Source organism: Desmodus rotundus, chromosome 5, assembly GCF_022682495.2.
Source record: "Desmodus rotundus isolate HL8 chromosome 5, HLdesRot8A.1, whole genome shotgun sequence".
NCBI classification, from domain to species: Eukaryota; Metazoa; Chordata; class Mammalia; order Chiroptera; family Phyllostomidae; genus Desmodus; species Desmodus rotundus.
In genome coordinates, this window is record NC_071391.1 from 4670229 (window position 1) to 4724128 (window position 53900).

General features: G+C 56.8%; 4 protein-coding genes, 1 long non-coding RNA gene and 1 other non-coding gene across 17 annotated transcripts; 4 read left to right on the forward strand and 2 right to left on the reverse strand.

Annotated features, from left to right (window-relative positions):
- Window positions 1–865: 865 nt before the first annotated feature.
- On the reverse strand, window positions 866–7370 carry LOC123478071 (uncharacterized). The gene is made up of 3 exons (XR_006653187.2): window positions 7068–7370; window positions 6046–6664; window positions 866–1110 (listed from the first exon to the last, which is right to left on the reverse strand). It is a non-coding gene; the product is annotated as an uncharacterized lncRNA (long non-coding RNA).
- A 10646-nt stretch (window positions 7371–18016) lies between these two features.
- On the forward strand, window positions 18017–26695 carry SLC29A2 (solute carrier family 29 member 2). Of its 7 annotated transcripts, XM_045183494.3 has the most exons (13): window positions 18039–18683; window positions 18928–19009; window positions 19344–19622; window positions 20402–20562; window positions 20793–20932; window positions 21327–21461; window positions 22059–22156; window positions 22384–22468; window positions 23020–23156; window positions 23630–23735; window positions 23829–23914; window positions 24646–24845; window positions 25450–26695. In XM_045183494.3, exons 1-13 carry the CDS (start codon window positions 18655–18657, stop codon window positions 25559–25561), a joined length of 1650 nt encoding a protein of 549 aa, XP_045039429.1. In that variant the 5' UTR covers window positions 18039–18654; the 3' UTR covers window positions 25562–26695. The 7 variants fall into 7 exon arrangements, 5 of the variants coding, with proteins under 5 accessions (XP_053781332.1, XP_053781331.1, XP_053781330.1 ...); XR_008426967.2 differs by lacking the exon at window positions 24646–24845 and having other exon boundaries at window positions 18019–18683; window positions 23670–23735; window positions 25450–25468; XR_006653205.3 differs by lacking the exon at window positions 25450–26695 and having other exon boundaries at window positions 18019–18683; window positions 23670–23735; window positions 24646–24698.
- A 2709-nt stretch (window positions 26696–29404) lies between these two features.
- Window positions 29405–29486, reverse strand: TRNAS-GCU (transfer RNA serine (anticodon GCU)). Its single transcript has one exon. It is a non-coding gene; the product is annotated as a tRNA-Ser (tRNA).
- A 464-nt stretch (window positions 29487–29950) lies between these two features.
- B4GAT1 (beta-1,4-glucuronyltransferase 1) lies at window positions 29951–32201 on the forward strand. The gene is made up of 2 exons (XM_024574420.3): window positions 29951–31113; window positions 31357–32201. The coding sequence occupies exons 1-2, from the start codon at window positions 30058–30060 to the stop codon at window positions 31546–31548; spliced, it is 1248 nt and encodes a 415-aa protein (XP_024430188.1). The 5' UTR covers window positions 29951–30057; the 3' UTR covers window positions 31549–32201.
- Window positions 32202–32492: 291 nt separating this feature from the next.
- BRMS1 (BRMS1 transcriptional repressor and anoikis regulator) lies at window positions 32493–39543 on the forward strand. Of its 6 annotated transcripts, XM_024574422.3 has the most exons (10): window positions 32493–32772; window positions 35211–35356; window positions 35445–35535; window positions 35719–35846; window positions 36022–36101; window positions 36181–36277; window positions 36821–36913; window positions 38079–38143; window positions 38610–38649; window positions 39043–39185. In XM_024574422.3, the coding sequence occupies exons 2-10, from the start codon at window positions 35218–35220 to the stop codon at window positions 39048–39050; spliced, it is 741 nt and encodes a 246-aa protein (XP_024430190.1). In that variant the 5' UTR covers window positions 32493–32772; window positions 35211–35217; the 3' UTR covers window positions 39051–39185. The 6 variants fall into 6 exon arrangements, with proteins under 6 accessions (XP_024430190.1, XP_045039439.2, XP_071077487.1 ...); XM_045183504.2 differs by lacking the exon at window positions 38610–38649 and having other exon boundaries at window positions 39043–39543; XM_071221386.1 differs by lacking the exon at window positions 38610–38649 and having other exon boundaries at window positions 36214–36277; window positions 39043–39543.
- A 964-nt stretch (window positions 39544–40507) lies between these two features.
- Window positions 40508–46712, forward strand: RIN1 (Ras and Rab interactor 1). The gene is made up of 10 exons (XM_024574165.4): window positions 40508–40640; window positions 40780–40960; window positions 41043–41157; window positions 41250–41322; window positions 41418–41509; window positions 41665–42405; window positions 42644–42949; window positions 43247–43378; window positions 43524–43675; window positions 44513–46712. Exons 1-10 carry the CDS (start codon window positions 40552–40554, stop codon window positions 44999–45001), a joined length of 2370 nt encoding a protein of 789 aa, XP_024429933.2. The 5' UTR covers window positions 40508–40551; the 3' UTR covers window positions 45002–46712.
- Window positions 46713–53900: the final 7188 nt, after the last annotated feature.

Consider the following 53900-nt stretch of genomic DNA (forward strand, 5'->3'; position numbering starts at 1 on the left):
TCTGCTTGACCGCACCTGCGCCTGTGCGTCTCTGCACACCTGTCTGCACGTGTCTTTGTAGCGCGTGTCTGTGTCCCGGTGTGTCTATGCCTGTCTTTATTTTTAAAATGTCTATGGCTTCTTGTGGTATATGTAGTTCTATGCTTATGCCTGTATGCTTTTATGTGTTTGCAATTTTCTGTGTGCCTTCCTGCCCATGTGAGTGTTCGTGTCTGCATCCGAGTCAGCCCTGGGCCTTTCTCTCCCGGCATCCCATGCTGTGTGTGGAGTAGCGTGCACCCCCAACCTCAGAGCACCTTCTGTTGACTTCCTCTATTGTGTCACTTATTGGGCTTTTGCATCATCTATCCCTAACTAACCTCTCTCCACCCAGCACCTTCCCCTCTGTCCAGCCCTTGGCCCCCAACCATTTGTGAAGTTCTCTCTGTTGCATGCAATCTCTAGTAAAAGGATGGAGGAAAGGAACCCCATATGACCTCTCCATTTTCCCTTGAATCATCCTGAATCTTCCATGGCCTGCAAGAGTAAGTGGTTTTCCATCACTCCATATTTGGGGAGCTGAGGGAAGAGAAGGACTTTCTTTAGTTCTAAAAAAATTCCTGGTGTGGGCACAGGCATGCGCAGCACACACACACACATACACACACAGCTGAGAGAGAGAATGAGAGAAAAATATCAAGGTCCCTTCTTTACCGAGAGGAGCTCGCATCTGTTGCCATAGCAACCCGCCCACTCCTTCCCTGAAAAATCACCAAGAAGAGGTGATGGCATCGAGGAGAGATTGGCTGATTTCTTTCTTTATTATTTTTTCCCGAAAAAGGGCTTTTTATAGCAAGAACAGGCCGTGAGACCCCTTTTCCCCCATCTTGCCATAGCTTTATTGGGATGTGGAGGGACAGCACCCTTTAACATCTATCAGAGGAGAGATGTATCTTTTCCATAGGTTTTGAGGAGGATGACCCCCGGGAGGGAGCTGGAGGGGGAGTAGGGAGTCCGCTTCTTCAGAACAACATGGAGATTCCTGGTTAGGGCTGCTTTTCTGGAGACCTGGGGCAAGGATCTGGACCTAGCACTGTCAAAGTGCATCCCGTCTTCCCTGGACAAAGGTATCTGTGTGAAGGAGAATGAGGGAGGAAGGGAATGAAAGAGAGAGAGAATGAATATCCCATGAATGTCACTGGATCTGCAGAGCACGTGACAAGACACCGAAGAATGCATGCTCTCCGTGGTGGTCGGACCAGACAGGTGGACAAGATGGCTCCAGAAAGACCCCTTAGTACGGTTGGTGGAGCTGCAATCACAGCCAGGCCACAGGTGTGGCCACTGGGCTTGCACCCCAGGGAACTAGCACCATCGGCGGACAATCTAGGGGAGCACCGAAGCTCAGCTTTCTTCACTGTAGTTTCCAGCCTGAGTCTCAAAGGCCTCCTCTCAAGCCTGCCCCCCCCCCCCCCCGCTACTGCAGCCACATCACTTCCTCAGGTGAACTGTAGCCTTCCGCCAAATGACTGGGTGGTGGGGAAGAGGAGATTCCATGTTTCCTCCTGTGCTTGGCTTGCTACAGAAATGGGGTCACTTGGGGCTGAAGGTTGGAAAGCCAGACCAAGGATCTGACTCTAGGGACAAACACTTCCACCTCCTAGTGGGCTGTCGCCACCATCAGCAGTCAAGGGTGCGGCCTGGGGAGGGGTGCTCCACTCAAAGTGATGGATCAGTGGGGTGAAAAGACTCTGCTCTGACTTGTTAGCTTAGTCTTGCGACAAATCTGACTGGGAGTATTATGCCCATTTGACAGATGATGAAACTGGGGCTCAGGAATAGGTAATGACTTACTCAATGTACGACAGCAAACCACTGGCTATGCTGGGCTAAGCCGCCTCCCCCACCGCCCAGGCATTATGGGGTATAGCAGGGGTCAACATACGCTGGCCTGCATGCTACTGAGTATTTTTGTAAATAAAGTTTTATTGGCACACAGCCACATCCCTTTGTGTACATACTATCTATGGTTGTTTTCACCCCACAATGACAGAGCTGAGCAGGGGAGACCCTGTGGCCCAGAGAGCCTTAGTTATTTACTAACAGACCTTTTACAGGAAGAGTTTTCCATTCCTTTTTTTTTTTTTTGTAGAGTAGAGGATGAGTGCAAACTAGGATTATTTCTGCATGTCTCTACTTTTCTCCTCCAGGAGCTCTCTGGTCCCAGGGCACACAAGGCTGTCATTTCATCTCTCTTTACTGTTCCAAATGCCACGGAGCAAGAGTGTTCTGCTCTCCCTAAGGGTGGAGAGGTTGGACAGCCTCCTTACTAGCTTCTAGCCCTTTGTAACTGTGCAGCTGCAGCCTCCCGCACGCACGAGCGATGCTCCACTTCCGTTCCCATGGCAGCATGTGTTGGAGCTGGCAATGAAGAGTCAGGGTGCTCCAGCCCATCACTATCCCAACCCCAGCCTCAGGACTGCATTTTGGGAAGGGGGGGGGGTGTCCCATAGTTAGTGGTAAAGGTATTATTAGGGGGAAATGCCCTAGTGGGCAGAAAATGACAGCACTGTGGAGTCCCAGGCCTTCTGGAGCCTCCAGTCTAACCCAGGGGAAGTCTCTGTGCCCCTTCTCAGAGAGGTTTAGTAACTTGCTCAGGGTCACCCAGCTAGAATGACGTGAATCCAGAATTAGAATCCAGGTTTTCTGATTTCTACTTCTTTCTATTTTTGAAAGATTGTTCCTCTGAATTCATGGGTTTGAAGCTATGTAAAGGTTTTCTAACAGATTCCCAAGTCCCTCCCAGTCCGGCGTCGAGGGCCCACCAGTCTGCCGCGAAAGTGTCCTGTCACGGGTGGCTGGCTTGCGCTGTCTAGTCTTCACCTGCATCTCAGCAGGTGGCTTTCTTTCTCCCAAGGCCCTTTCATTACGCTGCCGCCCCCCAGTTCTACTCGCACACAGAAGTATTCAGAACATCTTTTCTATTTATGGTTATGAAATCAACAAATCTCATGTGAAGAGGGTACGTGCTGGCGCCCACGCGCTGAGACGGTCAGAGCTGCATGAGTGGGCTGGGCAGAGAAGGTGGGGGACATGGAACCGTGGAGGGAGCAAGAGAAGGAGAGAGTAGCTCAGGTGGGAAAAGATGAAGCTTTTCTGGGCAACGGCCTGAAGGCAGGGCCGAGGGAAGAGGGCACAGGAGTGAGTCAAACCAGCCGTGTTCCCGGGGGGGGAAGGAAAATCAATCAGCTAAAAACACTCTTCAAATGCAGAGCAGAGGCCCAATCCTCCTCAGCCCTGAGCGGGGGACAGGCATGCAGGACACTGGCCTTGGGCTCAGGGAGCTGGACATCTGGCTGAGAAGACTGGCCCTCCACCATTCACCATTTGTTCGGCCTTCGGCCTAGAGTCCTCCCCACCACCACTCTCAGGCTGGCGTATTCCTCCTTGCCCTGCTGGTCCTCCAGTGGGGTCCAGGATTCCTTCTCAATTCCCCTCACAGCCCCCTGTGCGTCCTGGTCCTACATTGTCACTGATCATTTTCTTGTCTGTCTCCCCCAGGCATCTACACCTGATCTCCCGAGTGTCATGTCCAGCCCAGGGCCTGGCCCAGACCAGGTCTCGGTATGTCACTGGCTCACGCCCACACGTCTGAGGACTGAGTTTGGGCCAGGCTCTGTGCCAGGCACTGGCAATGCAGTAGTTGGAAACACACGCCTTGTCTTAACCTCACAGAGCATCCGGGCTGGCGGGAAAGTGGGAACTGGATGGAGCTGTTTCAGTGGGAAGACTGCTGTGAGGAAGGCGTGCGGGATTTTGGGGACAGCAAGACGAGGAGGTGTGGAGAGATGGGGAAGCCCATGTCGAGGGATTGGCAGGCCGGGTGAGGCTGTGCTGGCTGACTGTGGTGGGTGGGATAGACAGAGGAGCTCAGCCTTGTAAATGAGACCATGCAGGCACAGGTAGCCACAAAAGAGCCACAGCAGCCTGAGACTGCTAACGGATGTGCGGAGTGAAGGCCAAAGGGGCAGTGCAGCTAACTGCGGCTAAGTCCCACCTCAACCAGGAGGTTCGGCTCCTGTGCCACAGGCAGGACTGAGACAAAGTGGCTCAGTCTGGAGCAGAGGGGTCCATGGGAAAAAGACTAAGTTCTTTGTGGGTGGGCAGGAGGTGGGAGGGAGTCTGAGGCTCAGAGACAGAGAGTGGGGAGGGCTGGGGAGGCTCTGGAGTGAGATGCCCATGCGGAGTCCTGGCTCCTTCATACCGGGCAAGTGACTTAACCTCTTGTGCCTCAGTTTACTTATCTGTTAAATAGGAATGAGAGGAGAAAATTAGTGGCTACATCGAAGGGTGGATGACAAATTAAATCAAAGCTCTTGGAACAATGCCTGGTTCGCAAAGGAACGCAATAAATGTTGAACGTTAGTCATGATTTTAACTTCATGAAAAATATCACTTCAAACGGGGTTCTGACGAGACGGCATGGGCTGGTTCAGGGGGCAGCCCGTGCCTTGCCACTGTCAGTGCGGAAATGGGGCCTGGGCAGCCACCGGCTCTTCGTGGCCTTGGCCCAGCTTGGTCTGATGGGCTGGGCCAGGCTGGGGCCGCAGCAGTTCCAAAGAGAAGGACAAAGGTGACAGCTGGGGCCTGGGGAGGTCAAGGGAGTCACACAACGTCGTCCTGAGGGCTCCGGCCTGGGTCCCAGTGGCTCCTTCCTTCGGTGTCCCTGGCTCACGTGCTGCTCAGCAAGTCCAGGGAGGGGAGGCCCACACGCCTCACCAGAGCTCAGCCACTGAGCTCCCCGGCCGTTTCCACCTGGAAGCCAACCTGATCACATTCATTCCCAGCTTAAAACCCTGCCGGCTTCCACCACACCCTGTTACCAACAGTCCCCTTGGCCCTTTTGTCCCCTTCTACTCACAGGTGCCTAAGCCACCAAAGGCTCCAGGGTCAAGGGTTTCTTTGTGACCACCTGAATCCACCTCACAACAGGAGAGTGTACAGATGCAGCACTTACCTGCGCCTCACATACCTCCCGTGTGCATTAACTCATTCACACCTCACAGCAGCCCTGTGACGCCTGGGCTATTGTGATCCCCGGCTGGCTCTGGGCCCAGGGGAGAGGGGTCTGCAGGGAATGGCCCACGGGATCCCAGGGGAAACAGCAAGGAGTAAAGGCTGGGGTGATCATGGGAAAGCAGTAGGCCTGGGACTGGGCCAGAGACAGAAGGGAAACCATAGAAGCAACCCAGAGACCCCCCCCTTCCAAGAGCAGGGGGATGAGGCTCCCCACCAATGGGACTGCCAGAACTCAGGGAGTGGGTTCAACCATGGCAAGAAGAGGGTAGCAGCAACTACGGCAGCAGCTTCTGGAAGCAGAAAAAGATGAGCCCTGTGCAGATGGGGAAGAGATTGCAGGAAGCTCAAGGAGAAAAGACCATCCAGCTGAAGGGAAAGCTCCCGATTCACGCAGCGCAAAGAGGGCATGGGCTGGAGGGGCCTTCTGTCAAGGACTTGCAGATCCAGGAAGAACTGGAGGTAGCCTCGGTCTAGGTGCCCGCAGACTGTGTTTGATGCGGGGGAACCAGTTAGGGCAGGAGGGTCAGGAGACATGTGTTCTGGTCCTAGCTCTGCCACCAGCCTACTGGGGTATTATGCAAGCCCTTTCCCCTCTCTGGGCCTCAGTTTCCCTACTTGCAAAGGGGCAGCAGGTTGGACCTCTTGGCCTGGAAGGGCCCTCCCATCTCTGGCACTCTGAGCATCTCTGGGCCTGGTCCCACCTGGCCGGCACCTCCCAGGCTTTGGAAGCTGGACGCTGCTGCCCTGAGACCAAGTTTCTTGTGGGGACGAGCCCATGGGCTCAGCACTAGGGTCGAGTGGGCCTGAGGGCTCCCAGGGCACCAAGCCCTGTATAAGCAGGGCCACTTTGGGCCCCGGAGACCTGGCCTGTGTGGACCGAGGAGGGAGGGGCAACAGGAACTAGTGCCAACCCTGTGGCTTTCCTTCTTCAAACCCAACCTATCAGGGGCCGTTCTCACATCTGTGCCAAGTGCGTCAGGGACTCACCGCTGGAGAGATCCAAGGGTCTTCACGAGGTGTAAAACAGGTCCTCCTCAGAAAGGTCCGCACAGTTTCCCCTTCTGTGCATTGAAGGCTTGAGCCTGGCAATGGGTGTCCCTTGGAAAAGCCACTCACGGCTCAAGGCTAACTTTTCCAGAGCACAAATCTCTCTCCTTTGCCAGACTTGGTCCCTGCAGCTGGGCTGGATCAGATCCAGAGTAGGGGCCCAGAGCTGTTGGGAACCTACACAGCTCCTTGGATATGGCCAAGCACTTCACAGCTGTCTTCCACCAGCCCTGGTCAAGCACCCCTGTGGGTGCGGCGGGAAGGGTGTGGCATTATCAGGGTTGGGCAGGAAAGTCCAAAGACCTGGGTCCACCTGGCCCTGGGGGTCCTGCCAGAGCCTGAAGGCAGCACTTCCATCCAGAGGCCAGCGGGCCCTTGTAAGCAGTCTGGGAAAGATTTGGCTCAGGAAAGTTCCAGAGAGCTGGTTGGTGGGCTGCAGGAAGCCTTCGATGGAAGCAGACATTCACAAGCAGCAACCTGGTTGCGGTCACAGAGTCCAGGGTGATCCAGCAGTGGGTCCAGAATGAGGTGTATCCAGAAAGCCAGCCCGGTCTGGGCTCTGCTGGGGAAGAAACAGCTGCTGGTGCCACAGGAGGAAGGGGAGCCCTCTGACCTCTCCACTGGGCGCATGCCAGGGGCCAGAGACTGACATTCTGTGCCAGCTATCTTCAATGTCAAGGAACAGGGGACTCACCTCTGTCTAGGAAGTCAGCAACCCCTGGGCTCTGGCCCATGCTCTCCAGGAACATGCCCCGTGACCCTGGTCAAGTCACCACTTTTCTCTGGGCCTCAGTTTCCCTTTCAGTTTAATGAACGTGTTGGGGAAACTGCCAAGGGGCCTTCTAGCTAAGATCCTAACCTGACCCCAGGATGAGCCCAAGGAGAAGAGGCGAAAGCAGGAGGCTGGAGGGGACGTGGGTCTCCAGAGACCCAGGGTGGCCCCTGGGCAGTGGAGTCCTCACCTGATGTTTTCACCCTGTGGCCTTGTCCAGAGAGGATCCCCAAACGCTCTAGGCCTGGCATCTTGTTTTCTTCCAAGGTTCCTATGGAAGAAGAGTCTCCCCTGTTGGGAAGTGGGGTGGGGTGAGGGGCAAAGGCAGGACCTCCGGTCTCCATAGTTGAAATTTCCCCAAAGTGAGTGGAGGGCATTAAGGTTGGGGTGGGGGTTATGGTACAGGGGCTTCCCTGGGCCCAGGCCGCGCGGCAGGGTCTAGGCTCGAGGGCGGGGGCAGCTCCCGGGCTCTGGCGGAGTCGCCACTCCGCCAGTTGCCTTTAAAAGGCGCCAGCGCGCGCGCATCAGCAGAAGAGCTGCGGCTCTCTTCCAAAATAGGCAAGAACTGGGAGGCCACGGGAGACCAACTGCGAGAATCGCAGACGTCACCCGGGGCCTCCCTCCCCACAGCCTGCATCAGGTCTCCATGGCAACGGCGTACCACAGCCGCAGATGAATGAGCCAAAGCGAGGGAGAGAACGAGCGCGCATAGATGCGCGCTCCCTCTTTCAGGCGTCCCAGCTCCTAGATTGTCCTGCGGAAGGGGATGCAGACCTAGCGCCAAGAGAAAGGGGGCGCCCTTGTATTCAAAAAGACTCCAAGACCATTCTGTGTCCCGGGAACCCAAGAGCTACTCGGTTCAGGGCCCCTCAGCCCCCACGGTCCCCCTTTGTTCCCATCTCCTCTTTCATTCCATCACCTCTCTCTGCTCCCCAAACTCTGCGGAAAAGCAGACATCAATGCTTAAGACGCCACCGCGTGGCCGGTGATGGCGCTGCGTCAAGTGTGCTTGTGGCTGGGGTTCCACCGTCTATGTCGCCCTCTGGTGTTTACGAGAGGGAAGAGTCTAACACAGCTCAACAGTCTTGACCTTAGGACTCTAATTAACAAAGGCATCATTATAACGTTAGTAGTTAACGTTTAGTGCTCCCGAGGCGTCAGGCACCGCTAAGCGCTTTCTCGTATCACTTTATTTCACCCTCACAGCAACCCTGCAATGCAGGTGGTGAGGATGAGGATGCCTACTTTGACTGCTGTCATTTTACAGGTAAGGAAAACAAGCTGAGAGAATTGCAGCGTGCCTAAGATCCCACAGCTGTAAGGGGCAGAAACGCCACCTGAACTCGTGATTGCGTGGACAGCGTGGACAGCTTACAAACCCCTGGTCTCCTTTGATCCACCTCAGAGTCTCTTGACATAAGCAGGACAGCACTTATTAAAATTATTCTCACCCCTGGCCACTGTGGCTCGGGTGGTTTCAGCCAGAGCAGATACCTAGGTTGTGGGTTCGATCCCAGGTCTGGGTGCATACAAGGAAGCAACCAAATCCATGTCTGTCTGTCTGTCTCTCTCTCTCTCCTTCCCTCCTCTCCTCCCTCCCTCCCTCTAAAAGCAAGGGAAAAAATGTCCTCGGGTGAGGATTAAGAAAATTATTCCCATTTTACAGATAAGCAGACTAAGACTCAGAGATGTTAAATGTGTTGTTCGAAGTTTCAGCAGCCATGGCCAGAGTGCAGTTCTCTAGGCTCCTGATCTAGGGGTTTTTTAGGGTGAGGTGGCAGGATACTGGGGAGTCCAGCACACCCCTGTGAGGCCTTCCTCCTTAGTCAGAGGGACTGAGGAGCTAGCTCATCCAAGGCCCCTTCCCCATTTTAAGTGCAGCAGCCCAAGGGCAGGAGAGGGCAGGGACTCTCCCCCATCTCCCAGGGTTCGGAGAGCTCCCAGCAGCTACACGCTCCCGTTGCTCCCCGTGCATATATGGGTATAAATACATGCTGTGCACCCCACTCAGTGGCGGTGTTTTCTAACGTCGCCTTCCTGCTTGTGTGGGCCCCTTGCACGTGTCTGCTGTTGGCATGAGAAAAACGCCTTCTGCCCTCAGCTTGCTATTCTTAAATTGGCCTGCCCTGTTTTCAGTGCATAACCGTCTCCAGGACCATTGCTTCCGTGTTTTCCTGCAGAGATGCTGACTCCGTGCCGGTGTCTGCTGGAGGTTGGTGCTTCTTGGCTTGTATTTTGCGGTGAGTGGGTAAACCTTGCCATCTAGTTGTGTTATAAGCTTTGACCATGTGATTGGTTTTCCTAGCCAGTTGCTCTGATTTTAAGTGGAGATTGATGGAGATTTAAAACCTCTGCCCCGCTGCTGCCACCCCTGTCCTCGTTGTTATTCTTCGCCGACCTCCTCGGGGATGCCAAGTGCTTGCACCTAAACCATTACAGGAAACCCAAGGGCTGGTGGTCACACTTTTTAAGGTTCCAGTGAAAGGCACTGCTGCCAGCATGATTTAGGTTTTTCGGGAATTTACAGTGACCCAGCAGCTATAAGGCATGTTGTCCCCACGTGGGTGACAGTAACTCCATTTCCTGGATCCTGGGCTTCCAAGGCCTGTTGGTGGCCATCTTGTCCCATTCAAGGGGCACCAACTTGTTAACATCTTTCCTTCACCCGGGGGGCTCTGCTGTTTCCCCACGAGCCCGTTAGCAGGATTCGCCACCCTCATGGCTACCCCAACAGGGCTGCACAAGCCCATCGAGATCCACCTTTGTCTCGACTTCCCCAGATGTGTCCCAGGTAGCTTCTCCTAAGTGCTTTCCTACCGCTGCCTCCAGCTGTTGACTGATATCGGGGTGCCCCCTCTTCCCTTACAAGGGTTGTGTTTACAGCTATCCACGTGGACACTCTGACTCCTGACACGAGTGTCCTGGGGTACAGCCTGTGGCTCCTGGTGCCACAGTTTGGGATCCGTTGTTAAATTCACTATCCGCACACCATGCCCCCGTTAGGGTATGACCGTCCACATGCCATCTCCCATTCATCCCATATCTGCCCCCAAGTGGCTCCCAGGGCCGTGCTCCACACCCTGAGGTTTCAGCAACGGGGCGGTGGGGATGGGCACAGAGATGTGGCCTCTGAGCTGTGGTTTTCCGTGGCGTCCAGTTCTGATTCCAACCCGGCGGGACCAAGAGCTGTCTCCTGAGCATTTTCAACTGGAGCCCTGTCTACTGAACTCCTGTAAACCAACCGCACTCCACATGGTGTGCATGGACTACTGACTGAGGATGACTGTTTCCGCGTTGTTCCTATAGTCAGCAGGGCCAATCTCAGTGGCACTGGACCCATTCCAATTTGTCAGTCCTTGAGGTGCTCTATCAGTTAGATATTACACATGATTGCGGGCGCGGCGGGGGGGCGTGTGTGTATAAGGGAACTAAATGGTAATGGATAAATACAATTAAAAAAAGAAAGTACACATTTATTGTTCACAAGTCTACGGAGCAGCTGGGCAGCGCTGGTTTGGGAGGTAGGTGTTCAGCTGACGCTTTGCGGTCAGCTGCGAGTTGGGAAGTAACTCTGCTCATCTCGGCTGGGATCTCTCACGTGTTGGGGAGTCAGCTTGCAGGCTGGTCTAGCACAGTGTCAGGTGGGCCGTGGTGCTCTCCTCCACATGGTGTCTCACCCTCCAGCAGCCGAGCCTGGGCTTGTGCACGCGGAGGTGGCGGGATTCCTAGAGAGAGGTAGCATACAAAGCCTTCTGAGGTCAAGCCATGGAAGATGGCACTGTGTCATTTTCTTCACATTCTGTTTGGCCAAGCAAGTTATGAGAGCAGCTCAGTCAGAGTGGGAAGAGGCTACAAAGTCACAGGCAAGTGGCGTGGGCACAAGGGGGGCCTAATTGGGGTATGAATGCAGTTAACACACCACAGGCCCCACGAGCTGCCCTATGGCAGCCGATCATGGTGGCAGTGAATTGTGCTTGCTCCAACACTGTCTCTACTAGAGTCCCTACTCCATATCACGTTCTTAGCACTAGTGTTTAGCAATATGTTTCTAAGGGAACCTTTTATTATTATACAGGCACCACATGTAAATAGAAAAATTTGAATCCATAGAAATTCACTGATTAGTGGGTAGAGTGCCTCTCCAGGCAGCTAACCATCATCCGCGTATCCTGCATTCCACTGCAAGTGTCAGAAAACCAACTCAAAGTGGCTTAAAAATAATTACATGTAATATCTCTCAAACAGGGAAACCCAGAGGAAGGGCAGTAGATTCAGAGTTTGGAGGATATCGCCAAGGACCCAGGACCATCCCCTCTCTGTTCTGATGGGCTCACTGTGAGTCTCCTTTGAATGGGACCAAGGTGGCTCCAGTGGTCCCAGGCATTGCTTCCAGGTAGAACAATGTGTCCAGAGGAAAAAGAGACAGTAGGTCCTCCCATTCCAGGATCTCTTTCTTTGAAGAGAGGGAGCTTCCCCCGCCAGTCTGTGGTGCTGGATATTTCTCATTGGTACCCCCAGACCCACTCACCACCCCCTCCAGTCTGTCCCATGCCCAAGAAGGTGAGCTCTACAATGGTGTCAATGGGCTGCTTTGCCTCTGTGCTGCCAGGTGACATGGCCGACAGGCGTCAGAGAACAGGAGGCAGGGGAAGAATGGAGTCAAGGCATCTAAGCCTCCCAGCTCCATCTCTACTGGGTCACCATGGGTGTGTGGTGTTTGTTTTTTTGTTTGTTTAAAAGGTTTCTTTTGTTTCTTTTTTAAAATATTATCTTTATTTATTTTTAGAGAGAGGAGGAAAGAAGGAGAAAGAGAGGGAGAGAAACGTCAATGTGTGGTTACCTCTCACATGCCCCCCACCAGGGACCAAACCTGCAACCCAGGCAGGTGCCCTCACTGGGAATCAAACCAGAGACCCTTTGGTTCACAGGCCAGCACTCAATCCACTGAGCCACACCAGCCAGGGCTGTTTGTTTGTTTGTTCTCAAAGGCCATAAATGACGGAGTGGGAGAGGGGCAAGTGCATGAAGGGAGTCAACACCAATGCTGAACACTAGGGGACATAACCCAATGGTGTGAAACTCAAAGCTGTGAGGCGTAAGGGAAGAGGGAGGAAGCCATGAGGTCAAGAAGAACATCAAGTCCACTTCCTGGTATCAGAGTAATAGGAGAAAAAAACAGCCAGGACTTTTGAGGCTTCAGAGAAGCAGTGACCTCAAGAGAAGTCCAGGTTTGGGCTGAAGAAAGAAGGAAAGGGAAGCTTGAGGGAAGAGGCTGCGGGTCTGGGAGGTCGTGCTGGTGATGAACTGCGAAGTCCAGAGGCCCCGCAGGGGAGGGCTGGTGGAAAGGGAGACAGGGCCAGGAGGGGAGACTCACACAACCTCGGCAGGATGTGAGGGGCGGTGTGAAAGTCTGGGCTTCTCAGGGCCACTGCTCGGAAGCTGGGAAAAGGGCAAAGCGGAAGAAGTGCAGTTCATCGGCTAAGTGGCACTGTTAGACTGCTCCTAACACAAATGGCAAGAACGTGTCATCACAGGAAAGCCCCTTATATCTGGATGGAACCTCTGGTGTGCGAGGCCTGCCTGTTGTTGTTGACACAGTAGCTGCTAGAAATTGTATTTCCTGACTTTTCAAAAACTAGTGCAGGGAAATATCGTTGATATCATATATTGATTTGTTGCCACTCTCCTTGAGCAGCTACCTCATTAAATTTAATAATTTGTCTGTACGCTCTAGTGTACGAGGTCCGTCCAGAAAGTGTCCAGCCACGCACTATGGAAAAATAGAGACGTTTATTGAAGAAGATACAAGAAACACTGTACATGGGACAATGATGCCTCAGTCTCCTTCAAAGCAGACACCTTGGACCTCACACAGCTCTCCCAGTCGCCATCGGCTGCCCTGTCATACTTTCCTGAATCTCATCGATGGTCTGAAATTTTTTCCCTTTCAAAGGTGAATTTAGTTTTGGGAAAAGTCAGAAGTCACAGGGCACCAAATCTGGGCTGTAGGAGGGCTGAGTCACCTGGTGATTTGATGTTTTGCCAAAAAACTCTGCACCAGATGTGATGCATGAGCAGGCATGTTGTCATGATGAAGCTGCCAATCACCAGCTGCCTACAGCTGTGGCCTTCTGAATCATCTGAATAGTTTCCATGGAGGAACATTCAAGCTTAATGCAAAATTTGGTGCAGATTCATTGCTCTACTCACTCAGTCATTTTGAATGTGGCCACACAGTACACATGCTCACTCAACAGCATCTACCGCCCCCACTGACCGTGAAGTCATCATTGTTCACGCATGTGCATTCCAGTCCAGTCTCCTTGGCTGCCAGGTCACATCGATGGTGTGCAAACTGTTCTCGTTATATTAACAATGGCTGGATTTTTTCTGGACAGACCTCATATTTTCCATGTAGACAATCATGTGGTGGAGCTTCGTCCAGCAGAGCCCCTGGCCGTCACAGATGAGAATAAGTCTACCAAGACATGATCTGCTTGGGGAGGAAAGGTAGCCAATCTCTCAAAGGAGAAGGGCCTTGAGCCTGTCTTCGATGGGCTTTAATTGGGTTCAATTTGCACAGGAATACAGGTAGAGCTTGTCAGTCATTGTCAGGCAGTATGGATCAAACAATAGATAACATACATAGAAAGAACTATGAGGCTTATTCTGAGTCGGGGTCAGATAGTCAAAGGACCATAATACTTTGGGAAACAAACAAGCATTTTATGCTTGGACCCTTATCAGAAAATTGAGGGCATTCCTAGCAAAGCAGGTTTCACAGGATCTTATACATTCTTTCTTAGGCCTGATCCCCCAGGGAACCGCCCAGTCTTGCCCAGGTCTGCACCGCCCTCTGGCATTGTTTCAGGATTAAGTCAGGCAGGGGAAGTAAGGCAGCAAGAGATGAGAAGACTTCTTGCAGACAGAATGAGGACTCAGGCTATGTCAAAGCCGAGGGGCGAGTGTCCATCACACCCCTTTTCTGTAACCCCCCAAGTCCTACCCTGATGGCCCCATCACGACTGTGCCTGTCTTGTCCTAGGTCATCCCTGCCCTGAAGAATCTTACCCATCATTGGCTAACCAGTCAGCTGCCCAGGGCCAAGCAGGGTGAAGTAAAGGGGGCAGAGGCAGCACCCCAGCCAGGAAGATAAGCTTTGTCCGTTTAGTGGCTTATGGTCCCAAGGTCTTTTACTCAGCCTTAGCCATGGGGGTTACAGCTTCTGACACCAGGCAGGGCCGTTCCCAACACCTACGAATGGTGGTTTTGTTTCTCCTTTCAGCGGTAGGCTCTTTTGCCTGGTTTTCCTGTCTTGCTTCCCTCGCCCAGTGTGGTGTTGAACTGAAGCAACTGACAGTAGTGCTCTTGCTCTTGACTTTAAGGTGAGAACTTGCAACATGTTGCCACTAATTTAGTTTGCTGTAGTTTGGGTAGATACCAAGTTAGGACAGCTTGCCTTCAACTCTAGTTTGCTAAGAGTCTTTTTAAAAAATCACAAGTGGATGTTGAATTTTATCAAGTGCATCTTCTGTATTTGTTGACATGATCTTGAGAATTTTCTCCTTTGATTCATTAATATGGTGAATTACCTTTAGAAACTATCTATTCTTCAATCACCCGTCCTGGTCATCTGTCGCCTCACCACAAGTGCCTCCAAAACAAGTCGCATAAAACAATTATGATTTCCTTATACCTCCTGATTGTGTGGGTTGGGAATTTGGGGGGGGGGGCTCAGTGACTGATTCTTCTGTTCCATGTGTCATTCAGTGGTCACTTGGTGGCGTTCATCGAATGAGTGGCCTGGCCTGGAGAGTCCACGATGGCTCCACCCACACGCCTGGCACCTCAGTGTTCATGCTTGGGAGACTGAGATCCCCTGGGTGCTCTCCTTCTCCACGTGTGCCCTCCACTAGGAGCGCTGGACCTCTTACCACGGCAGCTCAGGCCATGTTCAGAGCACACATCCCAAGAGACAAGCTGTGGAAGCTGATGGCCTTTTAAGGAAAGGAAACTGACACACTGTCACTCCCGATCTACGTGATGGTCACAACAGGCGGAACCCACCCAGGGTCGAAGGGAAGGCACACACATCCTCGCTGCTGAGTGGCAGGAGTGTCAAAGAGCCTCACACCGTCCTTGCATTCTGGGGACAAACTCAACTTCATCCAGGTTTATATTTTTACATCCCTCTCTATCCCAGTTTATTAATATTTTGTTTAAAAATTTTGCATTTATGTTCACAAGTGAGGTTGGCATGTAATTTGTTTTTCTTTCTTGTACTGTTCTTGGCGAGAGTTGGTACTGAGGTTACACCAGAATTATAAAATGAGTCGGAGAACAATCTCTAACATTGTGTGTGTGTTTTAGAAGAGCTTAAGATCAGAATAATCTGCTTGTGCAATTTTATTTGGGCTAAATCTGTTCTTTGTGGAAATATTTCAAATCACTGATTCAATTTATTTAATGATATAAGACTACACGTTTTCTATTTCTTCTTGAAATCAGTTTTCTAAATTATATGTTTTATAAATGTGTCCATTCAATGTAAGTTTTCTGATTTATTAGCATAAAGTTGCTCTTGGAGATTCTATTATTTCTTAGGGTTTTTGCTACAAAATAAATCATATACATGTATAACAGTGCAAGCAATTTAAAGAATGGTAATAAACTGGATTCCTGTTTATTCCTGTCTATTACTGTACTCACAACCCAATATGAGAAGTTAAATATCACAATTTCTGATCACATCACCTCCCACTCCACTTACAGCCGGTACGCTGCGCTTTCTAATTCAGCCTCCTGATTTTCTTTATGGCTTTATCATATATGTGTGTATCCTTGAGCAATATTTTGCTTAATTTTGCCTGCTTTTGAATTTTATATAATTATTAATACACTGTATGTATTTTTCTACTTGTTTTTTTTCTTCAATACATTTGAGGGGGTGTATCAGCCAGGAGACAGAAACCACACCAGGAATTTATACAGAAAAAAATTAATATAGAGAATTACTCGTAAGTGAACAGGGCTTAACTACCGAGAGGGTTAGTAGGGAACTTAAAGAAGCAGAGGCTAATCCATGTATGAAGCAGCTACCACCTCGGGGGCTGAGAAGAGTCTACAAGGAGGGAATAACTGGGAGGAGCCCCCCCCCCCCCCCCCGCCCATTGCGCCCAAACCAAGGCTGAAATCTTGACCTCACTGGGGTGGGGGGCAGTGTGGTCAGCTGGGTGGCAGAGAAGCTCACTGAGGCGCCGCCAGCTGGGCTGGCAAGCAGGGCACCAGCTGCTGGGGGACAGCACTCACGCCTGGGAAGATATCTGCTGGCCGCTTTGTGGCAGAAGGAAGAATGAAAGCACCAGAACCAGGAAGACAAGCCTTTTCTCCCTGCAGGGTCCAACCAGGGTCTCTGCCAATAAGGCCCTGTGTGCCTGCTGGCACAAAAGAGATGTTCCCAGCGCCCTGCTCCTCCGTCACGGTGCAGGGTAGAGGCAGGAGAGAGCAGAGCTGAGAGGCCACCTGCAGGTGACTGGCCCCGGGGCCCGTCGCACACTGCCTGCGGCTGCACGTCATTCCTGCCCACCATGGGGCCTCTGTTGTTACAGGAATATACCACACTTTGTTGATATATTCCACTGTTGCTAGACACCTGCACAGTGTCCAGTTTTCTGCCATCGTAAACATGGCTGCTCGGGGCATTCACATCTGTGTCTTCCAATGCACGTGTGCAAAGGCTTCCGAGACAGTGCTACCGACCGGCTTGCAGACGGGCTTACAGATGGGCGTGCAGACGGGTGTATAAGGGTGCGCTTATTCTCAGCCCTGGGGGTGGCTGGGTGGGGCCTACTGTGTCCAGGGCCCCACCTCCTCCTTTTACCCAAGGTGCTAAACTTCTGTGGTTTTTCCGTGTCTGTCATTGTGTGAGGTTGGGAGATGCTGCTTCAGAGCTACTTAGGAGTGAAGCTTTGGGCTGCAGGGCATCAAAGTCCTATTTCAGTGATAACTCCCAATGTTCTCTGTTTCCTCAGTGCTGTGTGACAGCTGCCTTGTAACCTCACCAGTACTTGACATCGTGGAGACTGGCAGTCTGGAGGGCATGTAAGGATGTCCTAGGGGCCCCCCTTCCCATCTCCCTGAAAACCGATGAGGGCGAACATCTTGCCGTGTTTATAGACCATTCACATTTTTCCTTCTGGACTGCTCGTTCATGTCTTCGGCTCAGTTTTGTTTTATTTTCCTTATTGATAAGTAGGAAGATCCCCTGTCTATATTGCGAATACGATTTATGTTTTGTCAGTCAGTATTCCAATGCACAAGCTACTCTTGCTACGTTGAACATGGAGGGATTCTGTGTAGGGATTTTGTGTTTATAGAGTAATTGGAAGGACCAGAGACATGGGCTCTCGATTGGGCTTTCAGAAATGACCTTCAAAACATTCCTGCAGAATTCCCCCTGTCCCGGATCTGAGAGAGGCTGGAGGACCCTCCGTCCCAACTGCTGGCTCTGGAATTGCACCACTTTGGCTGAGCCTTGGGAAGCTGCCATCCAGCGTGCTGGCCCTGGGCATCGTTGTCTGGCATCTGCAGATAGGAAGCCAGCACCAGAACTGCTGGCTGCGAGACCACCGTGCCTGGCACGCAGCCTCTTGAATGCTGCCCACACACACGACCAGGCCCTGAGGTCAGGCCTCACATGGTGCATGTGGCCAGCCCGACTCACCTGAGCTACAAGCGAGCCCAGGGAACGGAGCGGTTCTCTTTCCAGCCTCCGAAGTGCAGGAATGCAAGAGGTGGGGTGAGATGCGGGGGCGGGAAGCTCACCACGGCTGCCACCCCCTCTCAGTCACTCCACATTTACGTGTCCTTCTCATCCCCAGAGCCCCAGCACACATCAACAACCACACACCCCCGACGGCGTGTGGCTGCCTCACGTGCAAATGTGAAAGCACACGCTCCCTCCTGCAAAAGGGACAGCAATGACTCTGTTCCATCTGCCGTCACCTCCATTTCTGGCTGTTGTTCATCGTCCTTTCGTTTGGTCTCAATTCCATCTTGATATCCTATAATTAACAGACTAAAATATGAGCCACCACCAGCACACCCTCTACCAGGCTTTCTCAACCTTGCCACTATTGACAGATAATTCTTTGGCAGGCTACTTCTCTGTGCACAGGACGAGGGACACAGCTCGGCCTCGCAGCCCACAGCCCACGAGAAGCCCGGTCGGACGGACCCCTTCCCAGGGCCCACGACTGAACTGTGCGTAGCACTGGGAAGCACAGCAGGGTCCGTCTGTTTGTCTGTCTTCCAGACCGCCAGCCCCGGCACCTAGCCCTCTCCTCGGCCTCCCAAAGCACCCAGCTTGGCACAGGACCATTGGCGACAGGCGGTCTCTCTGGCTTCCCCGGTGCCCGCCCCTCCGTGGGTTCCCACATTAGGGGGCGCCGGCTGCCTCGCCCCGCCCACACAGGGCTGGGCCCACAGCCCCCGGGGCGGTGTGGGAAGCTGTAGGGGCCAAGATCCTGCGCCCGCATCCGGAATCCCTGCCCTTGGGGCCCGGGAGGGGCGGTGCGTCCCTTCGTCCCCGCCCCAGGGGCGGAGCCGAGGTTCCCGCAGACCAAGACCCAGACCCCGGGAAATTGGTCTGCTACTCCCTCCTCCACTCACGCCTGTTTCCTTCCTTTCCGAGAGACCGATCCCCCACCCTTGGTCCGCGCTGGTGCAGGTGCGGCGTCCCCCCTCTCTCCCTCCCAGGCTCATCCCGCTGGACTGCCATGGCGCGAGGAGACACCCCGCAGGACAGGCAAGTTGGGGACCAAGAGGGTTGAGTGCGGAAATCCGGATGGCTGTAGGCGGCGCAGACCCGGTTCCTTTGGGCGCTCCAAGGCTCAAAGCTGACCAGATGGAACTACAGTTCCCATCAGCCGTCTGCCTGCGCTGCCTTCGCCGGGGAGATGGGGGCTGTAGTCCGCTCCCCGAAGGGGGCGGGAGGGGTGGCCGAGGAGCTGTGTGCGTCCTCGGGGTGACCTTCTGCCTGATTCCCACAGCTACCACCTGGTTGGGATCAGCTTCTTTATCCTTGGGCTGGGCACTCTCCTTCCCTGGAACTTCTTCATCACGGCCATCCCGGTGAGACTCGCGGCTGGAGGGACAGCCCCATGGCCGCAACCACCGGCCGTCCCTCTAGCCACCTTGGACCCGAGGCGCACCAGGCCTTTCCCTACCATGCTGCCTTTGCCTCATTATGCCCGTGTGTCTGCTGAAGCATGAAGCCTCTGAGAGGAAAGGTGCCCCTTTCAGGTCTAGGAAAGCCAAGCTTTCAGGGACTCTAGGGCCCTAGAGGGGCAAAACCACCAGCTCAGAAAGCTGTGTCATTATTCTTGGGCTAGTCACTCCAAAACTGGCTTACCCAAGCCTTTGGTTTTCTTTGAAATAGTACAAATTACCCTCATCCATCCAACAGATAGTTGATGTGCACCTTCTGTGGGCCAGGCCCCGTGTGTCCATTCGCTCCGGGACTGCGGCAGGAAACATACCCGGAAGGCCCCGTCCTCCCGAGCTTGTGTCCTCTCTGGGGAAGGCAGAAATGGAGGGCTTGGTTCCATCGGCAACTGGGTCATTCTGCACAGCTTTCCAGAGGTTCTTCAGTGCCTGGCTCTCTGCTGGGCCCTGGAGATGCAAAACTGACTCAGCCCTTGGTCTTGACAGCAAGATGGGCAGGTACCACAGAGCAATTAATAAGGTACCACGACCTGTGGCATCCCAGGCTTGCAGCAGGGTCCTGTGGGTCCCCAGGAGAGGAAACGATTCCTTCTGCTTCAGAGCAGAGGTGATTTGTAACTTGGGAGAAGGAGAGTAAAGCATGTTGGGGGGAGGCAGGAAGAGGGGAGAGTATTCCAGATGGAGATGGCAGCCTCTCAAAGGCAGTGAGGCTGGGGAGGGGGGTGCCAACCTATTCAGAGAAAGGGGTGCCCGGAGCTCAGTGGGACAAAGCAGGAGGTGGGACACAAAAGGGAGGCCAGGGTCTGGTTCTGAAGGGCCCCAAATGCTGCTCCAAAACACAGAGGCTTTGCCCTGAAGGCCGCAGGGAGCCAGGGGTGGGAGGAGGTTGAGCAGGTCTGTGCTCCAGAGAGGATGCAGTTGGTCAGCACCTAGGCCAGAGCCTGGCTTGGGGTGGCACTGGAGAAACACTCAGGAATCCAGAAGCGACTGCAGGAGTGGGGGGTGGGGGCTGGCACCGGGGCACTGAGGAGGAGGGGTGGTCTGAGGGTGGAGCAAGGCCCCAGCTGCGGGTCCTTAGGGCTTGGGCCCTTTTTCAGACATCAGCCGTTCAATTCAGTGCACGTTCACCGAGCTCCAACTGTGTGCCAGGTGCTGGGGACAGTACAAGGACAGAGACAGTCCCCACAGACATTAACCGAGCCATCCTGGTGTGGGGGGTTTGCACAAGGAGGAGGCTGGGGAGTTCCTGAGGGTATGTTGTATGGTGACCCTGTCCCCCCTCTCCCGGCACCCTGGCAGTACTTCCAGGGGCGGCTGGCAGGGGCCAACAGCACCAACGGGACCTTGGGGACCAACCACAACAGCCCTGTGGATGCCTTCAACTTCAACAACTGGGTGACGCTGCTGTCCCAGCTGCCCCTGCTGCTCTTCACACTGCTCAACTCCTTCCTGTACCAGTGGTGAGAGGCCCGTCCCGGGCTCCCATCCAGGCCATCCTCTGTTGTCCCTGTCCCCACCCCTGCTGATACAGCTCCGTCTGGGTCCAGGGAAGATCTCCCATCCTTCCTCCACCTCCCCTGCCTCTCCCCCAGCCTCACTGTCCAGCCCTGGCTGAATCTCTTGCCCACCAACCTCTGCCCAGCTGGGCCCAGCCCACACTCACCACCCCCCGCGCCCCACCCTTGAGCAGCATCCCTGAGACGGTGCGGATTCTGGGCAGCCTGCTGGTCATCCTGCTGCTCTTCGCCCTGACGGCGGCATTGGTCAAGGTGGACATGAGCCCTGGACCCTTCTTCTCCATCACCATGGCCTCCGTCTGGTTTATCAACTGTGAGTGCCACTGGCCCCACCCACCTCCCGGCCTGGCCCACCCAGGGCTTCGGTCCAGCCGAACTGAAAGGACCAATGTATCCAAAAAGGGAAGACAGCAGCAGCAGCGTCCATGTCCCTGATGAGAAACTGAGGCCCTGAGGGAGAAGCGAAGTCCCTTGTGCCAGGCCCCACAGTGACCTAAGAGCTGGCCTCCTGGCCCCGAGACCTGCAGGTCTATGGATGCAGCTCAGAGGAGGAGCCAACTGGGAGGGCGGGTCATTACACCAGAATGCCAGGAGTCTTGTGCCTGCCAGCCTCATCTAGAGTCCCCATGCATCCTGCCGACACCTCCTCCAGGGAGCCCCAGGGCCTGCCTAGTTGAGTGGCAGTCCCTATTCTTGTCCCTCCACAGCCTTCTGTGCAGTTCTGCAAGGCAGCCTCTTCGGGCAGCTGGGCACCATGCCTTCCACCTATAGCACCCTCTTCCTCAGCGGCCAGGGCCTGGCTGGGATCTTCGCTGCTCTTGCCATGGTCATGTCCATGGCCAGTGAGTAGACTTGGGTGGCCCCTGGGGTTCAGGAGAGTGCCAGGAGTGAGATACCTTGGATTGTGGGTGGAGCCTGAGGTGATAGGGCGCTGGGGATTGGGTTTGGGGTAGGGAGCAGGGCTCTCGGGTTCTACAGTGAGAGAGTGACTGGGTGACAATTGGGATAACGTAGGGCCAGCGTGGGATTCCTGAGGCCACACTGGTATGCAGTAGCAGCAGGTCAAGGCTGAGGGAAGGAGGGACAGGTTTGGGATCCAGATAGACTTGTGTTCAAATCCCACTTCCACGGCTCCCTAGCGGAGGGCGCTGGGTGAGTCACCTAACCTGTGTCAGTTTCCTGGCCTCCCCACCAAGATGGTTATTATAGCTCCACCCTCAGAGTGTAAGGAGCATGCAATAACAATGAGCACATAGTAGGTGCCCAAGAAAATGGCCCATAGGGAAGAGTGAGAGATTCCCGGGTTTGTCAGTGAGAGGGGTGGAAGGGGCTGGAGGTGAGCCTGAGGAGGTCATAATGGGAAGTGGGACCAGAGCCGTGAGCCCTGTGGGAGCCAGTGGGACAGGCCACCACCCCCTGCAGCTGGAGTTTCTGCGCAGGTGGTGTGGATGCCCAGACCTCCGCCCTGGGGTACTTCATCACGCCCTGTGTGGGCATCCTCGTATCCATCGTGTGTTACCTGAGCCTGCCCCACCTGGTGAGCCTGGCCCTGAGCTCGGGGCTGCACTTCAGAGCATCTCAGATACAGCCCAGACCTGAGTCTGAGGCCCTGAGAGAGGCCAGGGGAGGTGGAGGAGACCTGGGCCCAGTCCTGATCTCCAAAGGAGTCAGCCACTGGGGGGACCCCAGCCTCTCAGCCAACAGGGCATGGAGGGATGCAACACCTGCACTAAGCCAGGCGGGGCCAATGCTTTCCTCCTGCAGGAGTTCGCCCGCTACTACCTGGCCAAGAAATCATCGCTGGCTCAAGGTCGGGAGCTGGAGACCAAAGCTGAGCTCCTCCGGTCTGGTGAGCCCCGGGCCCTGCTGGGGGAGGTGGAGACCTGGAGGAACCTAGAGCCACCGCCACAGGGAAGCATTTCCTCTCTGTCCCCAACTAGAGCCCTCACTCCTAGTAGCCTTGTGTGAGCAGAGGCAGAAAGATCATGAACAGAAGGCAGTGGGATTAAAGCCATCCCCATTGCCCTCTGGGCCTCAGCTCCCTCCCCTGTAAAGCAGGGAGGCAGTAGAACCTCAGGTATGCAAGGTTTGGATCCAAATGCATCTGAGTTTGAATTCTGGCTTCACAACACCCAAGCTGTGTGACCTTAGGCAAGTCACTTAACCCCTCTGAGCCTCTGTTTCTTTTTGGTAGAGCAATGGCAGTGCCATAATCCACTTCAGGTGCTTAATCTGCCTGACACATGTGTGCTTCATAAACAGTAGCTAAGCATACTTCTGTTGCTGGTTCTCTTTGCCTGAGCCTGGGGCTGAAGGAGGCTCACTTGTTTTAATTGCTGGGAATCTCCCTGCCACAGGCCAGGGTCCCAGGCATGACCCTGCCCTCCTGTCTTGCCCCAGATGAGAGGAATGGGGTACCCAACAGCCCTCAGAAGGCAGCCCTGATTCTGGATCTTGACCCTGAGAAGGAGCCACAGCTGGAGCCGGAGGAGCCCCAGAAGCCAGGAAAACCTTTGGTTTTCATCATCCTCCGAAAGGTTTGTCTTGGATATAACCCGCAGCCACCATCCCCGGGGAAGAGAGGGCCGCTGTCTCCAGCCCTCCCCAAAGACTCAGAATGGAATGGGGCCTTAGTACTCACCATGTCCACCCCAAGGTGACAGGGTCATTCACAGTAGGTCAGGGACACAGCTGAACCAGGGCCCAGGGCCAGGTCTTCTTTTTAAATTTTATTTATTTATTTTTAGAGAGAAGAGAAGGAAGGGAGAAAGAGAGGGAGAGAAACATAGATTTGTTGCCTCTCACATGCCCCCAACTAGGGACCTGGCCTGCAACCCAGGCATGGGCCCTAACTGGGAATCAAACAGGTGACCTTTTGGCTTGAAGACTGGTGCTCAGTCCACTGAGCCACACCGACCAGGCCAGGCCAAGCCTGTCACAGGAGGGTCGGGGCTGCGTGTGGGGCCCCAGGTGTGCCCCACCTGCTCACACCCCTGCCTCCGGCTCCCAGATCTGGCTGATGGCGCTGTGCCTTGTGTTGGTCTTCACAGTCACCCTGTCCGTCTTCCCCGCCATCACAGCCATGGTGACCAGCTCCACCAGTCCTGGGAAATGGAGTGAGTGTTGGGAAGGGGCCAGGCAGGGGAGTGAAGGGAGAGAAGAAGGAGGGGAGTCAGGACCAGAAGGAGCCCTTCCTCTCTCTCTCCCAGGTCAGTTTTTCAACCCCATCTGCTGCTTCCTTCTCTTCAATGTCATGGACTGGCTGGGACGGAGCCTGACCTCCTACTTCCTATGGGTGAGCACACCAGGGCTGGGTGATCTGAGGGCTTTGGGAGGCAGGTGGGGATCAGAGGGCATGAAAGGGCACAGAAAGGTGGTTTCTTGACAGTCGGACTGGTCTGGGCCTGGCCATGGGGCAGCCCGCCAGGCGGCAGTGAACCTCTGGCCCCAGAAGCAATGTCCAGTTGACCCGTGTCCTCAGCATCCAGCCTGAGGCCCAGCCCTTGGTGCTGAGACTGTCACGTGGAGATTGCACCGTGTGAGGGGGGACAGGATCACAAGTGTTTGGATTGTTTCGAGCCAAGATGCCGCTTCGTTAAATGAAATCTTTCGAGAAGACACAACAAATAAAGTAGATCAAAGCAGAGGTGCTCCAATCCCGGCAGCATGGGGCCTGGATCCCCAGCTTCCAACCCTGGTCAGCAGCCGCATCCTCCCCAAAGGGGTCTGTGGAACCCCTGGGGGTGTTCGGAGGAACTGAGTTTGAAAAGCAAAGGTGCTGTCTGGGGCCTTTTTCGGTTCTGCCGTGGAGACACCACCGCTAAAGATCAGGAGAGCAGAAGCCCCAGGCCGGTTCTTGAAGGCTGGGGGGCCTTGGCCCAGTCCCGTGCTCTCCAAGGCCCTAGAGCAGGGTCTTCGCTGGCTCACGCAGGGTAGCTCAGGGGAGTGAGTGACGAGTCTATCTTGGGTACTGCTGGAGCAGAGGCCTGCTCCCAGGGACCACCCTGACCCCAGCTTCTGCCACAGCCGGACCAGGACAGTCGGCTGCTGCCCCTGCTGGTCTGCCTGCGCGCCCTGTTCATCCCGCTCTTCATGCTGTGCCACGTGCCCGAGAGGTCCCGCCTGCCCATCCTTTTCCCGCAGGATGCCTACTTCATCACCTTCATGCTACTCTTTGCTGTTTCCAATGGTTACCTGGTGTCCCTCACCATGTGCCTGGCGCCCAGGTCTGGGGACGGCTGGGAGGGCCTGGGAGTGGGGAAGTAGGGAACAGCCTGCAAGGAAGGGCTCTGCCCAGCCCGGCCCCACCTGTCTCCAGGTCACCCTGTCGGGTCAGGCCTAAACTACTGGGCCGGCCCCAGGCCAGGATCTGGGGAGGTGCCTGTCTAGTAAAGTCACCCAGGCACTGGTTCCAGGGCCTCCTCTCTGGGCTTCAGCTCCCCCATCTGTGAAATAAATGGGTTGGCCTGTCATGAGTTAGGGTCCAGCTACTACCAAAATTATCAGTTGAAGGGGAGCTGAAGTTTTGCTCAAAAGCAGGGTTCCTGGGCTATTTAGGGACACTGGAGTTGAGAATCCAGGGAGGTGATGGGGGGCAGTTTGGGGACATTTTACCAAGAGGGAAAGCAGCCCCAGAGATGTCCTTGTCCAGAGGCCTCATTTCACTGATCAGGAAGCTGAAGGCCGGAGAGAAGGGCCCAGGTACCGCGAGCTGGAGGCTGGGTCCATCCAGACTGGAACTCGTGTGTCTTGCAAGGAGGGCGGGGGCACCGGGCCAGGCCCAGGTTTGGCTCAACGTTTTCTAAGAGCCCCTGCCCCTGTGTGTTCTAGGCAGGTGCTGCCACACGAGAGGGAGGTGGCCGGTGCCCTCATGACATTCTTCCTGGCCCTGGGGTTGTCCTGCGGAGCCTCCCTCTCCTTCCTCTTCAAGGCGCTGCTCTGAAGGCCCCAGCCATCACTCTGCCAACGGCTCTCTCCTCTCTGCCCCATCGGAGCCGAGACCCAGCACAGAGGGATGGCCAGCCGAGCTCATGGTCTGGGGGTGCCAGGACAAGGCGGGTGCTGTCTCCTCCCTGAGCTGCTGGTGGCCCCTGGAGGTACTGCAAGGAAGAATTCACCACCAGTCATTCCAACCCTCGCCCAGGATGGAGGCGACAGACTATCTAGATGCACATAAGAGCTCATTGAAAGCAGGGCAATCAGGGAAAAGGGCCGTGGCCCTTCCTCACCATCGGGAGTGCATTTACATGTTCATCGCAAGTAATAAACCCGCTAATCGAGGGGCATCAGAGGCCACAAGCAGCCACTTGCTGAGGGAGTGGCTGGTGGGCCAGCCCAGGGCAGGAGCTCAGGACTGCAGGACAGGATGCCAGGGAGGTTGAGGGGAGCAGGGAGAAGGAACCAGAGTCAGGGAGCTGAGGGTGCTCAAAGGACCCTCCAGGCCTCAAACAGTGTTTTCCTTGCCAGCACTTAACTGTCTCCGCCCTCCAGTGCCCAGCCGGGCATGCAGGTCCGTAGCTGGCCTGCCAGGGGCTATACCCACCCCCCTTCGTACAGGTGAGGAAACTGAGTCCCCTGGGAAGTGACTGGTCTGTGGCAGAGCCAGGACCCAGCCCTCACCTCCCTCCTTGTAGGTGCTGTTCTTCCTACCTATTCCTGCTTCTCTTCCTCGGGGGACTCAAGGCAGAGCTCCAGGCACTTACTCCACCTTTTTTTTTTAGAGAGAGTGGGGAGGGAGGAAGAAAGAGGGGGATCAAAACATCAAGGTGAGCCCTGATTGGTGTGGCTCAGTGGGTTGGGCATCGTCCCTCCGCCGTGTGAAAGGTCACCAGTTTGATTCCATCAGGGCACATGCCTGGGTTGTGGGCCAGGTCCCTGGTTAGGGACACGCAAGACGCAACTGCTCAATGTTTGGGGACCGAGCCCCACATCGCAGGCGGGTACACTGACCAGGAATTGAACTGGCGACCTTTCATTTCGTGGGGTGTTGCCCAATGAAGGGCTTACTCCACCTTTTTGCTGTTTCTCTGACCCTGCTCCTGGGTCTAATAACAATCCTCTTCGTTTGTATAATGAATTCACCGAGTCTTTCTTTCCGAAGTGCTTTCAGCTCTTTTGACTTTGGTGAGCGGGGTGGGGTAGGGATGATTGAACCCATTTGGCAGATGGGATGGCTGAGGCCCCAAGAAGGGCAGAGATTTGTGGGCATCCCTGTGATAGCCAAGGGGTATTGACTGGCCTGCAAGGAGCCCTGTACTCCTGGGCAGAGCCCAGGCTGCAGGGACAATGATCGTCCTTCCCTCCGCTGGTCCCTTCTCGGAAATGGAGCTTTACAGAGGCAGCCAGCCGATTCCCTGGAGGGACGGAGGAGGAGCCTGCTTCCCCATAGCCTGTACTACCCTGCCCGGCCAAGAGGAAAGCAAGGTTCTTGTTTGTTTGTTTGCCGTGACAGGCACTGGCCTTGCTGCCCCCTTGCCCTCCTGCCTTCTGTGAGCGGTCACTGGAAGCTATTGTACACCAGGAGCTGAGCCAGTACAGGCCCCTGCTCAGATGCCAGAGGCTCTTTTGCTATCAGAGGAAAGTGAAGCGAGACATGACTAGTAGCTGAAATGAAGCCACACGGAAGATCCCAAGCAGGGATTCATTCCTTCAGCCACTATTCATTGTGCTGGACCCAGGCTGGCCTTATGACCCTGAAACAAAGGAGACATGGTCCCTGCTCCCATGGCCACAGGGAGTGGAATGTAACTTGTGAGGGCCCCGCAGAAATGGGTGATGTAAGGTTCCAGAAGAGGGCCATTGATGCTACTGCGAGGTCACAGCTGGCATCTCAGAGGAGGCATTCCCCTAGCTGGGCTTCGAGGAATGAATATGAGTTTGTTGGGCTGGAGTGGAGGGAGGGCATCCCAGGCAGACGTGCCAGAGAGTATGGAAGGCATGGACGTGGCATGTTCAGGGAACTGGGGACTTCTGGCAGAGGGTATGGTGAGGAAGCCCCTAGGGTGTGAGGGAGGGAGAAAGGAGAGGATGAGGCTGGAGCAGTGGGTTCTGGACAAAAGATAAAGGACCTGAGGGATGAAGACTAAATGGGAGTGGAGAGAGGAGGAGGGATGCAGGAGAGAAGAGGCCACCTGCCTCTAGTGTGGCCACTTATTTACCTTAGCGGTTAAGCGCATGTGCACTGACCCAGAGTCCCGGATTCGAAGCCAGGCCCTTTCAGAGTGCAAGGTGGTTCGGCCCACAGAAATTTATCAGTGCGACACACCACACAGCACGTTAATGGGTGAGGGGGGAAGCCACAGGATCTCAGCTGATGCAGAAAAAGCATCTGACTAAAACCCAACACTTTTTCTAGATAAAAAACACCCAACAAACAAGGAATAGATGGTAACTTCCTCAACCTAATAAAGGGCATTTATGAAAATTCCATAACTAATGTCATATCAATGGTGAGAGGCTGAAAGCCTCTGCCCCAAGACCAGGAACAAAAAAGATCCCCTTTCACCATGCCATCCACTCACCTTTGTACTGGACGTTCCAGCCAGAGCAATTGGGCAAGGAAGAGAAATGCACAGCGTCCAAATTGGAAAGGAAGAAGTAAGACTACCCAGATGCACAGATGATATAATATAAACATGTACAGAAAACCCTAAAGAATACACACACACACAACTATCAGAACTAAGAAATGAACTCAGTGAAGTTGCAGGATTCAAGATCAGCACAAAGTACAGCTGTTTTTCTGCACATGCAGTTCTGTCACCAATTCCGATGAGTCCCCACACCAGGCCGTACCCTGACACCGGCTGAGTGCCCCACAATGTAACGCAATCCCGACTCTGTCTCCCTGGAGAGCACATCGGATTGCACAAGGACTCAGCCCCATGAGACTGCCCCCGCTCCACCTGCCAATGGCAAGTCCAGGTTGTAACCTGTACCTCTAACCAATGGCTATAAATCAGGTTCCAGCACCCCTCCCCCGCCCCAGGGCTCACTTAATTTACTAGCACAGCTCACAGCACTCAGAAACATTCTTTTACTGGATTAAAGTTTTATTATAAAAGGCTCTAAGTCACCACCAGCCAGATGGAAGGGCAAGATGTGTGGGAAGCAGTCTAACCCTGGCACTCCAGGCCCTCCCCGGTCTGTCCCAGAGCACCTTCCCTTCCCAAGATTCACAGTGCTCTAGTAGTTATTACATATAATTGATTTATCAGTCAAGGTACCTGTCCTTCCCCGAAGCCTCTCCTTGTCTAAAGAATCCGTGGATCAATTATTCCACAAACACTTTTAAGTGCCTTGTGTATAAGGCTCTTAAAAGACCTGCTCGTGGAGGGGTTGGGGGTGGGGAGTGTCTTGGGGAAGGAGGTGTGTGGATATAAGGTCTCCCCCCTGGGAGAACTGCTGAGCGAGGAGAATCATTGGGCTGAATAGAGTAATGATTTAAATGATCAAACACCACCACCACCCTTAAGTTCCACTACTTCAGACATGGAGAGGGGTGCTTTCCAATTAATAATACATTGGCCCCTAATTTGGCATTAGGCAGAATTCCAGTTCTGGTCTTCTAGGTGCTACTGGACCTTGGGACCTCTAGAGAGAAAGAAAAGTACATCTGTAGCCGCTGCTCAGAAGGTTCACATCCACAGAGAGAGAGGGAAGTGCCTGAGGGAAAGGAGGTGTGTGGTGAACAGAGAGCCTGGATTGGGCCAAATTGTCTTCAACTTGGTGCTCCAGACCGGCGTGATGTAGAAAACGAAGAATCACCTCCTGTGTAAAACGCAAACGACGAGGATGGGATTCGAACCCACGCGTGCAAAGCACAATGGATTAGCAGTCCATCGCCTTAACCACTCGGCCACCTCGTCCCACATAAAAACCCCCGTTTCCAAATTCCCCTATCTCTTATTTACTCCGCACCATCTGAGTCCCTCCTACCCAGTTTTTAATGCATCCCTTGTAGGATCTACAGGACGGAGAGATGATAGAAAGATTTGTGTGGGTGTTCCTTTCCTCCTGCCACCGCTGGAATCCACACCATCCTTCACTAAGCTGCAGCAGAGCTCTGCTACGGTTTCCCCTCCCTGAGTCGGGAGCGAGCGCGCCGAGATTTCAGGATGCGCTCCGTCCAGGGGAGTCGCGCACTGACCGGGAGGGAGTGGGTGCTTGTCGCTGGGAACCCGGCGGTGCAGGCGCGGGCAGATCCAGCGGTCGCAAAGCGCGCCGCGCCGGCAGCGAATGCAGTAGCTCCTCCACTCCTGCAGGGGGCGAGCTGGCGCGCCCAGAGGCCAGTGAGGGCGGGAGGGGCTGAGCGCCCGGCTCGGCTCGCCTCGGATCTCATCGGCTGCACTCGGCAGGCTGCGGTAAATCCGGGCTTGCGGCGGCTGGCAGAGGCTGTAGTCTGGTGGTCTCTGCTGCGCGCCCCGAGCCCCGAGAGCCATGCAGATGTCCTACGCCATCCGGTGCGCCTTCTACCAGCTGCTGCTGGCCGCGCTAATGCTGGTGGCGATGCTGCAGTTACTCTACTTGTCGCTGCTGTCCGGGCTGCACGGACAGGAGGAGCAAGAACAGTATTTTGAGTTCTTTCCCCCGTCCCCGCGGTCCGTGGACCAGGTCAAGGCGCAACTCCGCGCCGCTCTGGCCTCCGGAGGCGTCCTGGACTCCAGCGGCGACTACCGCGTCTATAGGGGCCTACTGAAGACCACCATGGACCCTAATGATGTGATCCTGGCCACGCACGCCAGCGTGGACAACCTGCTGCATTTGTCAGGCCTGTTGGAGCGCTGGGAGGGCCCGCTATCCGTGTCGGTGTTCGCGGCCACCAAGGAGGAGGCGCAGCTGGCCACGGTGCTGACCTACGCGCTGAGCAGCCACTGCCCCGATATGCGTGCCAGAGTTGCCATGCACCTTGTGTGCCCCTCTCGCTATGAGGCCGCCGTGCCCGACCCCCGGGAGCCCGGGGAGTTTGCCCTGCTGCGGTCCTGCCAGGAGGTCTTTGACAAGTTAGCCAGGGTGGCCCAGCCCGGGATCAATTACGCGCTGGGTACCAATGTCTCCTACCCCAATAACCTGCTGAGGAATCTGGCTCGTGAAGGGGCCAACTATGCCCTGGTGATCGATGTGGACATGGTGCCCAGCGAGGGGCTGTGGAGAGGCCTGCGGGAAATGCTGGATCAGAGCAAGCAGTGGGCAGGGACAGCGCTGGTGGTGCCTGCCTTTGAGATCCGCCGGGCCCGCCGCATGCCCACAAACAAGAACGAGCTGCTGCAGCTCTACCAAGTGGGCGAGGTGCGGCCGTTCTATTACGGGCTGTGCACGCCCTGCCAGGCGCCCACCAACTACTCCCGCTGGGTCAATCTGCCTGAAGAGACCTTGCTGAGGCCTGCTTACGTGGTGCCGTGGCAGGACCCCTGGGAGCCTTTCTACGTGGCTGGAGGCAAGGTTCCCACCTTCGACGAACGCTTTCGGCAGTACGGCTTCAATCGAATCAGCCAGGTGCCCATAAGGGAGAGGGCAGGGGAAGTGGGCAGGAAGGGTGGTGGAGTCAGAGAGCTATGTGGGGCTCTGGATGGAAGGGGGGCAATGAGGCAGGAGGGGTCATAGTTCAGTAGTGGCTGGATGGTGTGGAAGATCCAGGATGCCTCCAGAGGAGTGGCGGTGCTGGAGTCGGCTCTAGGGATGTCATTCCTGGCCCTAGGAATGTCATCAAATTTTGCTGACCTGTCTCTCCCCCTGCAGGCCTGTGAGCTGCACGTGGCAGGATTTGATTTCGAGGTGCTGAACGAAGGTTTCCTGGTTCATAAGGGCTTCAAAGAAGCCTTGAAGTTTCATCCCCAAAAGGAGGCCGAAAATCAGCACAATAAGATTCTTTACCGCCAGTTCAAACAGGAGTTGAAGACCAAGTACCCCGACTCCCCACGTCATTGCTGAGTCCTTCCCTGCCCTAGTCTGAGAAGTCTCAGCCTCCTCTCTCCTTAGGTTGCCCCTCAGGCCTGACAGGGGTAAGAAATGACACTAAACTCTACAGTGGTAACTGTGGTGTTGGGACACTGGACTTGAATATGGGGTGCTGGGATCAAGTCCTAGCTTTACCACTAACTAGCTGCGTGGCCTTGAGCAAATCCTGTTCCCTCTCTGAGCCTTAGTTACCCTGTCTGTAAAAAGGGAGGTGAGAATACCTACCTCACAGAACTGTTGGGAGGCTCAGATGAGATGCTATATGTGAAAACATTCTGTAAGCTTCGTACAAATGTGAAGTATTATTAATATTATTACAGTATTACTGTTGTTATTATTGTTATTATTATTAACAATTGTGGGTGGATAAGCCGTAGGAGAGCAAAAAGTATGAATGGGGCAGAGCTGAGAAGTCTGAGTATGAAACGAAATGGGCTTTTGGAAGGAAATCAGATACAGGCTTTGAATTTAGTTCTTAGCTTTCGGACTGAAGCCTAAACTTCCTGGTTCTCCCAGGCCTCGGGAGTTCTGAAGAAGGGAAGGGTCTGCAGGTTCTGTACCCTCGAATACGCTAGGCTGGGTGATGCCTCCGAATGGCGATGTGTAAATAAATGAGTGTTCACACCTACAGCTGGCTCCATTACTCTCCTGAACGGGGCGGGCGGAGGGGTCGCGGGTTCTCCCCCATTTCCCGCCGTGGGGGGTCGGGGGAGGTGACCGTGGACCGAGGGGCGCCTACTGTAAAGGAAACCACCAAGATTTTTTCGGAAGGCTGATGGCCAGCGTGAAAGTCCGCCGGTTGCTATGGAAACCAGCGCGCGGTATCCCAGCCTGCCTCGCCCCAGCTGTCCAATTGTGAGCTTCCCAACGGGCGCCTTCTGATGACGAATACGGAAGCGCGGGCAGCTCCCCCCGCCCCCACCCCCTCCCCAGCCTTCGGGTGAAGAGGGACGGACGCTGCGCTTCCGGGAGCCGGGCGCGGGCGGCCAGCACTCGCACCTGCGGCCACCTGTCAGGGAGTCCGGGACCTGAGGCCAGAGGCTCCTCTCCCTGCGGTGCGTAACTCCACCCGCGGGGCCTGGCTCGGTCTCTCCAGCGAGGAGGTCAGAGCCCGCCCACTCTCCGGGGCCGAAGCGGAGACTTAACGGGCCGGACGCGTGCAGGGCCGCGGGCCCCAAGCTGGCCGCAGAAGAGCCGGTAATTGCCCTGCCCGTGCCGGCGCTTACGGGAGTGGAGCGGGGCGGGGGGCTCTGGGCGCGCCGCGGAAGGGCTGAGTTGTCCTCTTTGCGGGTGGGACCATGGAGTTCTGCCTTCGAGATGCTCACTTTCTGAAAAGATAACTTGCCTGTGCACAGCGCCTTACGATGTGCTTTTCCCTCCCTCACTCCGGGAATCTTACAACCCTCAGGGCAGCAATGGTTATTCTCTCTCTGCGCCCGGGCTAAGGAGGGGAGGTTGGGATTCAGTGAGCTCATTCAGCAGAGTAGGAGGCCTCGCCTCGCCCTTTCTGGTCCCGATCACGATGCATCTTTCCAAGTAAATATATTTAACAGTGCAAAGGAATTGCAAAATTTGGGAACTGTTGGAACCGAGGCTTGAGAATGGGAACGATGAGACTGGTTTGTAGAACCGAAGGTTTCAGATCAGGTTCAGATTATTTGTGAAATCGTTGAGGAACGTGACTAAACTCTCCTCAAGTCCCGTTATTTTACATACTTCGAATTGCTGTCGCGGAAGGTTAACAGACAAACACGTTGCAAACACGTAAGGCAAACACGTTGGGTTTGCTACCACTGCAGGGGCTTGGGGCCACCAAGAAGTAAAAGCCAACCCCTGTCTCGCAAACGTTTGTTTTGTTTAATTTGTATTTGCGAACCCTCCGGTCATCGAGTTGGTACTGTACTAGGTGAATAAGGCGCATGTGCAGCCCTGCCCTGGTGAAGTTTAGGGTCTGGTTGGGGAGATAGACATGAGATGGGCAAGGAGAGAGGAAATGTCAGCAATTAAGGCTTCCTGGAGGGGGTGGGGTCTGTTCCCATGTAAAGGACTGCAAAACAGTGCCCAGAGAAACTGGCGGAACAGCACAGTGAAATAGAACTCTCAGCAGGCAGAGGGATTATCTGCTGAGAGGCCTGTTTAGTCTTCCTGGTAGGTGACTGCTTGGAGCATTTGGCACCATCACCGCTCCTTCCTTCTGCAGTTCTCTCCGTGACTGAGGTTTTCCTCCTCCAGCTCTTGGTAATTTCCTTCTCCTTTGCAGGGGCCTCACCCTCTGCCCCTTTGGTGACCCTGATGTTCCATCGTGGGCGTCTTCTCACTCCACACATTTGGCCTTGCTGGCTGCACGCTCTGCTGCGGCCTGATCGTCACCGTCTGCCATTGGCCAGATCTCTGCAGCCCAGATTTCTCTCTGAGGCTTAGACCCGTGTGCCCCCAACCCTGCCCCTTCTCTCATTTTGGGGTCTTTGCACATGCCACTCTACTTGGAATGTCCCCTTCCTGGACCAGCTCAGCCCAGCTGTCTGGCCCTCACGCTGCAGGAACCCAGTTAGACAGACGCATCAGGGCTCCGCTCTCAACTCTCCTCCCACTACACTGATGGGCTGTTTCTTTGCCTCTTGCTCCCAGGAACTTGTAAACAACTTGAGGTCAGAGGCTGTGTCTGTCACAGCTGTGCCCAGCACCTACCATAGTGTCTGATGGCACCTGGCCTCTGTGAGAGTTCCCATAAATACTGAGTGAACCAAAGAAGGAATGCTTAACAGTGTTCAGTGTTGCTCAGAAGGTGGCCGTGGGAAGCACTGAAGGATACTGACATCAGGCACAAGGCGGCCATCAGCTAATGCTACAGGATCGGTTTCAGCTGAGAGCGGTGATAGGGCAACGAGCAGGAGGAGTAGGAGGGGCCAGTGTGCACGGGCCTTGAAAGGCACAGCTGTGAGGTGGGAAACGGGGAGCAGCTGAAAGCACAGGGCAAGGTTTTGCATTTCTGCTTTTCCTAAATGGTGGGAAATACCTGAGCACGTCTCGAGTGCCATGGAGAGGAACCATCAGGAGGAAGCATTGAAAATGCAGAAGAGGGAGGGGAGCCTGGAAGCAGAAGGAGATGGGACTGGACCCAGAGCACAGTGAGAAGACAGGAGGTTGTAGACTGTTTTCAGCAAAGGAGGGGTGCACATTGCAGGCAGAAGGAAAATAAGGAGGGGCAGGGGGAGGAAGGAAGTGCCTGGTGTTATTGGAGAATTGGCCATGAGATGGTGGGACGAAGGAGCCGGACCAGTAATTCAAGCCTGGTTGGTGCAGGGCCTTGAAAGCCCCAGTCCGGAGTTTGGGCCCAGTCCCATAGGCAGGGAGGGCCCACCCTAGGCCTTTCCCATTTTATGGGTGATCACCTTGGCCAGGATTCCCGGGATTGGGATCACCAACAATATCTCACAATATCGTGAGCATTTCATGGCTTCTGGGAGATGCGCAGACAGGGCCACGTGCACCTTCTCCACCCGGTGTGTGCTCAAGGCGTGGTGAGTCCAGTCACCTCCCCAGCTGCAGTCAGGCTTCACTGGGCTCCCCACGTGGCCACTTTCCAGCTTGCAGCTGTGGGCAGTGGCGAGTGATGGCTCCACGCCTTCTTCCAGAGCCCAGATGCCAATCCAGCCTCCAAGCAAAGACCCGGAAGAGATGGAAGCAGAGGGCGATTCAGCCACTGAGATGAATGGGGAGGAGGAAGAAAGTGAGGAGGAACGAAGTGGCAGCCAGACCGAGTCGGAAGAGGAGAGCTCAGGTGACACACACCACACACACACACACACACACACACACACGAGTGCCCACTCCCCCCTCAGCTGGCCCTGACTGGCCTCTTGTCCCAGAGATGGACGATGAGGACTATGAGCGGCGCCGCAGTGAGTGCGTCAACGAGATGCTGGACCTGGAGAAGCAGTTCTCGGAGCTGAAGGAGAAGTGAGCGTGGGACACCCTGGGGCACCTGGGGCTGGGTCTTCAGGCACCGGGGGTGAGGAGACCACGGGCCTGGGGCTAGGCAGAGGTGGCCGAGGCCAAGAGTGAGTGAGTGCCGAACACAGGGCCTGCCATGGACCAGGCGCTCCGTCTGTGTTTGACAGAGGAGCACATTTTACTTCCCAGGTTGTTCAGGGAACGGCTGAGTCAGCTGCGGGTGAGGCTGGAGGAAGTGGGGGCTGAGAGAGCCCCCGAGTACACAGAGCCCCTGGGGGGGCTGCAGCGGAGCCTCAAGATTCGAATTCAGGTGGCAGGTCTGTGGGCTATCTTGTGCGCTGGGGTGGCCCACCTTGTCCCTCTCCCTGTTCCCTACCGACCCAGGGTCCCTTCCACTCTCATCCCGGCCCTGCCCATGCTCCCGGCCCTGCTTTGGGGGCACTGGGGTCCCTGGCCAAGCAGGCCCTCCCATCCCCCTCCCTCCCTCTGCAGGGATCTACAAGGGCTTCTGTCTGGACGTTATCAGGAACAAGTATGAGTGTGAGCTGCAGGGAGCTAAGCAGCACTTGGAGGTGACCGATGGGTGCCTGGGGAGGAGGACCAAAGTGGCCCACCTGTCCCTCCTGGCTGAGTGACTCCCACCTCTTACAGAGTGAAAAGCTACTGCTCTATGACACCCTGCAGGGGGAGCTGCAGGAGCGGATCCAGAGGCTGGAGGAGGACCGCCAGAGCCTGGACATCAGCTCAGGTGAGGCTCGGGTGAGGCTCGGGCAGGCCCCAAGCACCTTCCCCAGGCCTGACTGTCGGTGCTCACTCCTGCCCAGACCTTAGCTTCCCCGCCTGCTCCAGGGGTAGTGGGACGGTGGCTGTGGGAGCTGAATGAAACCAGACAGGGGAAGGACCTGGCACACCATGGGGGTTCCGGAAGAGTGGGTCACCCTGCTCTCTTTCCAGAGTGGGAGGTGATGCTCTCACACTCCCACACATCTGTAGCCACAGTCCGCTCGGTGTCCTTAGTGCCCACAACCACATGGGGCTCTGGGGAGGCAGGAATTGTCATCATTCCTCAGTCCACTAAACAGATGAAGAAACTGAGGCCCACAGAGTGCAAGGACCTCTTTCCCAGGCTGCACATCTGAGAAGCTGGGACCTGAACTCAGCTTCTATCCCCCAAGCCCAGGGTTCTCTCCACTGTCCTGGGAGGTGGTTGATGGGGAAGGGCTGGCAACAAGGGTGGGGGTGCCCCAGGAGGGCTAGCACCTCGATCCTGACTCTGGGTCTGGGGACACAGAGTGGTGGGATGACAAAATGCACGCCAGAGGCAGCTCGAAGACCTGGGACTCCCTGCCGCCCAGCAAGAGGAAGAAGGCACCCCTCGTTTCTGGTATCCTTCCACCAAGGCCTGAGCTGGGCCAGATGGTGGCCCCAGACTCAGGGGAGGAGGAGGGACATGGAAGAGAGAGTCAGACTGGACACATTCACGATCATTTGGCCTCCTGTGGCCATGTCCAGGCAAATCCAGCTGTCAGGAATTTTTTGTGGGGTCGTGTGTCTCTCCTGGGTTCTCTAGACAGTGGAGAATAGAAACATCTGCCCAGTGACCCCCGTGATTTCCTGAAGTCCCCTTTGAGACCCTCTGGCTCTCCCTCACTGATCGGGGCGTGTCCCGAGCCTTCCGGCCTCCATGCCTTTGCTCCCTTTCCGCCCTCTGCTTGGAGTGCTGCCTTCTGTCTGTGTCTGTTCGGTGCTGGTCCAGACGCCACCTCCCCCATGAAGCTTCTCCTGGTCTTCCCCCAGCGGCTATGGCTTCTCTCTCCTCTGCACCCCTGTGGCCTAAATGGGGACACCTGCATCCCATGTGGGGAGCAGCTGCCTCTGCCCCACTGTAGGCGTGAGCCCTTCTGTCCAGGGCCTGCGGTGCCCTTTTCCCTCAGGCACAGCCCCGTACAGAGCTGCACTGAATCCCCCCCCTGCTCCCCTCCCCCACACGAGTCTGCAGTAACCAGTCTCAGGGCACTGGCCGCCAGCTGACAGGACTCAGGTGCAGGAGGGAGGACTCTGACTGGCTGGAGAAGCAAATGAGAGGCGAGGGCGTGGGGGACCTCAGGTGCAGAGGGCAGAGCAGATGGTCCCCACTGGGGTGTGTGCAACCAAAGGAGGGTTTTCAAAATGGAAGAGACTGGGGTCTGTGTGTACATGGGGAAAGGGGCCAGAGGAGGGACAGTTAGGGGGACAAGGAATAGAAGAAGCAAGGTTCCTTAGTGGGTTAGATGGGCCTTGGTCTACTGACTTTGAGAATGGAGAGAGGGGGTGAGCGGGAGCCAAGGTAGGGGAGATCCAGGTGCAGCCAGTGCCCACCGCACCCTCTGGGGACTCTGCAGCAGGTCCCCCCACCCGCAGAGATCCTGGGGACAGGAGGCGGAGCCTGAACTCTAACCCCTGTCCTCAGCACTGCCTTTCCGGAGGGTTAGAGCTCCCCCACCCCCGTGGAGGTGGTCACCCTCCCCTCCCCTCCCCTGGGCTTTCTGCTTCCTTGACCCTGGTTGCAGGCCCTTATATCGTGTACATGCTGCAGGAGATCGACATCCTGGAGGACTGGACAGCCATCAAAAAGGTGGGTCCATGCTGCCTGCTCTGCACCCCATCTCAGGAGAGGGATTGGCGTGTGGGTCCCCACCTCAGACACCGCTCTGGTCTCTGCAGGCTCTCCGCCCCAGGGTCTCCTGAGGGCCTGGCCCCCCGGGTCCCCTGGCATTGCCGCCCACTCACAAGCCTCCTTTTGTCCAAGGCCGCACTGCAGGAGGGAACTTCTAGTCTGTGCTGGCCTTTCTTGTTCCAGGACAGGTTTTGATGGGGTAGGAGAGAGGGACGGAGGGAAGGTGGGAAAGCCGCTGGGCTGGCCAGGCCTCTGGCATGAGGTCACATGAGAGCTTTGTCTAGAAAGTGTCCTATGCTCTCCCTGACCCCCACCCCAAGGCCGCATGGGTCCAGCAGCCCCCACCCCAGAGAGGCTGATGTGGAGGGGACTTGCCAGGCCGGAGGCAGGCTGTCAGGGGGGGCTTTTCTTCTCTCCCACCCAGGCTAGGGCAGCTGTGTCCCCCCAGAAGAGAAAATCAGACGGTAAGAACCACAGGGGCCTCCCGCCCCCACCACCCCTACCCCCAGCCCAGCCTCCAGAAAGAAGCCCAGAGAAAGGCGATAGCCCTGCTAGATCAGGGGCCGGAGGATCTCAGACAGTCTGGGTTTGGGGGCACTGGGGGAGTCTGGGGTCAGGAGCCAGGGTGGGGAGGCTCTAAGCTAAAGGGGCGAGGGGATGGGGTTCCCCACCAGGATTGGTCGGGGGTCAGGGAGGGCTTGGAATACCAAGCCCCAGCAACTGTGGAGCCCTGGTGGGGCCAGGTACCAATGGGCCACACCGAGGCCACTCCTCTCAGTTCCCCAGGTGAAGTGGCTGCCTCCTTGCTTCGGCTTCCTCTCACCCGCAGTGGTTTTCCCCTTTCCACACGCCCCCAGGGCCGTGACCCTGCTGTGCACAGCCGGCGCCAAACCCGGGATTGGCACTGTGCTGCGGCAGAAGGCGGACCGTGTAGAAAGGCCCCCCTGCACTGCTGCTGGGCCTCCCCTCCAGCCACCACCCGTCTGGACTCCTCCTCTGCCCTGCTTGGGGCTCGTACAGCCGGTCCCCGAGCTCTGCCAGCCAGACAGGACTGTCTCCTCATCCCCAACCAGCCCCTGCTGTCCCCCACAAAGATCAGCCCCGTCGGTCACCTCCCTGACAAAGAAGACGTGCCTCATCTTAAGCCAAATCACATCCTCTGCTGACCTTGGACCTGGCTCCCAGTCACTGAGCCATCAGGTTGGGCCCACTTCCTGGGCCCTCTGAGCTACAGAGTGTGTTTGGGGCTGTCCTGGCTCTTGCTGTGGTGAGAAGGCAGGCTCCCCAGGTCCTGCCAAGGCCATCCTTGGGGGCCGCCTCCCACATCGTGGGGGCTGGAATTAAAGCATTTCCTGGGACTCTGGCGTGACCCCTGTGTGTCTGATTTTCCCTTGCAAGGCAGGCAGGGCTCCCACCGCAAGTGCCTGAGACAGGCAGTCACTTCTGAGGTCCCTGCTACCTCTCACCACACAGCAGGAGCCTACCCACTCTGACTTGGGGTGCAGACTGGGGAGAAGGGGACTCTCCGTGGCCGCTCCCCCCACCCACCCACCCAGGACGAATGACTGGGCCCTGGACTGCCTGGTGCTGGGGAACAAAGTCTGAAGCAACATGTGTCACAGGCAGAACACGTGGCCTCAGATGGGGAAGGAGTGGGGTGCCCCGTGCTTGGAGACTGGGTCACGTCTGCACCTGCCCCGTGGCTGGCAGAGGCGAGGCAGGCTGGCAGGGCCTGCGTGCGTGGGAGGCAGCCAGCAGCAGTGCCATGTGCTGACACCTCACAGCCAGACTCCCCCCTGTTTAGTGCCGAGCGTTAGAACCACCCCCAGAACCTCAGTTAAGCAAAGGGGTTAGTTTCCATGGAGACAGGGCATCCTTTCTCCATGGCAACCTGAAATCCCCAAACCCATTAGGCTCAGGAATGAGTCATCTGTGACCAGTAGGGGTCACTCTCTCACAAGGCTGACCCCAAGGCCGGGACAGAAGAGCAATCCACCACAGACTTAAAGGTGCCCCAAAGGCAAAGCTTGGGTCCGTGGGGAGGAGGCAGGCGCTACTTAACCCCTTCCCTCCCTCTGGTGGTTTGAGGCAGCTGCTGCGGGAAGTCCTGTGTGGAGGCGGTAGCCCCGCAGCTGGGGCCCTTGGAGTGGAACTTGCATGGAGAGGATCCTGCCCCCCCAAGGCTGGGCACAGAACAGAGAGGAAGTGGGCACTGCCCAGGCTGAGAGGACACACAAGAGTTAACTGGCCGGGTGTGACAGGGCGCACCGCCCTCAGGAAGTGTTACTCACCGCTGGGAATGTGCTCTCGCCTTGGGGACTGGCTCGTCTTCCTGAGTCCCAGGAGTAACCGAAGGAGTACCCGCCATGGGAAGCACTGGGGATCCCGGAGCAGGCCCTCTCGGAGCCCCTAGCCCTTCGAACTCCTCCACGCCTGGGCACCTGGAGAGAGAAAAGTTAGTGAAGTTGGAAGGGCAGCCCGGTGGGGCCGGGAGGGACCACAGAGCAGGGTCTGTCCAAGGGGCAGAAGTGGGGAAAGGGTTGGGCCAGGGTCCTGGCCCATGGCGCCTGCTCAGGTCTGGCGCCTGCCTCCAGGCCAGCCCAGGACCCACTGTACGACGTTCCCGACGCCGGTGGAGGGCAGGCAGGCGGGCCCCAGCGGCCCGGGCGCGCTGTGAGCCTGCGGGAGCGCCTGCTGCTCACTCGGCCCGTGTGGCTGCAGCTGCGGGCCAACGCAGCGGCTGCGCTGCACGTGCTGAGGACCGAGCCCCCAGGGGTGAGTCTTGTCCCCTACTCCCAGGGGGTGGGAGGGAGGGGGGCTACACATGGAGGTCCTGAGCCCCCTCATCCATTCTCAGACGTTCCTGGTACGGAAATCTAACACTCGCCAGTGCCAAGCCCTGTGCGTGCGGCTGCCAGAGGCCAGTGGCCCTTCCTTCGTCTCCAGCCACTATATCCAGGACAGCGCTGGGGGTGAGAGGGACCCGCCTGTAGGGAAGGGGCTGGAAGCAGAGGCTGGGCGCAGGGGAATTCCACAGAGAACAGCCTCACTTCCCATCTCTCAGGTGTCTCCTTGGAGGGATCTGAGCTCGTCTTCGCAGACCTAGTCCAGCTCATCTGTGCCTACTGCCACACCCGGTGAGCCTGGAGTCCTCGGGACACCCTGTCCTCCCTGCCCCCACAGCTTCAAGCATCCCGCACTCCTGACTTTCTGCCCCCTTCTCTGGCCTCAGGGATATCCTTCTCCTCCAGCTCCAGCTCCCTAGAGCCATCCGCCAGGCAGCCACCCACAAGGAGCTGGAAGCCATCTCCCATCTGGGCATCGGTAAGGGCTCCCCTGCTGCCCACTGCACAGACAGACAGACCAAGGCCAAGGGGGAAAGGGAAGGCACTCGGGCATGCGACCTGAGTCTGTGCCTGGCCCTCCATCGGGCACACTCCCTGACCCTCCCGAGGCCCCAGTTGGTTTCTCTTCTCCAGAGTTCTGGAGCTCCTCCCTCAATGCCAAGGCTCAACCAGGCCCACCTGAAGGCCCACTGCTGCCCCGGCTGAAGCCACGGTCCCCACAAGAGCTGGACCAGGGCACCGGAGCTGCCCTGTGCTTCTTCAACCCCCTGTTCCCAGGAGATCTGGGACCTACCAAGCGGGAGAAATTCAAGAGGAGTTTCAAAGTTCGAGTATCAACAGAGGCCTCCAGCCCCCTGTCTCCACCCGCTGTACCACCTCCCCCTGTCCCCGTGCTGTCGGGGACAGCCCCCAACCAGGCAGAAAGGTTGCCCCCTCGCCAGCTGCTGCGGAGGGAGAGCTCAGTGGGGTACCGTGTGCCAGGGGGTGCCGGCCCGAGCCTCCCTCCCCTGCCCTCCCTCCAGGAGGTGGACTGTGGCTCCCCCAGCAGCTCTGAGGAGGACGAGGGGATGCAGGGGCCTCGAGGGAGCCCAGCAACCTCGCCCCACCTAAGCCGCAGGCGGCCTTTGCTTCGGTCCATGAGCGCTGCCTTCTGCTCCCTGCTGGCACCCGAGCGGCAAGTGGGCCGGGCAGCCTTGGCATTGATGCAGGACCGCCGCACAGCTGTGGGCCAGCTGGTTCAGGACGTACTGACCCAGGTGCGAGCCGGCCCCGAGCCTCAGGAGCTGCAGGGCATCCGAGAGGCACTGAGCAGGGCTCGGGCCATGCTGAGCGCCGAGCTGGGCCCAGAGAAGCTGCTGCCGCCAGAAAGACTGGGTGAGACTCCTGCCCAGGCCTTCACTGGTCCAGCCCTGTCTATCCACAAGCCCAACTCTCACTCACACCTCCCTGCCTCCACTCTTCTCACCACCCTTCAAGTGAATTTCATCCCCCACTTCTCTCCCCTTACCCTCCTGTCTCACTGATTCCTCCTGGACTAAGCCCCTCCTCCTTGGGACCCTGACCCCCACCCCACCCTGGTTCCCCTGACCCCCTGCCTGCCTCTACTCTTCAGAACGTGTCCTGGAGAAGTCACTGCATCGCTCGGTGCTCAAGCCTCTCCGGCCCACCCTGGTGGCCCGACTGCAGCGCCGGCTTTCTGCTGATGGCTCCCTGGGCCGCCTGGCTGAAGGCCTCCACCTGGCCCGGACTCAGGGCCCTGGAGCCTTCGGGTCCCACCTGAGCCTGCCCTCCCCTGTGGAGATGGAGCAGGTGCGCCAGAAGCTGCTGCAGCTGCTTCGCACCTACTCACCCAGCGCCCAGGTCAAGCGGCTCCTGCAGGCCTGCAAGCTGCTCTACACAGTCCTGAGGACCCACTGGGGTACGCCCCCTCCCACTACCTCCCACTGGCTCCTTGCTGTCAGAAGCACCTCCCAGGCAGATTCCAAGACAGGCCCAGCAGTGGAAAAGATGGGCGCAACCCTCCCATCTTACAGATGGTCCAACTGAGGCCTAGACTGTAGTGCTTCCTCTCCCTGGCCCCTGCTCGGGGTTGCCATAGAGACCGAATTGCCCAAGGCTGGGCAAGTGGAAGGGAGAGTCACGGGCTAAGACAAGGAGTGAACTCTGACCCTGGGGCCCCAAAGGAGCCTGAAACTTCCTTCTCCACCACCCACAGGAGAGGGCGCAGGGGCCGACGAGTTCCTCCCATTGCTAAGCCTGGTCCTGGCCCACTGCGACCTTCCTGAGCTGCTGCTGGAGGCCGAATACATGTCAGAGCTTCTGGAGCCCACCCTGCTCACCGGGGAGGGTGAGGGACCCCTTACACCTGCCACTCCCTGTCTGGGTGGGGCTGGAGCACCTTAGCACCTGCATGGCCCGAGTGAGCCGGGAGGGGCAGAGGGGACATGCCACTGAACCCCACGCTGAGCTGCATTTATTGCCCTGTGTCCCAGGCGGCTACTACCTGACCAGCCTCTCTGCCAGCCTGGCCTTGCTGAGCGGCCTGGGCCAGGCCCGCCCCCTCCCGCTGAGCCCCTCACAGGAGCTGCAGCGTTCCCTCAGCCTCTGGGAGCAGCGCCGCCTGCCCGCCACCCACAGCTTCCAGGTAACGGGGCCTCCACACCATCCACCCCAAACTGTGAGACCCATGCAGGCTGGCCCTGCATCACCCTGCCGTAGAAACAGCACCCGTGCAGAACAGACAGCAAAGCCAGCCTTTCTAGAGGGAGTACAGTCCACGTGCTGGCGCTGTGCTCAGCTCTCCAAGGGCTCAGCCCTGAATCTGCACAGAAACAGGGCCGTCCTTATCCCAATTTCACAGATGAGGAAACTGAGATGTGACAGGGGGAGGGAAAGGGACACAGGTGGCAGGCTCAAGCCCCAAATCCTGGCTTCCAGCCCCCAACTGGGGCCCAACCCTGCCCTGGACTTAGGCCTTCAGCCCAGACTCCCCTCCCCCTCCCAGCTGGGCTCGGGCCTGGCGTTCCCAGACCAGACACCATTCCTGCCCTTCACCCTCCTCTCCACCCTTCCCGGCCTGGGTTCACATCCTGGCTCTCCTACGTTTTAGTTTGGGGAGCTTGGGCTAGTTAGACACCTAATTTGTGCCTCAGTGTTCTCATCTATGAAATGGGACAATAGCACCTACCTCCTGGGACTCATGTGGGGATTAAATGAGTTCGTGCCGCACAAGCACTGGTGCACAAGTTAGTTCTACGCACGAACACCGGGCTGTGGGGGCCCACCGACCAACCGCATCTCCCCCTTCCTCAGGGCCCCCTTGGAGCTCACCTTGTCCCAAAAGCTTTTTCCAGTTGGTTCTACCACTGGATTTATACTGCCTACCCTGCCTCTGCAGAGCCTCACCTGGGATCTCCAGCTTTGTAGCCAGATATGTACCAGGCAGGGTTGAGTTCTTGTTTTTGCTTCTCCTCCTGCACAGCACCTTCTCCGGGTAGCCTATCAGGACCCCAGCAGTGGCTGCACCTCCAAGACCATCGCCGTGCCCCCAGGGGCCTCAATTGCCACCCTGAACCAGCTCTGTGCCACCAAGTTCCGAGTGGCCCAGCCAGACACTTTCAGCCTCTTCCTGTACAAGGAGCAGGGCTACCACCGCCTGTCCCCTGGAGCCCTGGCCCACAGGCTTCCCACCACTGGCTATCTCGTCTACCGCCGCCAGGCAGAGCAGCCTGAGACACAGGGGCCCTTGCTGGAAGGGACAACAGAGGAGGGCGGCAGGGAGCCAGGGTCAGGGGGTGGAGAGAAGGAGAAAGGTGGCCAAGGAGATGGGGACATTGAGGTCAAAGCCAGCACCAGGGACAGCAGGGGAGAGTCTGAGACGACCACCAAGCAGGATGAGGGCCAGGCTAGGGGAAGCCCTGCTCAGCCAGGTGGGCCAGAGGCTAAAGGTAGCCGGGCAGCAGAGGAGTAGCTGGGAGTGGCCAGAATGGTCATTTGGGGCAGAAAATGCTGAGCCTGCTGGGAAGGCCTTTCCGAGCCATCAGCCCCACTGAAGAAGGCCACAGCCCCATTAGCCTTCTTACCTGGGCCGCTCTTGGGCCCGCCACCGCCTCTGTCTGATATTTATCTCTGTGACCCTATGTGCTGGCGGAGTGCCTGAACTGGCTACATCTGGGAATTAGAGTAAAGCTGGGCGGGTGTGGGGGACCAAGGGCCAAAGGTCCTTTGCCTCTTACCCTCCTGCCCCAGCTGGAGACCAGCCGGCCAACCCACAGTGGTGAGTGTGCCCAACCTCCGGCAGCCAGGGAGGGGCCACTGTCCAGGCAGCCCCTCCAAGCTGGGGGCTGCACAGCCCTAAAGGGCTCCACTTACTCCTGGGCATCAGGAGTACTCAAGGAGGCGTCAAGGGCTCAGGGCCCCAGTCCTGCTCCAGACCCGCCTCCAGGCTCAGTGTGCTCACCTGTAAAGTGGGGGTGTACTGCCACCCTGCTTTCTCCTGGAAAACTTTCAGGGGTCCAAATGGATGGTTCTGCTGCAAAGCATACCTCAGACTGTGGGAAAGGGGAGGGAAGGAGCTGAGATGTGGACATTGCCTCCCCCGCCCCTCCAAGGGTCACTCTCTGCACTTGCCAAGGGTGACATCCTCCAGTTGCCCTGGAGATCAAGTCCAGCTGGAGGAGCACCCAAGCTCCAGTCTTTCCCCAAGATGGGAAGACCTCCCAGACCCTCCAGCATCCCAGGGGAATGGGACAGGGAGCCAGGCTTCCAAAATAGGGGGGGGTGGGGGAACTTGGACCTCACAAGAGCTTTACAGGAGGTTGTGCAGGAGAGTGACTCCTAGGATGTCACACAGCAGGCCATTAGGGGTTCCCCCACCCAAACCAGGGCGTCAGGTTCCAACTACACCCTCTAGCCCTCTATTCCAAGCCTCCAATAAGTGAACCCTCAAGACGCAGCAGAGCAAGCAGCCAATGTGAGCGAACAAAATGCTGGCAACGACCACAAGGGGGCGCGTGTGGCCCAGGAGGCTGCGGAGTGGGTGACACCGAGGGGCAGGGGTGGCTCCAGGACCTCAGCAGCATAGGTGGTCACAGGCTGTGCACTCTTGCAGCCAGCCACCAGGCAACTGGGGACAAAGCCAGCCTCACAGGGACCACTCTGGGAAAGGAACTGTGCCCTGCTAGTCACCGAGGCGTTCTTTCAGGTGCTGTGCACTAGAGGGCATCAGCCCACAAGTCCGACGCGTCGACTGGAAGGTGGAAATTCTGGCCCTTGGGATTTCAGACAAACCAGAGGCAGCCTGGGTGCAGGGCTCCCCGATTTCTCACTAGGCCACCGGCAGTGCTGCCCTCCCCCCTTACACGTGCGTGCACACACCCTTGCTTCCCCTTTGGTCTTTTGTATGCCCTTCCTCCCTACCCCACGCCCATCCCCAGTGCCTTGCACAGTGCTGGGCGCTCCACAGGCACTCGATAAACGCTGTCCACTGACTGGAGTTTGATAATGAGTGAAAGGCAGCCCCGAGTGGTGTGGCAGGTCACCGGTTCGATTCCTGGTCAGGGCACATGCCTGTGTTGCAGACCAGGTCCCCAGTAGGGGGCACGTGACAGGCAACCACACATTGATGTTTCTGTCCCTCTTTCTCCTTCCCTTCCCCTCTCTCTAAAAAATAAATAAATAAAATTTAAAATATGAAAGAGTGAAGGGCAATGAGGTAGGAAGCTAGGAGGTTAAGGGGAGGGCTGGTTTCTGGGAATGTTTCAAATTCAATCCCAGAAGAAGGACCGGGAAGGTTTGCAGGGGGTGTTCAGTGAAGTCCAGGGCTGGCTGAGGCTTCTGGGCCCCTGCCCTGGGGGCCTTTGCAAGCCTCCCCCCACCCCTTCCCTTGCTGAGTCCTATTTCCAGGCTTGGGAATCCGGCACGCCCCCAGCCCTGGCTCGCCAGAGCACTGCCAGGCCCTGCCTGAGTCTTCTCAAGAGATTCTGATTGGTCAGGGGTCCAGGCCAGGCAAATCCGCACAACCAAGGGCCATGCGGGCGTGATACAGGAGCGGGAGGCAATGATAGACTGGTCTCCTTATCCGCACTTCACCGGTGAGGAAACTAAGGCTTGCTCAGGGGAAGTGGCTTATTACAGGGTTCAGACACCATGGTCTGTGGAGCCTTTGACTCTGCAATCCTCCAAAACAGAAGGGCTATTTACTTACGCACTGAGCGGTGATGTATGAAGTGTCTGTGTGGGCCAAGCACCAAGCACCCCCAGCCCCAGTCAGAGGGACACGGATGTGGTCTGGGCCATAACTGAGAGCCCACTGCGCTCGGATTTTGTGCTGCACCCTCCCCCACCCCAGCCTCCCACCCACTGCTGCAGCACCGAGCTGGGACCTTGACAAGGGGATCTCTTGAGAAGCCTGTGTCATTTCCTCACTTGACAATGCTGCCCTTATCACCTCTGGAGTCACCATAGTTCTATGTGTGAGTTTGTTTATTGTCTGTCTTCCCTACTAGAAGGCCAGGGCCAGGCTGGCCTCGTTCCCGCTAACTGCTAACTGTCGGCAGCCTAGAACAATGCCTGGCACTTAGTAAGTACCTGCCCTGTAATTGATGTGGTAAGACAGCCTAAAGCGTTCCTCAATTCCTGGGGCACGGGCTGTGCGTTCTCCACAGCTACCACCAGGGGGAGCAAGCGTGGCCTGTTCCCAGTCCCGGGCCAAGTCCCCTTCTCACCTGAGGGCACTCAGAGGACCAACACGCAGCCTGGTGCCAGGAAGGAAGCAGCCTTGCTGCAGTGGGGTCCAGGGACCGTCCTGTAGTCGATGATCCTGAGAACAGAGGTCGGGAAAGGGCTGCTTACTGCTCAGGCTTTACGGGCCAGGCAGGCCCAGGGGTCGGGCACGTGGGCAGGGCTGAGAGCTAACTATGGAGGGGTGGACAGGAAGGCCATTGAGACCCACGGCCACACCCTGACCCACCTCCACCTCAGAGCGCTGAGCACCCTGCCACGGCTTTGTGCTCCTGTTCACACCCACAACCGAACACGGAAACGCCTTGACCCGCCTTTGCAGGGCGTGTGACACCCTGCCTGCCCCAGTCATGTAGGTGACACCTGGGCACCCTCAACCTGAACAGGAACCCCCTGACACTGTTTCCATCCCGTGCCTTTCGGGATGGGGCCCAGTGACACACATCGGCACTCCTCTGACCTGTGGACGTCTCCAGAATGGCAAACTCAGAGACATTCCCCCGGATATCCCCCTCCGTTCAGAATGCGACTCCCTGACACACACAGGGACAGGCTGGCACAGAGGCATGTGGTCACCACCTTCTGCAAAGGAACCTCATGACACGCACCTGCCTGCCCGGCCCAGTCCGAGGCTCAGACGTGGCACACAGGCACAGGAGAGGCAGACACACGGGACACCCAGAGACAGAGACACTGAGATGCAGACACTGACGAGACACACGCAGGCACTGAGGAGACACACACAGACACTGAGACGACACACACAGACACTGAGGAGACACACAGACACTGAGACACATGCAGACATGCACACGTGCCCCTTATACCTCTGATTGTGCAGAACACACCCAAGCCCTTCTCACTCCCAGCCCCGGCCTGGCCCTGGCCCCGCTCAGCACCCTGCCATACTGTGGGTGCCGGTGAGGGCTATGAGCTGCTGGAAAGACCCCTGGGGCGGGGGGTGGCGACCCCATGGGCCAGGCAGGAGGCAGAAGCCCACAGCACTGGGTGGGGAGGCCTGAGCTCACCAGATTCCAGCCCTGGTGACTCACCGGTTCGCCGGAAGTGCCTGGGGAGGATCTGGAGCTGGGGGTGGGGGACGGGTCCAGGGGCTGGGGCTTTGGGGGCCTAGGTGGCCTTCAGACCAGAAGGTTGGATCCAGAGCAAGCCTCTATCTAGTCTGGGAGAGGGGCTTCCTGAGGGGCAGCCCAGCCTGAAGGGGTATCTGTTGGGCCTTGCTCCTGGGAGAGGCTTAGGACACAGAGCGGAGGCCTGGGATGAGACAATTGGCCCCTCCCACCCAGGCCTAGGCCCCTGACCCCAGTCCCAGCTGCTGGGTGTCTTTAGCAAGGGTTAGGCCAAGGGTGGGGTGACCTTCACAGCCATCTTGGCCCTTTGGGCTCTCAGTCTGAGTGGACCTCAGAGACCCTGAGGGGCTGGCCCCGCCTGGCCCAGTCAGCCACCGGGGTTACAGCCCCTCACCTCCCTGCCAGGAGAGGCTTCTGCCAGAGAGCTGAGAAGGCAGGGCAGCGGACACCATGGGGGCCTCCTGTAGAAGTGGAGCCTGCTGCTCCTGCACCCGCTGAGCCCCCTGCCTCCCAGGCCAAGCTGAGGTTCAGAGGACCCAGCTGCTCCTCCAGGGTGACAGGAAGAAAGGGTGGGGATGGAGGCAGAGCCAGAGCGCAGGAAGTCCCTTTCTTGGAACTCTGCACCAAAATAGCCCATTCTGTCCGTACTCTGAATTTCAGTGTCCCATGTGGGAGGTATGTATCACCAAGGAGACCTTCCCCAGGGAGGGGCCACAGCTGACCTTAGTCTGGCTTTTGCCTGCCGCCCTCCCACGGCCTCCCACCCCCGCCAGCCCCCACCATCCCTGCCTTGGGCTTTGCTCCACTTTGAAGTCCTAACATAAATATCATGTCTGCTTGGGTTCTCTTCCCTGCCGGCCACAGCCCCCAGACCTGGCTCCCACCCCAGCCATCCCCGGGTGTGCGTGCAGGGGGAGAGGAGGGAGGCCCGGACCACCCAGGGAAATGGTGAGCCAGAGACCCTGGGATACGATTGGGGAGACAGAGTGGGCAAGACACCAGAGATGGAGAGGGGAGACACGGAAGTGGGCAGAGAACAGAGACAGACTTCAGAAACCAGCAAGGTGACAATTCTGGGAACAGGAGTAGAGACCCAGAGACAGGAGATAGAGGCGCCTGACACAGAAAGGGAAGGGAGAGGGACAGGAAGAGGCTCTGCATTCCAAGTCCCTGGGGACAGTGAGGGGGCAGGAAGAAGAGGGCGCTGGACAGGAAGAGAAGGGGAGAGTTCCAGAGGTATGGGCTGAGACCGGGGTAACAGTTAGAAGGACGTGGAAGAAAGAGAAACATCCCTGGCAAAAGGCTTCCCAGGACAGGGGACTTCAGGGCTGAGACCAGGAAAGTCCTCAGCAAACTGGGATGAGTTGGTCACCCAAAGTCACAGGCCTCTGCCAGACACCACAGGGACAACAGAGGCCACTCCCATAGATACCCCTGGCACAGAGGAGGATGCTGTGTCCCAAGAAAGGCCCACAGGGTCTTCCCTGGAGCGCACAGTAAGGCCAGGTCAGGGGCAGCCTCATAGCCAAAGGACCAGAGGGAGGACAGGAACAGTGAGGACCAGGAGAGCATCTGTGCTGGCCTAGGGCCCCCAGATGCAGGGACAGTCCCTCCTCTGCTGCCATCTGCCATGTGACCTGGTGCAAGCCTTGTCCCTCTCTGGGCTGAAGGGGAGGGCTGGGCCCGTCTACCTCTGATGAGGCCTTCAGGACTCCCTCCTTATGGACAGATGTGGCCAGATGTTCAAGTCAGGCATCTGCCAGGAGAAGGACTGGGGCCCCAGCTGGGCCCAGGTTGGGTTATCTGGGAGCGGCTGTATGCTTCTCCCCTCACAGCTGCGGGCACAGGTGTGGGCCCGCGGGGACACACACACACATCACCCAGCTGTGCATGCCAGCAACACTGGGCCTGTGCAAGCACGCACACACGCACAAGGTCATGCACGAACACCACGTACACCCACAAACACACACAGTCTCCGTTTGTGGCAAAGACACCCCCAGCCCCTCCAGCTGTCAGAACCCTTTATCTCAGGGGCCAAGCCGGGACACCTTTCCTTCCTGGGCCTCACCTTCCCGAAGCCTGTCTCTCCGACCCTGTGGAGTCCTTGAACCCCTACCTTCCCACAGGGCTCTCCCTTCCAGAAGCACACAGGGTGTGGCCCCACCATGTGGGAAGGGGGAGGAGGCCAAAATTGCTCCCCTCCCAGACTCCCATCCCTCCCCACTCCCACCCTGGGACCACTCCTACCTCCTCTCCTGCGGCTCCCACCCAACAGGGGCCTCCCACCTACCCCGCCTGTAGGCCTTTCCTCCTGACAGCCCGAGGCTAGGGCGGTTTGGGAAAAATTTAGAAATGGAGGGAGGTGGGGGGATGGGGACAAAAGAAAAAGGAAGAAAGGAGGTGATTTGTACACAAAGCAATGTGCCGGCTCAGCAGCCTGGCGAGCCAAAGCTCTCCAGGACGACTGCCCAGGGGGCGCCCCCTAATCACATTCGACCCCCCCCATCCCGGTTGTTCCACTGGGCCCTGTTCAGGCCAGCCCCTCTGCAGGCTGCCTTCACCACCACCCCCACGGGCCCACACACTGCATCCAAAACCACCGTCTGGCTTGTCCCAGTAGCTGGAAGACAAGGCTCCTTCTGGGGAAGGGGGCTTCTGTTTCCATGACCCCCTGAGGTGAGCTCTCCCTCTGAGGGCCAAGACTGGAGCAGGGAACCCCAGCCCGTTGACCTCTATGTGAGCTGAGCCTGGCATCCTGAGCTGTCCCCACCCCAGCCTGGGAGACACATTGGCCACAGGCCCCAACAGAGAAATCAGACTGTGTGGTCAGCATCACATATGGTCCCTGCCCTGGTGGCCGAGCTGTCCCACCCACCTGGGCTTCACTCCTACAGATCCACAGAGTTACATTCTGAGATTGCCGTCCACTGAGGTGGCGGCTAGTTATGAATTAGCACTTCTGCCTGAATCCCTGCATCCAACCCTGCATCTAAACATCTTCCATCCACACACCCATCCACTTAGCAGCCATCCGTCCACCCACTTTCTCATCCCTACATCCATCCATCGGTCCATCTCTCTACCACCCATTCATCCATTGCTCATTCCTACTCTTGCCTTCCTACCCTTCCATCCCTCCATCTGTCCATCCATCCATCCATCCACCCATCCATCCATCCACTGTTCTCTTACTTAACCCCCTTTCCATCCATCCATATATCCACCAGCCCATCCTCCAAGCATTTATTGCATCAATTAGTATCTTCTGTGTGCAATGGGAGAACCAAAATGAGTCCAGCTGAACAGGGCCAACAGGAAGAGTAAGGCCACGACTAGCCCCTGTCTACCCTCTCCCCACAAGATCCCTGACGCTGTGCCCCACCCTCCATCCTGACTAGGGCAAGAAGTTCCTGGGCTGCCTCAACCTCATCTCTCCCAACCTGGATGGGGCAAGAGAGTGCCAGGCACCAACCCACACTGGGTACCCAGATATGTCTCCAAGTCTCATTCTCTATTTCCCAAACCCTTAGTCTTGTTGGGGTTAGGTGTACCCTACTTCTCCTCACCACTGCTCCCATCTCTTGGCTCAAGCTTCCCTCCACTTGCAAGTAGGCCCAGCCAGACCATCTGGAATTTGGCCTTTGACCCTCCTACTCCTGCTTCCCTTGCCTGCCCCCCAACCCCTCACCCGAGCGACCGACGGAGGCTGGAATCCTGACCTCTGATCTGACCCACCCACTAGCCAGACGGCGTGCAGCCTCCCCTCAGACGCCCCAGCTCTGGCCATTGCCCGAATCATGACTGGGCCCACCACACCCTTGGACCAGGCTCTGGCCAGCCCCTAAGGAGCCTCCAGAGGCTGCCTCCCCCGGCCTGGCCCGCCCTGCTGCCCAGCTCTCCAGCCAGCTCCCTCCCTTCTCCCAGATTATTGCAACAACCTCCTAACTGGTCCTTGGCCTCCGGTCCCCTCTCCACCCACCACACCAGCCACAGGGATCTCCCCTTTCCTCTTCCCCTTGTCCCCCACAGCAGAGGCCAGCCTTTTAGCCACCTCACTCCTCTCTGGCCCTCTAGATGTCCCTCACTCCAGCCCAGTGGAGACCTAGTGTTCTCCAAACACACCTTGAGCTCTTCCACCTCAGTCCCTTTGTCTAGGCTGTGCCTCCTTCCTGTCATGCCTTCTTCCCATCCTCATTCCTTGCTGTCACACCCAGTTTGCCAACTGCGCTCAAATGTGACTCCTTGGGGCGCTGCAGCAACAAGAGAACTAGAATAAGAGTCAGGAGGCCTGAGTCTCAGCCCCACCGTCAGCTCACTCTGAGATTCCCTGGGCCGCAGTTTCCCCATCCACAGAAGGCTTGCTGATTTCCAGTTCCAGCATGGTCTGACTTCTGGGGAAGGCTGGGCGAGTGTGGGGAGTGCTGGGCGAGTGTGGGGAGCAAGTGGCTTTGGCTCCAGGCAGAATCCCAGCTTTGCCCATGTGCTGCCCTGAGCCAGGTTCCTCACTTAGCTGAGTTTCATTCATTCATTCATTCATTCATTTGACAAACTCCTATTACCAGCATCAACACACCAAGAGTTTGACAGGCTCACAGGACACAACCGGGAACAAGACGGTGACCCTGCCCTCAGGGAGCTCACAGTCACCTAGAGCTGGAGTTCTCTACAGGGGCAATGTCATCCCCAGGAGACATGACAGTTGACAACGTCTAGAGACATTTCTGATTGTCCCAGTGGAGGGATGCTACGGGCATCTAGGTAGAAGTCATGGATGATGCTAAACATCCTACAAAGCACATAGAAGGAATAATTACTCAACCCTGAATAGCAATAGTGAGTGCCGAGGTCGAGCAGCCCTGGCTATTGAGGGATATAGGCCAACAAGCAAATATTTACCATTTTAGATAGTGGCAAATGCAAAGGAGAAAAATGGAACAAGACTAGGGGCCAGGGAGCCCAGCGGTGGGGGAGGGGAGGTGGGGCAGTCAGGGACTCTGACGCTTGAGCTGAGACTGGAGGGAGTGAAGAGGCAGAGCG

Excerpts from the sequence above, each read along its gene's own strand:
- BRMS1 (XM_045183504.2), top strand. The coding sequence starts at position 35,218 with ATGCCAATCCAGCCTCCAAGCAAAGACCCGGAAGAGATGGAAGCAGAG. Across the intron at positions 36,102-36,180 it reads GAGCTAAGCAGCACTTGGAG|AGTGAAAAGCTACTGCTCTA; the intron begins GTGACCGATGGG and ends CACCTCTTACAG. Across the intron at positions 38,144-39,042 it reads ACTGGACAGCCATCAAAAAG|GGCCGTGACCCTGCTGTGCA; the intron begins GTGGGTCCATGC and ends ACACGCCCCCAG.
- RIN1 (XM_024574165.4), top strand. The coding sequence starts at position 40,552 with ATGGGAAGCACTGGGGATCCCGGAGCAGGCCCTCTCGGAGCCCCTAGC. Across the intron at positions 41,323-41,417 it reads TGTGCCTACTGCCACACCCG|GGATATCCTTCTCCTCCAGC; the intron begins GTGAGCCTGGAG and ends CTCTGGCCTCAG. Across the intron at positions 43,676-44,512 it reads CCGCCACCCACAGCTTCCAG|CACCTTCTCCGGGTAGCCTA; the intron begins GTAACGGGGCCT and ends CCTCCTGCACAG.
- SLC29A2 (XM_045183494.3), top strand. The coding sequence starts at position 18,655 with ATGGCGCGAGGAGACACCCCGCAGGACAG. Across the intron at positions 19,623-20,401 it reads ACCACAGAGCAATTAATAAG|TACTTCCAGGGGCGGCTGGC; the intron begins GTACCACGACCT and ends GCACCCTGGCAG. Across the intron at positions 24,846-25,449 it reads ACCATGTGCCTGGCGCCCAG|GCAGGTGCTGCCACACGAGA; the intron begins GTCTGGGGACGG and ends TGTGTGTTCTAG.
- B4GAT1 (XM_024574420.3), top strand. The coding sequence starts at position 30,058 with ATGCAGATGTCCTACGCCATCCGGTGCGCCTTCTACCAGCTGCTGCTG. Across the intron at positions 31,114-31,356 it reads GCTTCAATCGAATCAGCCAG|GCCTGTGAGCTGCACGTGGC; the intron begins GTGCCCATAAGG and ends CTCCCCCTGCAG.